The 72089-nt window shown below is 43.1% G+C and overlaps 1 protein-coding gene across 1 annotated transcript; it reads right to left on the bottom strand.

Moving 5' to 3' along the window:
* Nucleotides 1-19424: 19424 nt before the first annotated feature.
* On the bottom strand, nt 19425-21004 carry LOC309964497 (transmembrane protein 65). Its single transcript, XM_082843564.1, has one exon. The coding sequence runs from the start codon at nt 20796-20798 to the stop codon at nt 20094-20096; it is 705 nt and encodes a 234-aa protein (XP_082699690.1). The 5' UTR covers nt 20799-21004; the 3' UTR covers nt 19425-20093.
* Nucleotides 21005-72089: the final 51085 nt, after the last annotated feature.

The following is a 72089-nucleotide window of genomic DNA, read 5'->3' as shown; positions in this document are numbered from 1 at the left end:
AATAAAGAGGGCTTTAGTAAAATGATGAGTCTTTTATCGCTTGTGCCTGCACGTGATATGGTGTCGATCTGTTAGCCCAGAGGCTGCTGTGTGTCCCCGAATGGCTTCTGCCGGGGAGGTCTTACTTTCAATCCCCCCAACAGGCTGCATTTTGATGTTGAAGAACCCATGGTATTTACCCAGGGTCCCCTAAGGACAGAGCAAGAGGAGGAGGAGGCCAGCCTCACAGTAGGAGGGTTTCAAATTGGGCATCAGGAATCATTTCCATGATATAGAGGATGCTGAGAGATAGTCCACAGAATCTCCTCCACTGACTGATGGAGTGGAAAGGATGCTTAAAACACAGCCATGGGCTTCCCTGGTGGCACAGTGGTTGAGAATCCGCCTGCCGATGCAGGGGACATGGGTTCGTGCCCCGGTCCAGGAAGATCCCACATGCCACGGAGCGGCTGGGCCGGTGAGCCACGGCTGCTGAGCCTGCGCGTCTGGAGCCTGTGCTCGGCAACTGGAGAGGCCACAGCAGTGAGAGGCCCGAGTACCACAAAAAAACCCAATAAAACAAACAAAACACCACAGTCCTGATGACCTCAGATTGTGGCTTCTCTATCTAGTGTCAGGGTGGCCTAGTACCAGGTCCAGGGTGTTAGAATCAAGAACTGTGTTCAAGTTACAGCTTTGATCCTGACCTGCTGTGTGGTTGGACCAGATGGCAGAGATCAGTCAGCCCATCTCCTGCTCCTACTGAGTGTCACTGACCCAGGGACTAAAGCTCGTGCTTCTACCAAGAGGACAGTGTCTACATATTTTCACTCTAGGCATAGGGCTTTTTTTTTTTTTAAGTTAAAAGCCTTTATTTTTTAGAGCAGTTTTAGGTTTAAAAAAATTGAGCAGAAAGTACAGTGAGTTGCCATATATTCCTCTTTCTCTTCTCTGTTTCCTCTATCAATATTTTGCATTAGGGTGGTACATTTGTTACAGTTAATGAGAAAATAGTAAACCATTATTATTATTTTTTTGGCTGTGTTGGGTCTTGGTTGCTGTGCGAGGGCTTTCTCTAGTTGCAGCGAGTGGGGGCTACTCTTTGTTGTGGTGCATGGGCTTGTCATTGTGGTGGCTGCTCTTGTGGCAGAACATGGGCTCTAGGCGCACGGGCTTCAGTAGTTGCAGCACGCGGGCTCAGTAGTTGTGGTGCATGGGCTCTAGGGCATGCGGGCTTCAGTAGTTGTGGCACGTGGGCTCAGTAGTTGTGGCTCCAGGGTTCTAGAGTGCAGGCTTATTAGTTGTGGCGCACAGGCTTAGCTGCTCTGCGGCATGTGGGATCTTCCTGGTCCAGGGATCTAACCTGTGTCCCCTGCATTGGCAGGCAGATTCTTAACCATTGCACCACCAGGGAAGTCCCTGAATAATTATTTTTAACTAAAGTCTATGTTTTACATCAGTTTCACTCTTGGTGTTGTGCATTCTATTGGTTTGTAAAAATATGTAATGACGTGTATCTACCATTATAGTATCAAACAGAATAACAGTTTCATTGCCCTAAACATCCCCTGTGCTCCATCAATTCATTCATCTTTTCTCTCCCTGCAACCTCTTGGCAGCCACCAATCTTTTTCTTTGGCCAGGCCAAGTGGCTTGTGTGATCTCACTTCCCCAACCAGGAATTGAACCCAGGTCACGGCACTGAAAGCCCAGAATCCTAACCACTAGGCCACCAGGGGACCCAGGCCACCAATCCCTTTATATCTCTACAGTTGTACCGTTTTCAGAGTGTCGTATAGCTGGAATCATACAGCATGTCACTTTTTCAGGTTAGATTTTTTCACTTAGTAACATGCATTTAAGGTTCCTCCATGTCTTTTCAGGACTTGACAGCACATTTCTTTTTATTGCTGAATAATATTCCATTGTCTGGATGTGTCACATTTTGTTTATCCATTCTGCTGTTGAAGAATATCATGTTTGCTTTCAAGGTTTGGCAATTATGGATAAAACTGCTATAAACTTGTGTGCAGGTTCTTGTGTGGACATAATTTTTCAACTCATTTGGGTAAATGCTATGCAGTGCACTTGCTGGATGGTATGGTAAGAATATGTTTAGTTTTGTGAGAAACTGCCAAACTGTCCTCCCAAGTGGCTGTACCATTTTGCATTCCCATCAGCAATGAATGAGAGTTCCTGTTGCTCCACATCCTTGCCAACATTTGGTGTTATCAGTATCTTGGATTTTAGCTATTCTAATAGGTGTGTAGTGGCATCTCATTATTTTAATTTGCATTTCCCTGATAACATATGATGTTGAGCAAATAGGAACAATGTCTGTACATTTTTCACTCTAGGAATATTTCTAACAAACTCATTTATCTTCCTCTACCCCATCCCCCAAGCCAGTAGGAATTAGGGTGAGTCTGTGACCAAGACAAGAGAAGCAGGCTTACAGCTAATAGGAGCCTCGAGCCCTGGGCTGGGAGTCAGAAGACCTGAGCACTGGTCTTATCTCTGCTCCCCTGAGCTGCTTGACCTGAGGAATCACTTTACTTTTGGAGCTCAGCCACCTCACCTGCAAAATGTGATTCTTGTATTGGATCAAGGATACTAAGGGCTTCTCAGCCAGCACCACCAGCTGGAATGAATGGGGAGAGGTGTGCAAGGCTCTGTGTTGTGATGGAGAGGTGCGATCTAGCCATATACCTGCTCTTCTTGAGAATGATCTCAACTTCCCATCCTGTTTACAATTCTGTGCAATTTTAAGTGACAACTGACAGCCTAGCAGAGAGAAAGGGAAGATGGATTTTAAAATGTTGATGCCATGGCTCAAAAAGTTCCCTAGTGTGGGGCAGTCTGTGTTGTGAAGTCGTTCCAATCCAGTATAAACATCATGGGCCAGACCATGAGCTCTGCCCGGAGGAGAGAAATCCATCTGTCCCTTGGTCCCCAGAGCCCTGCATGGGGAGATAGTTTGCTTATGTTTTCTGAGCATCTTGCAGATACCAGGCATGGTTCTGGGCACTGGGAACTCAGCAGGGAGCAGAGAGACAAAAGTCCCCACCCTTACGGGGCTTCCGTCATAATGATGTGCGTGAATAACCAAAAAGATTAATTTGTGCTCTGTGTATTCTGTTTCCGAAAGCAGGGAGTGTTATCCTATTTAGAAAAATGGCCACCCTAGACATTGAAAATTAAAATGAATTTGGGACCCTAGAGCATCTCATAACATAAAGGTGCTGACACAGCGTCCGTGAAGGCTTTAATATTGTTTCCTGGACAAGTAGATGGGTGGCTGCAGCTTGTTTCATCAGGCCGGCTCCAGCGCAGTCCAGGTCCCCAGCAGGGCTCCAAACCCCCAATCCTCTGAAGGTATAGAGGAGTCTGGACAGGACTCCTTCCCACTCTGAACCTGGTTTCCAAGAGAGGATGCTTGGGTTCCTCTGACGAGGGATGTCCCACAGCAATCGAGCTACAAATACAGCCCATTACAGCCATGTATGGGGAGGCTTCCGTGAGCTCTGGCCCAATGCCTTATCTCCCCACAATGTCCCAGGGAGATTATTAAACCCACTTGATGGCCAAGCACTTTCCTAGATTCAGAATTGTGTGTAAGCAGTGGAAAAAGTCTAAGAAAGCGAGGAGATGCTTATCGAGGTTTGTGCACTGGTGAACTCTTCCTTCTTAGCTGAGTGGTTTGGTAATGGTTTTCTTCACGGTAGAATGAGATAATTTCCTTTTTCTTCATCTTGAAAACTTCCTGTGAGTAATGACCTTGGCTGTGTTGGGAGAGACAGGAGGAAGGCTTCAGATAACAGGTAGACTGTCGCTCAAGGTCTGGAAGATGCAGGCAGCTCCTGAGTTGCTGGAGGGTCTCTGGCCACGCATGTGGCCATCCCTGAGGACAGGACAAGAAGCTGGAAAGCGGCATATAGGTTAGGATTTTGTGGTCAACAGCAAGTGGTGGTGATGGGGGTGAGGAGAGATGTAAGAGCAGCAGAGTCAGAGGCGTTGGGGGCTCTCCAATTGGAAAAGCTAACAGCAGTGGAAGAGCTGGAAGAAATACAGCTCAGCACGGTGGGGTGGGGCTATTTAGTGTAGGGCAAATTGCTCTACAGCCTCCAGAATTCTCCAGGACCCCTCTGTGTATACTCCACACTTAGCACTTCCACAGACGAAATGCCCTTTCTTTCTTTCTTTTTTTTTTTAAAGCATATACAAGCACAGAACAGCACGACATGTTTTGTAAGGATTTATACATATATATACAGTTTTAAATTAATTAATCTATTTAAAAATTTTTTTTGCTGTGTTGGGTCTTTGTTGCTGCACATGGGTTTCTCTTATTGTGGTACTTCTCTTGTTGCGGAGCACGGTCTCTAGGGCTCACAGGCCTCAGCAGTTGTGGCTCGCGGGCTTGGTTGTTCCATGGCACGTGGGATCCTCCCGGACCAGGGATCGAACCTGAGTCCCCTGCACTGGCAGGCGGTTTACTAACAACTGCACCACCAGGGAAGTCCCCACCCTTTATTTCTGACAGCAGCTGGGTGAGGGGAGCCAGAGGGGACCGAACTGCCAGCCTTTCGGCTTGGGGTCCAGTGCCATTTCTACTACGCCCAAGCTGCTGCCAGTAACCGAGCAATGATGGAGTCATGATGGAGTCAGAATATGGAGAATGGCTTTCACTTAAATGATGAAGAAAGAAAGAAAGAAAGAAAGAAAGAAAGAAAGAAAGAACGAAAGAAAGAAAGGAAAAAGAAATACAAGTTTATGCTTAAAAGCATATGCTTCAGTTATCTGGAAACTTCGCTCACCCAGAATACTTCTTTGATTTCAGACAAAGAGGCATCAGTGAAGCATTATTGTGGTTCAGTGTTTGCAATCAGTTCCCAGCTAAGCCATTAAGGGAAGAGGTACAAAGCACGCACCCAGCCATCTCCCCCATAAATCACACATTCATGTGCACACAATAGGAGACGACTGAACACATGGTAAAGGTGTGTGCCTGCCCCTTCTTATATTCACCTGGAGCAGGAATCTGCTCAGCAAGGTGAGGCTGCATCTTGCAACCAGGTGTGGGCCTGTGTGGCCTGCACAGCCTATTCCAGTGATGATGAGAATGATAAAGACAGTGGCTAATGAGTGATTGTTTACTATGTGACAGGCACTGCTCCCAGAGCTGTACTCGCAGTAAGTTATTTAAGCTTTACCACCGCCTTCTGAGGCAGGTACTGTTATTATAACCATAGTTCAGGGTGAGGACCCTGAGGAACAGAGAGATGTGCTGAAAGGGTTTGATGCCATTGTTCGGATAACATTGTCCTGGGCCATGTAGAGCGATGGACTTCTACTTGGAGTTTGGCCAAAATTTGAGTCCTTGGGCCACTGCTTCTCTCCCTCCTTCCTTTCTTTTCTTCCTTCCTTCTTTCCTCTCTCCCTCCCTTCCTCCATCCCTGCCTCCAATTCTTCTTTTCTTCCTTCCTCTTTTTCTTCCTCCTTCCCTTCCTCCCCCCACTTCCTTCCATCCTTCTTTTCTCTCTTCCTTTCACATTTCTTGACTGTCTACTAATTCCAATAACCATGAATGGTTCTAGGGATACAGGAATGAAAAAGCAATGGCTCCTACCTTTAAGGGATTCAATATCTGGGCAGAGTTTGGGGCTTGGCAGGAAGGTGGAGGCATGGGCATGAGTGGAAATCAATTGGTCAGCCCATTTCCTTCCAAGATAGAATGATGGTTACAGTGGAATTGGAGTATGGGCTGCCTGTAGCAGGTAGGGAAAAGCAGAAAATGGATAGCGATGGGAAAATATCAAAGGATACTTAGTGCACGCTGGGCCTGTCACAGGCTCCTCTGTGACTCTGTTTGTTGGAGCCATTTTTTCCCAAAGACACCAGAGACCTGACAGCTGTGAGGCATGTGGTCCATGGACTTGGATTGGTAAGTATGCTACTACAGTGCATGAGGCAGGCAGTGGGTGGAAGGACTGTGTTCAGAAAGGAACTGGATTGAAACTGTAAACTTTCCATGCGAGAGAAGATGATGAGGGAAGAGAAATTCCCTAGTGAGTCCCAAGGGCTTCAGATAAAAGGCACCGTTCCTGTGAAATATAAGCTCCTTTTATCAGCCAATTAATTCATACATGTTTCTTAAACTTGGAGCAGAAGCAAGGCACTGCCTAAGGGCTGGGCAGGGGGACGGGCACAGAGAAGCAAAGCTTGGGACCCTACCTACTATCTGAGGCAGGGAGGAAGCAGGGAGTTACCAGGTGTGAGCTCTATAATGCACCCAGTGCCCACCATGCGGTGCCTTGGGTGGGAGAGGTGGGCTGGGCTGGGCTGGACCGGCAGGCAAGCAGGGGAGGAATCTTGAAGGAGGCCCTTAAGGAAGAATAGGATTGGGTTGGTGGTGGAGAGGATATTTTGGGCCGAGTTACTGAGATAACAGTTTCTACACCATCCCACAGGCTGGAGGTGCAGAGAGACCGAGGGAAACAGCAGATGGGCAGGGCTGGGAGGACGGATGTTGTGGGTTGTCTCTCCCTCCTGGAACAGTTAGGAGGGCCAGGACTAACTGACCTCCAGCACTGGAGAAGGGGGACCTGATGTGGGGAATGGGGGTTGGGACATATATTCGGGAGGAAAGTCTAGTTTCATGGTAAAAAATAGTTACTATTCTGCAGAGGCTCAAAGGAGAGATTCCCTTCCCTTTGGCCATTCTTGGAGAACAGGTCAGAGCACTGGACTGGTAGGACCGCTTGTCTGAATGGAAGTCTGTGGAAGCTCATTGGCTCTAGTGGAAAAGCAGCATTTGCTCTGTCAGTCACCGTTTCTCTCTCTCTCTCTCTCTCTCTCATTAGTCTGTGTATGGATCACTCTCTGTCGGTTAGTCTGTCTGTCTTTCCATGCCTATTTTTCTTTCCATCACCGGTTGCTTTCTATTTTGGACCATCTGTTTATCCTTTCTCTCTCCTGCAGGCTCTTTCCCATGTTTGCTGTGTTACACGTGCATGTGTATGTGTGTGTGAGCACGCACACAGCAGTGTTGGGGAGGATTCTTGGTGATGTCAGTTTGCCCTGTATTTTGAGGACACGAGACTATTAGAGGTTGAATACTGGGGCAATTGTGAGTGCAAGGGTCCTATTTTAGAAAGGCATGAAAAATGCTCCCTCTTCAGTGTTTATGTGTAGGAATATTGCATTTGTGTGTGTGTGTGTGTGTGTGTGTGTGCGCATTGCATGTTCAGGTATGTGCATGTGTATGTGTTTGTTTGTGTGCATGTGTGTGTGTCTGTTTGTGTGCAAGTGTGTGCTCAGTGTCTTCTGGAATGAAGCCATCCCAGCCTACCACAAGAGAAGAAAGAAGAGATGGTAGGAACCCTGTTCAAAAGGAAACTGGGCAATTTTTCCTTCTCTACTCTCCCAGAGCCATGGAACAGGGGCAAAGGAGCAGCTGTGTTGGCCTTAAAGGAAGCAGTTTTCCCTTGGAAGATCAATCAGTCAGCAAGTGTGGGAGTCCCTTGGAAGATCAATCAGTCAGCAAGTGTGGGAGTAGATGCCATTCCCAGCTCCCCACTGGCACAATGTAGGGTCTAAAACTGTGTGAGACGTGGTCTCTTAGAGAACTTCTACAGTCTCTCTCTTTGTAGGGAAAAATACAGTCCAGCTTCCTAACACGTAAGTGAAGGCCTGACTTGGCCAAGGGTGAGAAGTTGGACCAGACAACTTTTCTGGAATTTTCTGGCTTTGAGGATTAGCGATGTGGTGGTTCAGACTCCTCAGTGGGCATTTATAGTCCCACAGGCCCTGACTCCGTTGTGCCTTGCTGGCCGCCCCCTCCGTGTTGCCCCCGATCCTACCCTTCATGCAAACCCAACCTCTTGCCATTCCCCCTCTGTTAATACTTCCACCCCAACTTCCTGACTTCCACACTCCCATCCCACCAGGGCCAGCTGTGGGTGCCCCTGGCTCTGCGCCTCCTGTAAACATACATCATTCTCGAGAGTCACCCAAATAAGGCTTCCCTTACCCCCCGACACACGCCCCAATGGACTGCAAGCTGGGCAAGACCCGTGCCACAGGTGTCTCTCTATCTCTGTAGTGCCTGCCTAGCACAGTCCTTCTCACCCAGAAGGGCCTCCACAAACATTTGAAGGACAAGTGTGTAAATGCAAAGTAAAATCAAGGGATTCAGAGTGAGCATGGTGTGTACGGGTGGGAGAGTGAGAAATCTATCTTGTGGTTCCAAGACACACGTGATGCAGCTGCTGAGTTTGCGCAAGGTCCCCTACGATTTTCTCTCGTGGAGAATTTCAGCCCCTCCTTTTAGCCCCTGGGACCCTCCAGCCTCATTCTTGTTCCCTTTTATGCCAATGGCTTGGTAGACTTCTGAATCCCAGTGTTCGAGCTCTGCGCTTTCCTGTCCTCACTCTTATCTGCTATGTCGGGAGAGGAGCTGGCAGTGGGGCTGAGAAATCCTTTGAGACTTCTGCCACTCCCAGGCCCCCCGAGAGTGCTGTCCTTTTGTTCAGAGCACAGGGCATGGGTGCTTGGCCCACATAACCTTGGGGCAAGTGCCTGCACATTTCTGGTGTTCTGTCCTGCTCATTTTTATAACAATGTTCAGTGTGAACCGAAAATGCTGCTGAGGTCACCTCTTCCAGCCTGAAAACAAACCTAGGCATCTGTGTGTCCTGCCACGAGTTGCTCTGGCCCCAGGGTTTTGGGCATCAGTAAGGGAGCTGGATAGGGATGGGAACAGCTTATATCAGCAGGTGGGTTCTGCTTCCATGGCGACATCAGGCAGATGCTGATTCCTTGTGTGGGGTGTGGGGTGTGGGGACTGGGGGGTGCACACATGGCCGGAAGGGAGGAAGGGAATGGGGGCTTGTTTCTCTCCTCTGTATAATAGCCTACTTCTGACAAGGAGCTTCTGTTCTTTTCCACTGGAAAGCTTTTAAGAACGCTGAAAAGGACAGGCAATTACAGTAATGTTAGGTGTGCCTGATTGGATGTTGCTACAAATCACTCATTGTCATATGCACCGTTTGGAAAGGAGGCCATCAGGGACTGATTGCCATTTAGGGTAAGTGATTTCTGTTTAGAGTCAGTGAGCAGATGAAGGCTTGACTGGTTCTCATCGCCCTCTCTCCTTGTTTGTTGTGTTGCTGGTTTTTCTTGGCAAGGAGGGAACGTCAGAGATGCTCACAGGATGTACAAATGAGAAGGAGCTAGAGATCAGCACTGTAATCCCACCCCTGCCTCATCCTAGCCTCTATCCTACTGATGGGGAAACTGAGTCTACGGAGTAAGGAAGAGATGGTTCAGCTTCATACAGCAGGTTAGTGGAGGTGCTGGACCAGAGCCCACATCCAGACCTCAGGCCATGTTCTCGCTTACAACAAGGCCCCAAGCTGACGGCCCACTGGGACTGGGTGTTTCCATCCACCCACCGTGTGTGAGGCTGTGCTGTTTGAACACATCTCACATGGCGGCCCTTGAAACTCCAGGCACCACACCTGGCTGTACTGCACAATCTGTTCCTGTGCATTCTCTCACACACTGTCGCTTGGGATTTCACTTGACCTCATGGTGTCCCCAGGAGGCAGGAAACACAGTTGGACTGTCCTGGCATTCCCAATTTCACCTATCTCTGTCTGTCTCTCTGTCTCTCTGTCTCACCCACACACCCCCCTCCACATACCTCCTGGAGACAGAGAATGGTCAAAGAACTATGGTTGTATGCCTTTGGTCTTCCAGTTTTGAGTATCTGAGAATTGTGTCCCCCCAAAATATATGTTGAAGTCCTAACCTTCAGTATCTTAGGATGTGACCTTATTTGGAAATGGGGTCTTTACCAAAGTAATCAAGGTCATAAGGATTGCCCTAATCTCATATGACTGGTGTCCTTATAAAAAGGGGAAATTAGAGGAGGGATAAATTAGGAGTTTGGGATTAACAGATACACACTACTATATATAAAATAGATAAACAACAAGGTCCTACTGCATAGCATAGAGAACTCTATTCAATACCCTGTAGTAACCTATAACAGAAAAAATCTGAAAAAGTATATATATGTATACATATGTATGTATATATACATATTTAACTGAATTACTTTGCTGTACACCTAAACTAACAACATTGTAAATCAATTATACTTCAATTAAAGAAAAAGGGGGAAATTAAGAGACAGAGGCAGACATACAGAGAGACAGACTGTGTGAAGCGACACAGGAAGAGTGACATGTGAAGGCAGAGATCTGGGTGATGTTACAAGGCGAGGAATGCAATCGACCAGAAGTTACAAGAGAGGCCTGGAACTGATTTCCCCTGACAGCCCTCAGAAGGAGCCAACCCTGTGGACACCTTGATCATGAATATCTGGCTTCCAAAACTATGAGGAAATGAATTTCTATTGTTTAAGCTCTCCAGTTTGTACTTGTTAAGGCAGCCCAAGGAAATGAATACAGTGTCCTTCCTTCTCCATTATCTTTCCGTTTTACCTCCCATTATTTAACTGGACTCTACAGCTATATTTAATTGGGGTGAAAATCCCCTAGTTGTGTGATAGGTGTTAATGTTATCAGGATTTGTGATAAAACATGTCACGTTATGTGGTAGAGACTGTGGGACGATCCCAGCATCTCCACTCCTGCCCTAAGCAGGGGGATCTACCCACTTAACCATTTGACAACTATTTGCTGGGGGCCTACTAAGCATCTGGCCCCATACTCTATGATGGAGACTAGGACATGCATGACACTGCCCTGGCTCTCAAGGAGCTCACAGTCTGGGGGGGAAGACTGCTGTGTAGACTGGTAATTGTGGCATGATGCTGGGGCCAACGCTGTCATGAGGGTGAGCACAGAGTATCATGGGAGCTCAGAGCAGGTGAGGGGATTCTGGGAAGAGGTGGAAGGAGCCAGAGAAGGTGCCTGGAGAAGAGCCCACAGAAGCTGAGCCTTCAAGAGGTTATCCAGGCCGCCAAGTGGGAAAGGCTGTTCCAAGCAGAAGGAGCGTCACGAGCAAGGGAACAGGGACATGTGAGTGTGAGTGTGTGTGTGTGCATGCGTGTGGGTGAGATACCCCATATAACCATGGACCATCTATATACACCATGCCAGCCTCTGTAGGGCATGGCAAGCAGGTTTGCCCACGAGCTGAGTGATGCCAGTTCCTAGAAGTTTCAAGCCCCCTCTGTGGAGTGTGGGATAAGTCTGGGCCTTTATTTCCAGCCACTTGAGGCAGTCCTTACCTTGGTAGTGTCCTTTGCTTATACTTTCGGAGGATAGTCTCTGAAATTCTTTTTCTGATAATCTTCCTCTTTTAGGGAACTTTACTTTTAGCTTCCAATTCTTTAACCTAGGACACCCAAGTCTGTACAAAAATTTATTTTACACCTCTAGACTAGGGTCTTCCCAGTATGTGTGCATATGTATGTATGTATGCACATATCATCTTTTTAACTTTTTTATTGAAGAAAAGAACATTGACCAGTTGGGAAGTTGGGCACAGCTCTTGATAATGCTTGGGAGCAATGCCTTGCTACTCACTGGGTGAATGTGAGAGGCTGAGTTGGGAGAATGAGAAGAAGGAGTAGGTCTGAAGCAATAGCTTAACACAAACAAACACTGGGTAACTTGCAAAAACACCTAAAGCTCAACTTTCACGTGTGAAACATTCTTACAAAATCAGAGCAGGCTTTCCTGTATTGTATACACTGCTCTGGGCTCAAGCTTTGAAAAGCCAGATGAAGAAAGCCATCAGCATTGATAATCAGTGATTAGAGGATGCCTAAGGCATAATTTATTGTAGTGTTCACTGTGATTAATTTTATGGAAATGAGCACTGGGCCAAGAATCAGGAGACCTCAGTTCTAGTACTGGTTCTATAAGTGACCTTGGTCAAATCCTTCCCATTCATTGGAGCCTCAGTTTCCCTATATGCAAAACGTCCCTTCTAATTCTAACATTCTGTCATATTTCCTTTGTATGTTCCCATCTTCTAGGCCTGGAAATGCTAATTGTTCTCACATGTTCCTCTGTAAATCAGGCACGTGTGAGTATGGCATGTATGGTAGAGTGAAATTTACCACTGGGTCCTTGCTGGCTAATAAGCTGGGGGAGTGGGGTTAAGTAAAAAACCTGTGTGTGTGTGTGTGTGTGTGTGTATGTGTGTGTATCAAACTCTTTCCTTTACCTGAGACTGGGAGCTATAGTGGAGTTCACAGGATAATTCTTAGTACAGGGGATGACTATCTGAAAGAATGTAATGTAAAAATGGCATAGAATGAGATTTGAATCCTGGCTCTGCCACTTACTAGCTACTGGCAACTTGCAAGTCACCTAACCTCTAGGAGCCTCAGTTTCCTCATCTTCAAAATGAGTATAACTATAGAGTTGTTGTGAAAATCGAGTTGATTTATTCAACGCATATTTGTTGAGTGCTAAGTATATGCTGGGCACTGTGTTCATTGCTGGTAATCCAAGATGAATAAAACAGTCTGGATTCCTTCCTTCTAAGGAGTTTATAATTCAGTGAGAGAAACAGGTAATCAAGAGGTAAATAAATAACACAAAAATATTTAATTAATGCTATAAAAACAGAGTGTTCAGATGGAGAATGATGGTGGAAGAGGTTCCTAATTTAGATGGGATTGTCAGAGATTTCTCTGGGAAGCAGAAGAAACCCATGCTGGGGTAAGGGGTGGGCAGGTACACAGACGTTGACAGTCCAAGGAGAAGCAACAGTGTATGACCTTGAGGTATGAGAGACTAAAAGATATGGTGTATCCCTAAATGCCTTGTCAATGATGTGGCATTGTAAGAATACAGGAGATTCATATTAAATCTCCTGATGCCATGTCTCTGGCTGCCCTTAAGTCTTTCCCATATTTCCTCTCTCTGCCCCTTACAAAAAGTGTCCCCACTCTGGAGTTTCCCTTGACTATTGCACAGATGGCATTTTCTCATATGTGGTTAGGTGAGTGTGTGGGGAGGACAGCGTGAGTGACTGTAGCTCACTCCCTTGTGTGCCTGGGAGAGCAAGGAGGACAGCTTGCATGAGAACATCCCCTGGATCACTTGCCCCAACGATTAAATTAAGCCCATTTCACAAATAAAATCAGTTTGCCACTCTGAGCCGGGGACCAAGTGATCTGGTTTGCTTTCCTTGTTCTGCTTTTTCCAAAGATAAAAAGGCTTGCAAATTGTGGCATCCATATCAAATGCTAATGGCACGCTGGGGACTCTCCAAGAGAACTGATAAACTTCTCAGACTGAGGGCAGACTATTAAGTGAGAACAGCTCCAGATGTAGTATTTGGTGCTCACACCCAAGGAACGCTAACATTTTGGAGTGCTCAGAAGTGAAACTCCAGGAGATAAAAGCCGGGGACGCATTTGATCCAACAGAAGAAAACAAAAGCCAGTCACCTTCAGTTTTCTCCGAGGACCTGAGCTCCAATGTGCCAATTCTAGTAACACAACAAAGAACATCTGAAACACAGGTCTAATCTATGAGAGCTTTAAGTTCAGCCATCCTAATGCTTCGGGGAGGAAATCAAGTCCTAGGGAAGGGAAGTGGTGTGAAATATCACACGACCATTTAGTCACAGCAGGACCCAGAATGGCAGCATCCAGGTCTTGGTTCTCCTTGTCCTTCTCTGCCCTGTACTATATTCCCAATGGCACATTCGGGGTGGGGGTGGGGTGCTTGTGTGTCTCCTCCATTTCCTGATGTCTGGCCAATGCTATCCTGCGTTACAAAGTCTGAGAATCAAGACGTGAAACCTCAGGTGTGGATGACAACCAATTCTTCTGCTGGCTTGTGCCTGAGCTCTTAAATGTGGGCAGGTATTGGTATGTGCACCCTGAGAAAGGCCCCGGGCACTGGTGTGATGCAGTAGACAGCTCCATCCCAAAGCAGGAGGTCTCTTGATTTTCCTGACAGCCACAAATAACTGCATTAGAGTAACCACCTTAATGGGGAATAAATTGGAGGGTTAGGTTAAAGGAGTCTGTGGGAACAATTTGCCGTGTGTTCCTTTGAGGGAGACTTGGCAGAAGGAGTGGAGGCCCTCATTTCCAATTAAGGTCATTTCCAACTGTGGTTCTTAGAGAAGTGTAGGTGATCAGGCAAAGGGGCTCTGGATGGGATGGAGTTGCAGATAGAAGAGGCATGTACTTGGAGGGCCTGGAAAGAAAGAATGAAGCTGGACACCAGCAGCCTTCTCCTCTCACACAGTACCAGCACTGCCCAGCTCAGGGGCTGCTTTGTCTCACGTGCTATTGGATTGCGTTCTGCTACAAGCGTTGCTTGGTTGTGCTCTGACCGCATCAGGTGGACTCCATTCGGCCAGGAGGAAGAAAGTTGAAGCCCAGTCAGTTGATGATTCTGCTCCCCCGCACCCCGTCTCCCTGTCTAACTTCTGGGGAATTTACACAGAGCCAAGGCTTATGGCCCTGAGGCATCTATCCCCTAGGTGTCCACCCAGGCATGGCTACTATCCTAACCAGCTGCTGGGCCATTGGAAGGCAGGCATCCCTGCTTCCTGTCCCTGGTCCCTTCAGGCCTGGGGCACCTCTGCTATTTCTGTGCCATTTTTTTGAGAAATGGGAATCACTGAGTTGCTTCCTTGTCATGCTAGAGTATGAAAATTGCTGTGGCTGTGATATACTGTCATTTTCCCTCTGGGTTTATCCACTTCTGCAGAACCCATCCATTAGAAACTTAATTATGTCCCCTCCAAATTCATATATTGACACCCTAACTCCCAGTGAGACTGTATATGGAGATAGGGCCTTTAAGGAAGTAATCGGGGTTAAATGCAGTCCTAAGGGAGGGGCCCTGATGCAGTAATACTTCTATCCTTAGAAGAAGAGAGGCTTCACTAGAAACCAACCCTCTGGCACTTTGATCTTGGATTTCCAGGCTCTAGAACTGTGAGAAAAAAATTTCTACTGTTTAAGTCTCCAGTCTGTGCCACTTTGTTGTGTCACCCTGAGCCTATCAATCCACAATCCCCAGAGGGGATCCGGAGTGTGGAATTTCTCTGTTTTCTGTACCCTTAAAATCTCTGATTCTTATCCTATCCCCCTGGGTCAAACAGCGTGCTGCAATTCGGTTGTAAAAATAAGAATGAAGTCAAGTGATAGATTTAGAAAAAAAACCTCCCATTGATAAAGCATTCATAGCTGTAATATACAAAAAGCTCTTAAAAATCAACAAAAAGGCAACCAAACAGAAAAACAGGTAAAGGATATGAATAGGCAGCTCACAGAAGAGCAAATCTAAATGGCCAATAAACACATAAAGAAATGCTCAAACTTACTAGAAGTCAGGAAAATGCAAATTAAAGTAGAATTTTGAATTATCACTTTACACTCAGACTGGCAAACAAGAAGACCAATAGTATCTACTGTTGGAGGAGATGCAGGGCAGAGGGAATTTACACACACTGCTGGAGGAAATGTAAACTGTTTCAGTCTTTTTGGAAAACAATACGGCAATAGCTAGTAAAATTAAAAAGTGCATATCCTATTCTACCCAGCACTCCCACTTCTGGGAATTTATCTCACAGAAATAAAAGCACTGGTGAGTAACAGTGTATACGCAAAGTGTGTATGTTTCAAAGGGAGTGCCCATTAGTGGATAATTGAATATATTACAGTACACCCATACTACAAATATTATGTAGACATTAAAAATGAATGAATTCTCAATCCAATAATTTGGGGAAATTTATACAAAGCGTGAAACAAGCAAAATGCAGAGGAGTGTGCAAAATGATCCTTTCTGTAAAATAATGACAACCTTCCTTATATAAGTATATAGGCTGGAGAAGAAAGGAAAGGAGTAAGTCTTCCCAAATCCCCCTCCCTGCTCCAAATACTGATCTAAAATAAAAACACACACACACACAAACACACGATGTTTATGAGAAAATAAGCTTGTATGATTTGATTCTATTAAATATTGCAGGATGCATCAGGCATGCATAAAAGAATGGTCACCAAATCATTATTTCAGGGTTGAGAAATTTTAGGTAATTTCTTTCTTTATTATACTTCTATGTACTGTTTGAACAAATTATAATGGGCATTAATTTTCATAATAATAATGTATTTTACGTTTTGAAATATGTTTGATTAGCTCACCTCTGATTCTTCCCTCTTTCTCCAGCCCAGCCCACTGCCGTCATGCACAGATGTCGTTTCATTGCTCTTCCAGGAGGGGGGACATGGGAATAATTTAGATGCACCTTCTAAGGAAATTCGGACTTAAAGCATCAAATCCCTTCTCTCCCTTTCAGCCCCATCTCCTCTTTTGGACCCTGATGATTAAGGAAGGTCTCAGGCCTCAGTGACGACTAACCCAGTGTTCCACCTCCCACTCAGGACTGTTGCACCAGCTGCCTTTGAGGCCCTGGAAGAGCCAGAGCTCGGTCTTCCTGGGGCCCCAGACTGCTCCTCTGGATTTTGCTTCAATTCCCAACTCTCTCCCTCAACTCATGCCCGGTGGTCCTCCTTGGTTAGGAATCCCAGGAATCCTGCTGTATCTCTTACCCAAAAATGTCTTCTCAAAACCTTTCCTTAATGCCCCAATTCCTTAATTATGTCAATTCCCTTAATTCTGAATTTTCTGAATCACCTTTCAGAGTAAGTATTTTTTTTCTCACCCCCCTGGTCCCACTTAGCTTTTGTCCTCACGTGTCTGCACTACTCCTGATGTACCTCTTCTACTGAGAGGTGCTGGTTGTTTGGGCAGGGCTGGGAGGAGGCTTCCAGAAGGACTCATAAGGTATCCCCAGAGCAGGGGAGGTGGAGAATATCCAAGCCAAGACTTCCTGGAGGAGCACAGGGCAGGTGCCAGAAAGAATGGAGACACACAGCAAAGTGAGAGGCAGGAGCAGAAATCATTAAATGAGAAATGAAGCCTGGAGTGAGCAAGGTGCAGCAGCAGCTTGGGAACAGCCCAGTTAGTCCTGTGGGTTCAGCCCTCTGAAAGGTTCAGGGTGGGGGGGGGATGTCTTGATGGGTAAAAGTGATGCTGTATACTCGGAATGCCATGACCTGATGGCGGTATGAATTGGAGGAATCAGAAAAGATTTTTTTTTTTTTTTTTTTTTTGTCATTGCTACAACCCTGTAACAAATCTGCATTTATTAATCCTGTTTCTTTTAAGCTACAGAATAACCAGGGTTTTCTGAGATTAAGAAGAAAATCAAATTTCAAAATCAAAACCACATTCCAAAATTTCTTAAAATGTATTTTTCTTTGTTCGATTCCTTTGTAAAAACATTGGTCACCATTTAACATACAGTGCCAACAAAATGCACCTAATTTACATGCATAAACAAGTCAATAAATCATAATACACAGACAATATGAATTTCAAATGAAGAGTACTGACACAGCTCATGTTGCATTTAACCATAGTTATAGTTGCTCCCAAAAAAGAAATCGCTAATATGAGAAATAAGAATTCCAGTTTCAATCTGAAATAAAATTCCTCGTGACAAGTAATATGAAACAATGATTATATGAAGTCATTATCTTAAAGGGAACCATTTTTCAGAAGTCACTTTGTGCAAAGCACCATACTAGTATATAAAATAAGATCTTGAAAAAAATGTGTACCTTAGGTTAAGGACAAAAGGGCTCCATTTTTTTTTTTAACTCATTACCTGAATGATGTAAATTTTTATTGTGTCCATAGATTAAAATACTTTTCAATATGAAGGTTATATATTCCATATTTTGACATTTTAAATAATTCTACAGACGCTCAGCTAAAAAGATTCTGTAGGACTGGGTTATTTTCACGAGCAAAAAAAAATGAAAGCACTAATCAAAAGCCCTTTCTAAACTCACAGGCAAAGTTTCTGGATATGGGATTTAATTAATAAAAAGAAAATTTAAGCACCACAGTAAAATATGTTTTTAGAGAACAGAAAGGACTGGCATTACAGTTAGGGACAAAAACACTTAAACATTTACCAAAAAAAAAAAACATTTTTTTTTTAAAATGATCACTCTAATCCTATCATCTGAAATAATAAAAAAAAATTTTGGTGTGTCTGTGGTATTACATGGAAGATACAAACCACAGTTCTATTTAAAACGTTAAGTTTTATAATTCTAATTTGATCAAATGAGACTGTCATAGTATTTGTACATAATAAGAATGTTATATATTTATTTTTATTTTCTATGATTTATTTTTTCCCTCAAAATCTATGATTAAAGGATACCACTAAAATCATTTTGAAGTACACAGAAGAGACTTTATGACAAATTGCCTTGTGAGAAAAAACAGCTCCTCTGAAAATAAAACCTCAAAGTAAATATGTGCAAATAAAACTTTAAAAATAAGGTAGCTGTAAATAGAGCCATCTTTAAGTTTCCCTTCTTTTGCATCTATTTAGCAAAATAAATAATTTCAGTGGCCCAAATAGTAACTTTAATTTCTGTTTTTCTCCTCCATGATGTGTTCATCAACTCTTACAATTAAGAGTAATTTTTTAGCCTGTGTAACAGACGACATGCTAACAAACTTTAAGGTTCATAAAATTAAAATTTATGATTCACAAGTATAGATATGAATCCTATCTATGCCTAAATCAGATACACAAGACTGGACATAAGTAACTTCAATCTAAAATATGATTTAAACACCACAAAAAAAGAAAAGGGACCAAAAAAGGGAGCAAGAATTTCTCCTCATATGTCTTTTGACCACTAGGCTATATATAGCAAAAAGCAAAATATAAAATATTTATTTTTCACCTCAAAAGAAGTTATCCAGAAATAAAATCTGCTAAAGAAGATATAACAATGTCAAAATTATGAGTACTCAAACTCACTCAATTCAGATGAGAAGACATTTGTGGGGGGAAAAGCCTTCCCAAACAGTATTATTTGTATTTTATTAACCTTACAAATATCACCTCAACTTCACCACTCAAACCATAAACCTTCTTGACAGTTTCCATTTTATACTAATGTAAAAAAAATTTTTTTAGCCTCTTAATTTTCCAAGTGTCATGTCAAACCCCTTAGTTCACACATTAATTCCACAATCCCCATTAAAAATACTTTAAAATGGGCTTCCCTGGTGTCGCAGTGGCCGGGAGTCCGCCTGCCGATGAGGGGGACACGGGTTCTTGCCCGGGTCCAGGAAGATCCCACATGCTGCGGAGCGGCTGGGCCCGTGAGCCATGGCCGCTGAGCCTGCGCGTCCGGAGCCCGTGCTCCGCAACGGGAGAGGCCACAACAGTGAGAGGCCCATGCACCGCAAAAACAACAACAACAACAAAAAAACCCAAAATACTCTAAAATAATGACTTTCCCTTAGGAGTCAGAAATCACTATGTAATTATTCAAAACTGAGAAATTAAATTGGTAAAAAAAAAATTCAAAATAATACACTTGTTAACATATATGGTTTTATGTAGTAGGGAGACCACATAATTGTTCATCCTGATTAATCTCCAGCTCTTGAGACAATAAGGTCTGAAAATTAAAATGAGTGATAGGTACTTAAAATACTTAAAGTCTCTGTCCATTTTGAATAGATGTGAGAGTTTTTTTTAAATGACTGAAATTATGATTGTAAATGTTTACTGTGAAACAGTACAAAATTGATGTTGCCAAAAAGAGTAAAAAAAATCTTTAACTGATGTTAAACATCTTAAGTAATTTGGAAAAAATCTTAAGGTTGAATTGTAACTATAAGGGAACAACAACAGAAAATGCGTTCATGCATGTACACGTGGTAAGCAACAAATAGGCAAACCCCAAGTCAGCACAGCACATCAATGACTGATACTTAAATGATATTTTGGTATATAAAGAAAGAAAAAGAAAAGGTAAAATGTTGACTGCCATTGATGAAAAAGCATTTCAACAATTTACACAAATTTTTTTTTAAAAAGATGTCCCAAGAAAACCAAGCCACAATAAGTTAGTGTTTTCCATAATACATGCTGAATTAGTTGATCCCATATCTATGCACTGTTACTGTCTTAATTCCTAAATGTTGTGACAGCATATTTAATAACTGAGGTACATTAGTTTACATCTTTTTATAGGTATCCTAAGAGAGTTAATTTTTCTTTTCCAGTTTTTCATCATCTTCACCTCCTCCAAAGAAAATCAAAGGAAACATTCCTAGAATGCAGCCAATAGTCACCCCAACAGCTTTGCCCAAATGTGTACTAACACGTGTTTGCCACATGTCAACTTGCTTTGGTGTGAGATCAGGAATTGATAGGCCTAACCTGGAAGCCAAAGCTTCAACGTAGCCTGCAAGTCCAAGACCAGCTAAATCTGACACAAGGTTTCCCAAAGCAGCAGCTGCCATAGTTGAAATTCCCAAAATAATTCCAATAGATAACTCAATATGGGTTCCTGCAACAATCATAATTGCATTATCCAAAAAGCCAAACCCTATGAAAGGTATCGCATTGTGGATGAATACATATCTCAGCTGTCCTGGGGTGGGTGGTAGAGCTTCCAATTTTTCTTGGGCGATGGCAATGGACTCGAAGCGGTGCAGCTCCTTGAGCAGGCAGCTCCTCTCGCTGGAGTGCAGGCTGTAGATGAAGTCGCGCGCGCCCTGCGCCGTGTTCAGCGCCTCCATGGGCTCCTTCTTGGGGTGGGTGCCCAGCTCCCGGGGGCCGCCCGGGGCCGCGAGCGCCAGCAGCCCCCGCCCGCAGCAGCACCAGGACGGCGGGCGGGGCGCGGCGGCCGGGCCCGGCCTCAGGCTGTGCGCGGTCCGGCTCCTCAGCAGCGGCAGCAGCCGGGACATGGCGGGCTGAGGAGCGGGGACGCCCCGCGGCAGTCCGGGAGGGCGATTTTTGGCGAACCCGCGGGAAGAAGGAGCTGGGCTCAGCCCGACCCCGCCCCGATGTCCTCCTGACAGGCAGCCGAGGCGCCGGGAACCATGCACTCGCCGGGCCCGCGCGGCTGGAGCCTCCTCTTCAGTCCTCCTTCCCTTCCCAAAGGCTCGCGGCGCCTCCGGTCCCTCCAGACGACAAAAACTTTCTCTGAGGCGTCCGGGCCGGGAGAGCGCTCCCGGAGAAGGCGGGCGGGCGCTGCGGGCGGGCGCCTCGCAACCAGAGGAGCGGCCCAGAAAAGATTTTAAGGAGTGGAACTCTAGTAATTGGAACCTGGAGAATGGAGAGGGATTTGTTGTTGTTGTTTGTTCGTTTTTTTTGTTTTTGTTTTTTAAACCTACACATATTTTAGACTGTTTTATCATGTTAAACCTGCAAAGAACCTTAGAGGTAATCTGATTCCATGCTGTCTGGCTTAGTAACCATTGACCACATGTGGCTGTTGAGTACTTGGGATGTAGCTAGCTTAATTGAGATGCGTCAGAAGTGCAAAATATGCATCCGATTTTGGAGATTTAGTATGAAAACAATCATGTAAAATACCTCACCCAAAATTCTTTATATTGATTACACATTGCATTTTTGGGATATATTGGGTTAAATACAATATATCATTACAATTTATTTCACCTCTTTCTTTTTATTTCTTTAATGTGGCTACTAGAAACTTTAATATTTCCTATCTGACTGTATTGTATTTCTTTTGGACAATGCTACTGTAGACGAGGGATTAACAAATCTTTTTTGTAAAGGGCCAGACCGTAAATATAGAGACTGAAGTCTCTATTCCACCCACTCAACTCTGCCACTAAAGTGTAGAAGCAGCCATGGACAATTTGTAAATGAATACAAACTTATGGTTACTAAGGGGGAAAGGGCAGGGAGGGATCAATTGGTAGATTGGGATTGACATATTCACACTACCATATATAAAATAGATGACTAATAAGAACCTATTGTATAGCACAGGGCACTCTACTCAATATTCTGTAATGACCTATATGAGAAAAGAACCTAAAAAGGAGTGGATATATGTGTATGTATAACTGATTCACTTTGTTTACAGCAGAAACTAACATAACATTATAAATCAACTATACTCCAATAAAAATTAATTAAAAATTTTCATATATCAGAAAACAAAAAGAAACCCTGTATTACAGACACTAACATTTGAATATATTTTCCATGTGTCACAAAATATTATTCTTCTTTTGATTTTTTTCAATTATTTAAAAATGTAAAAAGAGCATTCTTTACTTGCAAGCCATACAAAAATAGGTGACAGGTCAAATTTGGCTGCCCTCTGGTCTAGACAAATCCCCTAATCATAGAATTGGGGATATTCATGCTTGGAGAGAGAGAGGGCTACCCAAGGTCAAAGTCAGCTAATACCAGAGTTTACTAGGTTGTATGCCTGATTTCTTTACTTCCTTTTTCAATAAATAAATAAGATAGTATATGTTCCTTTACAGATAAAAATACTACCTTCTGAATGTTTAAAGCCCAGCTAAAGATGTGTTCATGGCTGGCTATCCTTTACAAGAAAATGTATAGATCTATTGTGATTCCTCCCAGGGATTTCTCCAAGTTAAACCCACCTAAAAGAGGTTCAAATATTTCTGCTGGCAGTTTTTGTGTCTGCAGCACCTCTTCTGGCCAATGGTAAGAATCTCCAAGACTAATGTTTACTAGGAACCTTCAAGCTCTAACAAGAAAGTGAGGTCTCTGTGGGCCCTCAGAAAACACCAACGTACGGTGGCAGCTGAATCTGGATGCATCTGTCAGATACAGAATAGAGAGAAGGGTTAGAATTTAGCATCCATTCAGTTGGGAAGAAAAATCTAATGGATCCTTCTGGGGCTGTGGGTTACTTTTCTCACCCTCAAGTCCTCTTGCTCAGCACGGCTGAGTGGGCCACCATGCTGGCTCTCCTTGCCGGCTTTGTGACTGCTCCAGGATCAGAGGGAGCTCAGTACCATGGTGGCTTTCGGTCTACTTGAAGTTCAGATACCCTCTGGGTAAAGATTTTGGCAAGAACAACATTTCATGGTCCTCAAATCCCTCACCTGGATCGTGTCCCAAATGTATCTTGCATTTTAGTCCCTAGTCATACCTGGTCTTCTACTCTTGGGTGATTTTTCAAGTCTCTCCTTCAAGAAGCATAGGATCTTATTAGGACATGCTTAAAAATATTATCATTACCAATTAAAAAGTATATAAAATGAAATACTGAAGGCATAAGAAAGACATACATTAATACAGTGCATGCTTGTGTATCCAACACTCACAATGGTCCCTGTGGGCCATTCCCCCATGCATCTCCCTACCCTCTGCCCCAGGTAATCTCTACCTTGACTTTGGTGTTTATCACTCTCATGCATTTCATCTCTAATATGTTATATGTGTCTCTAAATATTATGCTCTATAGATTTTTAAATTTTACATGAATTATACCATAATGTATATATTCTTCTGTTACTTTTAAAAATTTTGCTTTGGCTTTGATTTTTACTTAAAAGTATGTTTAAGAGATTTATCCATATCATATCTTAATTAACTTTTATTGCTGAATAGTTTTCATTGTATGAAGAGTCCTCTATTTATATGCCCATTCTCTTGTTGATGGGCATGGTTTTGTTTCCAATTTTTGCTGTATAAATAATACTGCATTGTATATCTTGGTACACCTTTCTAAGAATCTAGGGTATACACTTTGTAGTCGATTTCCTGGGTTCTAGGTATGTGCATCTTGATCTTTGCTGTGTGGTGCCAAATTGCTCTCCAATGTGACTGTACCAGTGTGTATTGGATAAACATTCTTATCCCTCTGTATCCTCACCCATACGTAGTGTCATCAGACATTAATTCTTTGTTGTTGCCACTAATCTGATGGGTATGACAGGGTAGCATTTCAGAATGTGCCTATTTCTGACGTCTAGTGAGCTTCATTTTCTTTCATATTTTAATTGGATCTCTTTCTTCTGTGAATGTCTGTTCATATCTTTTGTCCATGTTTCTGTTGGGCCAATTTGTTTCTTTAGGTAAGTAGACTTTTATATATTTTGAAGCGTAATCCTTAGTTGGTGATATGGCTTGCAAATACCCTCTCTCAAGTTTTGGCTTGTCTGTCTCACTTTTGATGCAATTTTTGACAAATAGAAGTTTTCAACTGTAACATGGTGATAAGCTCCAGGGCCACATGGTGCCAGGGAAGCTGTGTATAGGGGCAAAAGCAGGGGGCTTGGGGACATGTATTTCTCTGAATTCCTTTAGCCCTCAGCCCATGGAACTTCTGTGCAGATAAAACAGAGCCATAGAATAGAGGGAAAGAAGGCAGCCTGTGTTCTTTGTTGAGTGATTTTTCCGGGCACTTAATGTACTACTTTTAATCCCATGGTAATATTTGCAAAAAGCCTCAATCATAGAATAAATTAATTAAATATTACTTACAAGAGTTTAATATTCATTATTTGGCTTCAGTTACTGTCTTTGCCCCCTCCCCTCCTTCTCTCCCACTGGAACGCTCTCTTTCATCTCTTATTCTGAAGGTCTAATTAGGCTAATGGCTGCTGCTTACAGTGACGTTATGTCTGTTGAAAAACAAAACAAAACAACAAAAAAATAAAAGCTGTCTTTGGTTTGCCTTCCCTGATGGTCTTTGCATGTGGCAGTCCCAGCTCCTGAATTCCATATTTCTTTTCATTTCCAAATGTCTGATCCCACTTGGGCCGGAATTAATGAGGTGTCTTTGAAAAAGTCTTGGCAGCCAAATTGCAACAAATACAAGAGGGCTGGGGCTTTGGAGAGAGGGAGGAGTTGGAGAAAAACTCTGAACCTTCCAGCACCGACTAGGCAGCAAAGATTGCGGCTCGCTCGGCTGGCTGCTGGCAGGAAAAAGCTGTCAAAGGAGGGAGCGCGTGCACAGAGCAAGGAGGGTCTTTCTTATTCTTCCTTTCCCTGTCTTGGGGTTGAATAGCATCTGGGGCTCCCCTCTAAGCAGGTTTCTTCAATGGCTTTGGTGAGTCTTCCCAGGGCCCTGCTGCCAGCTGCCTCTGGTTCCAACCCCATAGAAGGACCATGTTGCTGGCAGCACTCAGGGCTCATCAGGAGGCCAGGTGCGAAGATGTTCTTTGCTCTGGTTTAAAGGTAAAATCTATGCATGTGTAGAGAGCCCCTTTCAGGTGCTATACGTGGGGCTGGGCCTTGTGGGCGAGGCAATGTGGAAAAGCCCCGTCTCTGGGGAGACAGACAAGCGCTGTCGGAATTGCGCCATCAGCCAGCTTGGGAGAGCAGTGAAATAAGCTTTATCAGAGAGCACTGGGATCCTCTGGCAGTGAGGGACTTGTTCTGATGGAGGCTGGCTGTGAGGAGGACTGACTACGGGATGTAATACCTATTTATCTGAGGGACATGTGGCGTGCCCAAGGGGCGAGAAGGATTCGGAGTTAATCACAGGGCGGGTTGGTATTCTCAGCAATGAAAAAGGAGAGGTGTTGAAGGCATGCTGTGTTTGGAGTGCAGGGCTTAATCCTCTGTACCTGGAACACGGGGGGGGGGGGTGCGTATCTGGAGGAAGCAGGAGGGTGGTATGCCTTGTAAGGTGTGAGAAGATGAGATTCAAAAGCAGGTCGGGTCTAGGTGGTACACGCCTTGAATGCCATGCTGGGGAGTTTGATCTTTATGCTGGGAATACACTGAAGGTTCATACATAGGGGATGATGTAGCCATAGGTTTAGAGTCATACTCTTGAAATGGTGAGAAGGGGGGATTCATGAAGGAAAAGAGAGAGACAAAGCACAGAGACATTGGAGTCAGAAGACTAGCTGAGAAGTATAGCTCATGTGAGTGGAAGGTGGGAAGTATGGACTCAAAGTTACTTGGGAAGTAAATTCAGCAGGACTTGGTAACTCAGGAGATGGGGGTGGTCATAGCTGGTCAGCCCTGACCATGAACCACACTGCAAACTCCCATGGGGAGGAGGGACTGACTGAGGACCTTTAAGTCAAGGTCAAGCAGGGCTACCCAGACAGAGGAATAAGGTTAGGGTAAGGGTGTGGTTAAAGCCACAGAGGCCCAAGGGCCAGATATAAGGAGACTGAGCCAACTCAAGCTTAGTCCAGCTTATCCAAAGCATCAGATCTGAGGGAGCAGGACAGGGTACAAGGACAGGGCTTATAAATAGTCCCGGGGAGGGGATGAGGGCACCAGGACCTCCGTCTAATTCAGAGCTCTGTCTTCAGAGCTGAAGAGCCCAGAATGTAGCCATAGTTCAGATGTTCTCCACTCTTTGCTGTTCAAGAAAGGGAATTGCCCTCCTATGGCTTCTGCACATACCTATAGGCCAGGTTCACGCCAGGGCACCCAAGCCACCTAGGTTAGGAGCCATAGAAGAACTCTAGAGCCCATCCATGAGCAGCAGAGGATCCCTCTCCCATCAATTTTTTGCAACTTCCTGTGAATGTTTGAGATCCTGAGCAGGTGAGCCTTTGGATAGCTGGTTAATGTTGGGGTCATGTGGGTGGTGCTGCAGGTGGGATGGCCTGACAGCAGGCTGGAAGAGGCCAAGGAGAAAGTGAGGGGAAATGACTTGTTCCCAGGACACGATAACTGAATGGCAGAATTGGAACTATAATCTAGATCTTTCAGCTTCTATTCCTATAGCTCTGTGTAACAGGACCAGAGAGCATCTTCTTGATTCCTCTTAGGTCCTGGACACCTGGGCCTGCCTATACTAATGGCAGATCTGTGCCTGAAGCATACATTCAGGTGGCTCTATGGTCTTGCGACTTGATCCCAGAAGGTTGGGCAAATTCAAAATGATGTGGAGTGGTGGTTTCAGACAAGTACAGTGGATTCACGTCTTGTCTGTCACCTAATAGCTGTGTCCTTGGGAAGTTTGCTTAACTTTTTTGTACTTCAGTTTCCTCATCTGTAATATAGATAGTGCGACCGTACATCCCCAATAGTCTCGGCTAATACTTGTTGTCCTAGTGTAATTATGAATGGTTCCCCCTTTCACTGTCAAAGTGTCTTTGTTCAGATGATAAATCATATGGTTACACCAAAAATGGGACATAAGATTATAAAAAATAAGTGTATGAAAGCTCTTAGATTAGTGTCTGATAATATATAAGCATCTGTTATTAGTTATATATTAAGTATTGTATTAGTTTCCTAAGGCTGCTGCAGCAAATTACTACAAACCACGTGGCTTAAACCAACAAGAATTTATTCTCTCACAGTTCGGGAAGCTATAAGACTGAAATTAGTGTGTCAACAGGGCTACATTCCCTTCAAAGACTCTGGGGAAGAATTCTTCTCTACCTCTTCTAGCTTCTGATGGTGGTCAGCAACCCTCAGCATCCCTTGGCTTGTGGCAGCATCTCTTCAATATCTGCCTCAGTCTTCATATGGCCATTTTCCCCCTGTGTGTGTCTGTGTCTAAATTTCCCTCTTCTTAGAAAGATACTAGTCATTGGGTTAGGGCCACATCCTAGCTTGATTACATCTACAAAAACCCTATGGCCTCATCCTAGCTTGATTACATCTACAAAAACCCTATGGCCTCATCCTAGCTTGATTACATCTACAAAAACCCTATGGCCTCATCCTAGCTTGATTACATCTACAAAAACCCTATTTCCAGATAAGGTCACATTCATGGGTTCCAGGTGAACATAAATTTTATGGAGACATTTTTCAACCCAGTAATATATATATATATATATATATATATATATATATATATGTTATTTCTCAGTTACAATTTAAGCTACTTGACTAGCACAACACTTGATGTACTAACAATCACATAGTAGGTAGTTGATTGATTATTGATAGATACAATGTTCCTAAAAGATAGTCTTTGTTGATTTATTGTGGAGGCAATGCTGGGGCAATGGAATTAGCAAAACCAGGAAAAATAAAAAAAATATTCCTCCTTGTCACCTGTCCCTGGACTCAATGGAGAATCCTAATATTTAGGAACTGTCAGTCTCATTGCTTGCTCATCCTTTGGCTAGGCTTTAAAAAAAATAAAAGGCATGAAAGTCTTCAAATCATTCTTAAAAAAATTCAACAACTCAAATCAACAACCACACACACAAAACCCAACAAAAAGACCCCTCGGCATATCAAGAAGATTCTGATACCAAAAGCTGAAATAACTTCTCCATAATGCAATGAAATATATTAAATTCAGTAGACATCAAAGGAACTTCAGGAGCAATTGCTGAATTTCTGAAGTAAACAGGACTTTCAAAAGAAACAAAAACAGCCTTGGGATCTTGGGGGGTGGGAGCACGTTTTGAGGGGGCAAAGCACGGAATCCCCAGGCTCTTGATCAAAGGATGAATTCTTTAAAGAGTGGTAATAAATGAAGCCTTGAAAACTGTTTTTGATCGAAACTGCCCCAGGTACAGGTACTGACTACAAATGACAAATCCATTTCCAAATAAGGGAGGCCTACAATTCTGTCCTCAGCCTTACATTTGGCAGGTTATTCAAAATGAGGAAATAATTCCAGACAAAAGAGATCCAGATAAGTAAAATACAGCCTCACGTGGGCGGCAAAGCAACAGAGGGCCTTTGTGTCTGGAAGAGCTTAGTGACAATTCTGGCACCCTCAATCTCGGAGACATTAACTTTTTAAATTTAAAAATGTGTGTATGTGTGTGTGTGTGTGTGTGTGTGTGTGTGTGTGTGTGTTGTGCGTGCATACCAGTCACTCGTGTGACTGGGTGCCTGCCAGAGGAGGGATGAATGCTCCTTACAGGGGAAAACTACAGCCCATAAACTGGTCTATGGAATTAATTCCACCCTGTCAAGGAGGGTGAGTGTGTTCCTTGTGGAGTTCTTTGAGATCATAGGTGTATAGATCCGTGGAGGCTGGGAATCATCAAAACTACCTCTTGTGGTTCATAGGAATAAAATAGAGAGACAAATAGGTTAACTGACTTGCCCAGCATCACACAGGTTCATTAAATGGCATTCCTTCACCTACTAGTTAACTTTTTTTTTTTTAAACATCTTTATTGGAGTATAATTGCTTTACAATGGTATGTTAGTTTCAGCTTCACAACAAAATGAATCAGTTATATATATACATATGTTCCCATATCTCTTCCCGCTTGCGTCTCCCTCCCTCCCACTCTCCCTATCCCACCCCTCCAGGTGGTCACAAAGCACCGAGCTGATCTCCCTGTGCTATGCGACTGCTTCCCACTAGCTGTCTACCTTACATTTGGTAGTGTATATATGTCCATGCCTCTTTATCGCTTTGTCACCATTTACCCTTCCCCCTCCCCATAGCCTCAAGTCCATTCTCTAGTAAGTCTGTGTCTTTATTCCTGTTTCACCCCTAGGTTTTTCATGACATTTTTTTTTCTTAAATTCCATATATATGTGTTAGCATACGGTATTTGTCTCTCTCTTTCTGACTTACTTCACTCTGTATGACAGACTCTAGGTCTATCCACCTCATTACAAATAGCTCAATTTCGTCTCTTTTTATGGCTGAGTAATATTCCATTGTATATATGTGCCACATCTTCTTTATCCATTCATCCGATGATGGACACTTAGGTTGTTTCCATCTCTGGGCTATTGTGAATAGAGCTGCAATGAACATTTTAACTTTTTAATATAACCACTTCCTCCATTTATATAGTTATTTGAAGAGTAAGAGGATTTTCTAGAGCGATTATATACCACCCAAAACTTGCAGCACAGTGGTTCCTAAATCTGTCTGACTCATTATCAGAATCACCTAGAGTGCTTTTACAAACACAGATTCTTATTATTGTAAGTAAAGTGTCAATGAACGTTCATGAACAAGTATGTTTATGGACGTATGGTTTTGTTCCTCTTGGGTAAATACCTAAGAGTGAAATGGCTGGGTCATATAGTAGGTGTAGGTTTAACTTTTAAAGAAACTGCCAACCTGTTTTCCAAAGTGGTTGTACCAGTTTATATTCCCATCAGCAGTGTAGGAGTGTCCCAGTTGCTTCACAGCCTCATCAACACTCAGAATGATTGACCTCTTTTTTTAAATTGAAGTACAGTTGATTTACAATGTCGTGTTAGTTTCAGGTGTACAGCACAGTGATTCAATCATACATATATATATATATTTTAGATTCTTTTCCTTTATAGGTTACTACAAAGTATTGAGTATAGTTCTCTGTAGGAACAGTAGGTCCTTACTGGTTATCTATTTTATATATAGTAGTGTGTATTTGTTAATCTCATCCTCCTAATTTGTCCCTCCCCCCTTCTCCTTTGGTAACCATACGTTTGTTTTTTATATCTGTGGGTCTATTTCTGTTTTGTAAATAAGTTCATTTGTATCTTCTTTTTCAGATTCCACATATAAGTGATATCATATGATATTTGTCTTTCTTTGCCTGGCTTACTTCACTTAGTATGATAATAACAGATGAATGGATAAAGAAGATGTGGTGTATACACACACACACACACACACACACACACACACACACACACACACACATACACACTGGTATACTACTCAGCTATAAAAAAAGAATGACATAAGCCATTTGCAGCAATATGGATGGACCTAGAGATTACCATACTAAGTGATTGGTCTTTTTAATTCTAGCCATTCCAATAGTAGTGTAGTGATATCTCCTTGTGGTTTTAATTTGAATTTCCCTAATGACAAATGGAGTTGAGCATCTTTGTCTGATTATTTGCCACCTGCATGTCTTTTTGGAGAAGTATTTATTCAAGTTTTTCCCCAATCTTTATATTGGATTGTTCATTGTCTTATAATTAAGGTTTGAGAGTTTGAAAGCTAATGCTCATCGAAGCTTTATTTGTAAGAGCCTCAAACTAGAAACAACCTAAATATTCACTAAGAGGTGAACGGGTGAACAAATATGTGTGACATATTCTTAGGACAGAATTTACTCAACAATAAAAAGGATGCATTGATACACACAACAACATGGATGAATCTCAAAATAATCATGCTGAGTGACAGAAGCCAGATAAAACTTGAAATGGATGGTTTCAAGGGTGTATACGCATGTTAAAACTTAGGAAACTGTTCACTGTAAACATATGCAGTTTATCATAGTTCAATTACACCTCAATGAAGCTGTTAAAGTAAAAGAAAGAAAAAAAAATCCGTAATAGAATGCAGATTCCTGGGCCCCACCCAGAGCTCCTCTATCATATGGGGTCCAGGAATCTGTGACAGAAAGTGGATGCCAGCTGTGCTGTAAAAGGAAAACATACTACTTTGGGCATCCAAAAAAAAATCTAGATTTGAATTCTCTATTCACCACTTACCAGCTGTGTGTGCCTGGAAACCAAAACCACATAACTTCTCTGCACCTTAATTCTCAACATCTGTACAAATGGAGTAATAACCAGAAAAATATTTTCCCGGTACTCTGTGAGGCTTACACTAAATAACCCGATGGAAGTACCTGGGACAAAGTGGATCTCCATAAATGTGGATTTATTTAATTCCCATTTTCCCAAGAGCTCTGCAAAAGGACCAGTTAGCTCTGGGAGTGAAGCCGAGGTGGCGGCTGGAGAGTGTGTGTCTGTGTGTGTGCACACACTTGTGCATAGTGGGGCTGAGTCTGACCAGCCAGTGTTAGCTCGAAGGTCCCGGAGGATTCTGGGAAGGGGGATTTGCATCCCAGCCGCCTCTACCGACTTCATGAATGCCCCACTGAAACGCATTAGGGCACAACCCCAGCTCCCACAGGGATTGCTATGATTAATGTTTGGTTCCTTCTGCATCCGGGTCACAGGCTGGACGCTTCTCTCCTTTTCTGCCATCCTTTATCATGTTGTTAACTGGTTAACCGGCTTGGATTGAGCAGCCAAAACCAAAGGGAGGCAGCCAAAGTGGGCGCCTTTCTTCACTTCCCTGCCTTTTCCTCCCCCTTTGTAAGCTCTGTGCCTTCACTCCATTGTCGTGTCGGAAGGACTACAAAGGCTCTCAGGTGCCCGTGCGTGCGGGAGTGCGACACACGTGCATGCACACGTGCTCGCACACACACTCTCCTTACATTTGGGGCCAAGGTGATGAATTGCGCGTTTGAAAGCCTCCTTATCGCAGTGGTGCACATGTGCTGGGATGCGTGTGCCTGTGTGAGTGTAGGGGGGATGAAGTGGGAAGCCCAGAATGGGAAAAATAGAGCTCCTGGCTTCCCTTGTCCCTGTCCTCTTTGTCTAGATGAAATTTCAGATGCTGCTGGGTGTCTTGTCAGCAAGTCTTTTGCAAAATAAATGGAGGTAGTATTTATTTTAAAAAGCTGATTTGCTCAGTATTTAGCCCACAGAGAGGATGTGTACAAACATTGATGAAACGTCTACTCCCTAGTGCAGCTGGGACTCTCAGTCCAATGGAAGAAAAACACCCAAGAAGGAACTAAACAAATCTTTATTGAGTGCCTACTGTGTACTGCATCCTTTCATGCACGTAAGCTTTCATTAATTTTAGAACCTCCCACTTATTTTGTGTGGTAGGTATACAAAATCAATGCTGCTGGGCCTGAACTGAGTTAAAAGTTGGAGAGTCACCTCTGTCCTCCTATAAATCACTGATGGCCTGATGTACAGAAATGACCCTTTACAAAGGAAGTGTGGGTCACAGTGGGCAGGGGACTGTAAACCAACAGCTTGAATTTATAGAGCATTGTACTTTCCTAGTAAATCAGACACTTCTTTTTTTTTTAAAAAATATTTACTGGCTTCATTAAAGACACACTCTTCTTACTTTTAGGCTGCAGGCTACAATAACAGAATTAAAAGAAAAAAAAGAAAACTTCAGGCAGTTAAATAAGTTCTTTTGTCCTGGAAACAGCTCTGTAAAACAAGATGCATAATTTCTCCAAAGACAAGAGCAGAGATGTGACAGAGAATTTCTTTGCCAGTATCTTCTCTTTGGGGGCAGGGAATGTGAGACGTTAGCTCTTCTGGAGCTTTCCATCCTTGTTTAACATATTGCCATGCTGTCTTCCCAACTCACTCCAGTGATGATTGTACTGGGAGGATTCAATGCATGTACTTGTCAAAAATGTTATTATTAAAGGGAGTGATTTAATGGGAAGCTTGAAGGTGTTAGGTATGAACAATCACTGGGTGACTTAATAATATACATACAGTGCTTTATTGCATGTATCTCTACCCCCATTTAATTCTGATAGCCCTCTTGTAACACAGGTAGGTGGTGGCAGCAGCATTTTACAGATGAGGGAACTGAGGTTCAGTTTAGAAAATTTTAAAAATGTGCTGAAGGTCAGACAGTAGTGAAACCAGAACACTGCTATCTCAGGTCTTCTGACTCCCAATATCCTTTCCTTAGTGCCTGGGGCAGCATATTTTCTGAGTCAGAACTCCAGGCACATGGTTTGAGAAGACTGAGCATTACAATATTTTGCATCAGATTACTCTGGCAAATTAAAGTTTTCCATCTTTACAAGGATGCCACACTGCTGGGCTCGAACCTACCAAATGTAAGCCGTGGAAACCTCACAGTTGGGAGGTACAGCCGGCTCTGCGCTGACATGTAGAGAGATCAAAGTGAGCCAGAGTCTTGGCAGTTCTGCCTCTTTAGTCCCTGGCACCAAGCAAACGCCACTTCTTCTTTTTGGTCACCAGATGGTCCCCCAGTGTAGACGAAGCTTTAAAATACAACAGCTTTGAATCTGGTTGCTGATTTATGCATACAATTGGCTTTTATTTACCTATTTGAAAATTGTTGGTTACCCATTTTGTCTTGGGCAGCCCTGCCCTGAATGGCTGGCCATGCTCCGTATGACTGGCAGCCAAAGCAAAACAAGGAGAAGAGGATTAAAAGTTGAATCCTCACTTGCTTGTCTATTGACAAAGGCAACATTCTGTTCCCACTTCATTGCAGTGATTCTGTCTTTGGTTCTTTGAGGAAGGCAATTTCATTAATATTTAATAATAGCATCAATTGTATTAATAGAATCTTTCCAAATGCATAGGACTTGGGAGTTTGCAGAATGCCCACTGAATAGCTGCAGGCATCTCACATTCAACTTGCCCAAACTGAGCTGTTTGGTTTGCTGTTCCCTTCTCTTGGTGTTCTCTGACTCCGGAATGATGATCTATACTGCTCTCCACATCCAAGCAATCTCCCAGTTCTTCCTCTGATTTTTTTCAATTTATCCATTTTTTCCTCACTGACAACACCACCCCTCTACTCCAAGTCAACATGGTGGCAGGAGAGATCCAGCCTTCTTCCATGGATGTTGAAGAACGTTTTTGACAAGAGGTACACGCATTGAACCCCCCCAGTACAAAGTCTAGATTTGGGCATCTGGGCAGCTGGGCTATGGGCGGCTGGGCTGTGGACACTGGCCTCTGGGCAATTGGATGCTCCCATTTGGGACCTGGGATTTGGAGTAAGGGCTGCAAAGAAGAACAGGAAGTTTGGAATTGATTGCAGTCATCACAGGCGCTGCAGCAGCAGCATTCTTATAAATGCAGCAGAGGCATGGGGTACCTGGGCTTTGCAGTGCTCTTGCCCACAGTGGTGTGGACAGCCTCCTAGCTTCTTGGTCCTTTGAGCAGTTGCATTTGGTGTCTGGCCTCCATACTTACTTGGTTCTCACTTGTTTTTTTTCTGTCAATTCTGTGAGCTACCCAGTAGCATTACTATAATCATTTAAATTAACTGGGTTAGTTTCTGTTGCTTACAGCCAAGTCCCTTGACTACGACATGCTCCTGCATAGTAAGCCCCTACCATGTGTAAGACATTGCTCAGGGTGCGATGAGGACAAAAATGAAGAACACGCCAGCCTCTCTGGCCCTGTGAGCACATAGGTGCCTGCTGACTGCTGTCTGGGACCTAGTCGGGCAACACTGGTATGAAATTTGCACTAATTCAGCCTCACCCCTCCAAGCTAGTCAGAATAGAAGGAAGACTCGACACATCATTGAAAGCATTTAGGAGAGAGGAAGTGTGCCTGCAGAGAAAGTTTTGTAAAGGACAAGCTTGTCAAATATAAATTATGACACCTATGTAGAGGGAAAAAAAGCACAAGATTTCCAAAGTTACCAAGTTTATAGTTAGTCTGTTCTTGGCGAACAAACAACAATTTTCTTATGTGATTATCGTATTTCCCAAGATCATGACAAATCTTTGGTTATCATCTTTGAAGCGTAAAATATGAAATTGTTCTTTTAGGGAATCAGCTACTTATAGGAGGGTTCAAGGCTTCCTTTAGCTTTGAAACTAGAACTGGACAGGGTAACCTGGGTCTTGTTTCGTTTTGTTATGTTTGCATGTACAGTCCGTTCCTGCTAAGAAGGTAGTTAACACCTATCAGGTTGCTGTGAACACTGAATTAGTGAATACGGAACCACTGCTCCCAGGGGAGATACAGGGCTAGGTCCCTGCCAACCTCTGGTCGCATTTTCATCAACTGATCAATACATAAGCTTATTTTAGGTGTGTTTCTGTTCAAAGAAACTTTAAAAAGTATATATTGTTGAATCATTAGCATTGGACTCACAGCCAGCTGACAGCACTAAAATTCATGCCTGAACGAAGCTTATCAGACACATAATTTCTCCATGGGGTGCATCACAGCCTTCTTGCACTTAGGATCGCTAGACAACACTCCAGCACTTTGCTTGGGGGTCATTTTAGACAGCAAAATCACCACCAAACAGCACAGAAATGCAAAAAATGTGGCACTAGAGAGACTTTAAAAAGGACCCTTGTTTACAGTCTTGGAGCTGAAACAAGAAGGCAAAGCATCACCTTGTTCTACCTTCTCTAGGGACAGGTCACTGGATGACCTCTGAACCTCCGCATCATGGCCCCCTCATGCCCCTTTGACCCCAGTTTGGACATGCCCCCAGTTGACTCGCTGCCTTTGGCTCTCTTTCCCACCAGGCCCACTGAGCTGTGGGGCAGGGGTGGCCATCCTTCCTGACCTTCCTCTCTAGAGGGGTCTCTGAAACATGGTTGTAGAGGTTTCTCAGGGGGCATCCTTGCAAGGCAGGGGAGGTATCCAGGAGTTCTAAGGAACTAGGTGAGTGGTGGAGCCTGTGTGTGGGAGGGATGGGGCTGAGGTCCAGGGCTGCCTCCTGGATGTGCTGCTCAAGGGACCCATAACCGCCAGTGATACATTCCGTTCTTTCTTCCTTCTCACCATCCCTCCTCCTCCTCTCTCCCTCTCTATTTTTCCTCCCCCATCTCTCCTTGTTCTCACTTGGCTTTATCCAAATAGGCAGCCCAGTGGATTTGTATCAATAAGAAGCAATCAGGATGAGCCATAATACTTGCAATCAATATATAATTGCATCAGGGTTATTCCATTACCTTGGGCCGAGTGCGCTGATTACCAGTGGGGCCTCGTGATTCCAGCAGGCATTTCTCTCGGCTTCGGGGTTTGGAGGAGGGGCAGGTGGGAGGGCTGCTGGACGGAGTGCGGGGAAGCCCACCTCAGGCCCTGGCAGTCACAGGGCCAGTCAGGGTCCAGGGTCAGGTCAGAACCAGGAAATCAGACCCAGGCTGAGAGTCTGCTGGGCTATCAGGAGGGTGGCCCAAGGGTGGCGTGTGGTCAGGCAGCAAGGTCAGCAGGGCTAGAGAAGAGGGTGGCACTTTGGAGTGACTTCATTGGACAGAGGGCCCTGTTCCCGTCCCGCAACACCGCGGGCCCCTGTACAGCATTAACTGACGTTTAATTTATCTCACACATTTCAGTACTGACGGTGCTTTCTCATAAATGACCTCACAGCAACTCTGTGGGCTATTATCATCATTCCCATTTTACAGATGAGGAAGCTGCATCCCAGAGAAGAGACAGGGCTCAGTGTCACTCAGCTTGGAAGCAGAGAAGCTGTGATCCAAGTTCAAGATGGACTTTACGGTTTGAATTCAAAATTGAGTTCAAGACTTGGTGGGATTTCTAGTACCCAGAAACAAGCAAGCAATCAAACAAACAGAAAACACCGTTGCTTTTGTAGAGCACTTCCAAAGACGTTGCATTTGGCTTTTTTAGCAATTGTATGAAAAAGGCAGGACAGTATATAATGCCCATTTAACAGATAAGAAGAGTGAGTCTCAGGTTAGGGTGACCAACTGTCCTGGCTTGCCTGAGACTAAGGAGATGTTCCTGGGATTTTCGGTGCTAACCAGGCAAGTCACAGGACAAGTTGGTCACCTCGTTTAGGTAGCACTCTATTGATTTATTATAGTGGCTGAGAGACTAGTGTCATTTCGCACAGCACTAAACTACCCCAGGTAAGTGCTAGTGTACCCACTTTCCTGCTTCTCTATGACGATATAATAACAATGAAAACCACTGCTATGGTTTAGTGAGTGATCCTTGTGCACTGTGGCCTGTTAAATATTTGGCAATAATAGCAAACTTTTACATAATGGCACACGTATTTTGTGCCAGGCACTGTTCTCAGAACTTTATGAACATTATCTCTGTGTTCGGGAATCATCAGTTAATCCTTTTACAGAGGAAGAAACTGAAGCACAGAGAGGTTAAGTACTTTGTCCAAGATCATACAACGAGTGACAGCTGAAACCAGGATTGGAATGTAAGTTGTTTGGCTCCTGAGTCATATATACTACTGCTTCTCTAATTTTGGTTAAATGCTCAGACAACAGCGGGTATTATCAGTAGGATCCTAAAGAAAGTAAGATTGAGGCAGAGGCTAAATTCTTGTTAAATGAACAGTTGAATGAATGAATGGGAAGATTCCTATAACTTTCCCAAGATTACAAAGTGAATGATGCCAGATCTCCCCATATATAATGGAATACTCGTCAGCAAAAAAAAAAAAAAAAAAAACAACCAAGATGAAAATAAATTTAAAAAACCCAATATGTTGAGGGAAAGAAGCCTGACACAGAAAAGTGCATTCTCTTTTATAGGAGTCAAGTTCCTATAAAATTTAAAAGTTCATGAAGTTAAAAGAATAGCTACAACAAATCTACAGAGATAAATTTCAGAATTGTTACCTATGGGGGGTGGGGACTGACTGGAAGAGGACACAAGGGAAATTTTGGGGGTGATGGAGATGCTCTATATCTTGATTGGGACGTTCGTCACATGGCTGTATATATTTGGCAATACTTGTTGAATTGTAGACTCAAGACTTATGTATCTCATATGTAAATTTTACCCCCAAAAAAGAAAAAACACAAAAGAACAGATGAAATGGAAGAGACAGGATTCACAGCTAGAGGTGTTTGACCCCAAAGCCGTGGTCTGTCTGCTGTTTGCATGTAAAGGACTTCCGTGTACAGTCACAGGTTGGGGTCCAGGTGGGCCGCCAGCATTAGGGTGAGGCTCATAGGTGGAGGAACCATGAATATCAGGGGAAGCCAGTTGAGCTGCCCTAACTAAGCACCTTCTCTGGGCCATGCTGAACTAGCCCCTGCAACTGGAGATGGATTAGACCCAACCCCTGCCTGGAGCAGCTTCCAGCTGGGGAGACATCAGTATGAGAAAAGTTGATCACAGGTAACAGCCCTTGTAATAGTCCTGGGCAAAACTCCAGTCCTGTTTTGTAGGAACAGGGATTCTGGACATGGTACAGAGTGCCAGCTGTAGGGAATAAAGATGGAATTCACCTACTACATGTGTAATATAAGGTAGGAGTGTGGTCTGTGGAAGAAGCAGAAGCTCAGGAACTGCAATTGGGGCACAACTTGGGGGTTGAGTTATCAGAAAATCTGACATCAGTTGAGTCTCGGGCACTTAGTCAACATGGTCTAGCTTAGCTCTACTCCTTACCAGAGTGTGACATTGGGGTGGTTATTATATCCTCTGTTCCCTGGTTTCCTCACCAAAAAAAAAAGGATGATGGAAATAATAACAGTGCTTATCTCTGAGGACTGAAGTGTTCACTACATGTATGTGGTTTGACATCAGAGTTGTTGTAATGATACGTCTTATTAACTTAGAGCTCTTACAATAGTGCTCACTGAAGACACAGTTGGCTGCTGGTCCTGGGCAGGGTTCTACCTGGGGATGGTGGTTAAGTAGCTCCAGGGATGGGTTGAGGGGCATGCAGGACAGGCAATGGGTGGGTCTTAATGAAAGAAAGAGAACAAATATTATTATCCCATTTCACAGGACAACATGTGGAGGCCCAAAGAGGTGAACACTTGCTTGAGATTGCATAGCTAGTTAGTGGCAGACCTGGGTCTATGTGTCAGTTTTCCTGCTCCCTTGTCAGTATTGCCCATACCTGCTCAGAAACCCTCCACCCTCTCAGTTCTCTGGACTCATTATCTGGCCTTGTGCAGCAGTGGCCTTCATCAGGAACCAGGGCTGCCTGTCTGATCTTCGGTTTGTATCCTGTAGGGCATTCTGCCTGGGACTTTGCTGGTGGTTAGGCAACATCCTCATTACATTCTGGTTTGTATTTATGTCAGAGACACCTGTCATCATGTCACCTTGTCACCTTGATCACATATTTAGCAGTCGGATGCGGAAGCGCAGTGGCTGAGAGTCTGCCATTTTTACAGAACACGCTGTTCTTCACTGTAAGTCTCTGATCCTGACCCCAATCTTTCCTCTGGTTTTCATGTCTCGAAACCTGGGGTGTCTATATCTGTAGCAAGACTCACCCTTTCCATTCCCCAAAGAAGAGAGAGAGGGAAGACCAAGAGAAAGGTCTTTAGCTAAAAACCAGGGTGGGGAGGGGCAAGGAGCCTCCCCCGCAGGAAGCTGGACAGGACAGAGCTATGAGGAGTGGGTGTGGCAGCAGAGGCTGGATGGCAGCAGAGAACAAGGAGGGCAGCAGCTGTGGCTGGCAATGGCTAGGAGAAGGGCTGAGGCAGCAGGCTGGCAGTGGTTGGCCCCAGCTTCCTGCATGCTCAAGGGTGATGGGACTCAGGATGTGTCTCCCATGAGTAGCCATCCTAACATTTGCAACAGGACAAATTTCAGAGTACTTGAGTCCTCCCAAGAAAGAGAGGAAAATAAAGGGAGTCAGTTCTCATCATTATACTCAGGCAGAGTTGGTTTAGTTGTTGGTTTGTTTCTTAAACTCATTCATTCATTCACCCATCCATCCATCCATCCATCCATTCAACAATGCCTAACAAATGATTAATAAAGTAGCTGTTGTGCATCCAGAAATCGGAAAAAAAAAGATTTTGGCTAAAACAGAGATTAGAAAATCTTAATTGGAGCTAACTCAGATTTTTATAACATTAACTTCTCTGTGTGAGATTAGAAAATACCTTAATAAGTCGTAATCAATAAGATGCATGAAAACCATCTGTGGTGCTACAGGAGTGACCCAGGAGTGACATTGAAGACCCAGCTAAGGCTGGCCTTGGTAATAGATGTGTATTGTTTGCCAGAGGCACTGCCCCACCCCTCTCTGCTGAACTTCCAGGAGGTGGCTGGTGGGGGAAATCCTCTTGGACCCCGAGAAAGTGCCTTGTTTTTCTGCTGAGACTCAGTGAAGCCCCTGCCTCGCTGGTCTTGGGGCCCTGGAAATGGGACTAGTTGGTGTCACATGTCTCGTAGCTCTGTATCTAAGAAGAGGCTTCTACAGATGCCCAGGTGTTGATTGGCTGGGGTATATAGCCTTTCGTCTGAGTGGAGTTTGTGTTTCTGTCCACATGCATGCCATAATGTGATTAGCATCAGAGGTTTTTGATCTCTCTCTAGGCTCAGGCTACATGATGTTCTGCCAAGCACTTCTAGGATGTGAGAAGGTGAGCCCTACAATCTGGTGTTTGTATTGAAACTCTCTTCAACCCTACTCAACTGAGGAGTGTGCAAGGCCAAGGGCAAACCACATGTCCTGCCTATGGCAATCACTGGTCTGGGTGGTTTATGTCACTTTGGGAAATGAACAAACAGAAGGGAAAATGCTATGAAGAATCCAAGAAAAAAGACCATAGAAATAAAAACAATGAGAAGAAAAACATGTTGAGATGAATGTAGATTGCAAAGAAGATGACTAAAATATAAATAAAATCAAAGGATTCCTAAATCCAGTAGAATAACTAAAATAAAGGCAGTAAAGGCAGGAGTTAACACAGCTAAGACTCAAATCACTCATGAGAAGACCCAATTCTCCTTGTATTCAGAGGGGAAAAAATAAGGAGATGAAAGTGATGAGGAGATAATAGGTATGGAGAAGAGAGAAGGAGATCAAATCTAGGAATTATAGGTATTGCTGAGGAATAAACCAGAACAATTTATTCAGAAACAACAATCAAAGTCATAATTGAAGAAAATGTATCTTACAAAATGGCCTAAATATACAGGCAAAATAAATTTAAAAGGAACTGCCTCTATACACAGCCTGGCTAAATGTCTGAATTAAAAATAGAGTGTTACAAGCACTCTAGAAGGAAAAATAACCAAAAATACAAAAAGAACTCGGCTGAATATACAGTTAGAAAAATTAAAATTAAAATATCCTTCAAGGTCTCTGCAAATGCCCAAGGACTGTGGGGAAGCTATGTGGCACAGTCTCTGTGCATCAGATCATTTCAACCTTCTTCCTGGAAACACAGGAAGACAAAGTTTCCCAGTTTGCTCCAATATGGTGGGCTATGGACCAGTTCTGGCTGATGGACTCTGGGCAGAAGTGACATATGCTTCTTCTGGTCTGGCTCCTAAAAACTGCTATGAGATTTGTTATTCCCTTCTCTTTCTTCCTTTCTCTGCCAAATGCGGAAGGTATAGCCTAGGACCCCAGGTGACAATGGAAAGAGACTGCATTTGTGAATCATCTCATGGAAGACTGACCCTGACCCCTGAAATGGGTTAAGTGTTAACCTCAGAATTTCAGTGGTTTGTTATGGCATTTAGCTTGCTCTAATATAAAGGGCAACAGAGTTTTGAGGAACACAGTCGTGACTCAGTCAAGCTGTCATTTAGGTGTGAACGTAAGAGAAACACAATTTCAGAAATATAAAAGTTCAGAAGATGTAAAGGTCTGTTTCCTTCCTGAAAAAAGTACTTAAGAATATATTCCAATTGATAGAGAGATGTATCAAAATAAAGATCTAAACATAAGGAGGTTATCAGGTAAAATCTGGGTGGTAAGCACCGAATCAGGCAACCATGGAGTAAAATCTAAATAATTCTTGTTAACATGGCTATAAAGAAGAATGAAGAGTAAAAAGTCATTCTCAAAAGTGAAAAAAAAAAACCTCAACAGAATTGAGCTCTAATACCCCATTTTGTTCCAGGAAAAACAAAGAAATTGGTTGATGGAAGAGTAGAAAGTAATAAAAAGCATCCTGGTTTCCTCATCTTAAAGGGAGAAGTGATAGATGTTATTCTTTACATTGATTATAAGAAAAATGAAGTTCGAAAATGATTTTCTAAAATCTGAAATAGCCACTAAAAGAATTTAAAATATGATTTATCAAGCTACTTGAGAAAAAAACTCATAGAAAATAATTCATAGTCTCTTTAATAAATAAAAATTAAAATAAGAAAGAAAATTACAAGCCAATAAAACAAGTAAAATAAGAAAAAGTAAGGAAGTCCCATAGGAAGAAATAATAAAATGAATGACAGTAGAAGATCCAGATATATAATTTGTGGCAATAAATAAAAGGGTCAACCCTTTTATGAAAATGCAGACTCTCAGATTAGGTCAAATAATAAATGTATACTGTATGCTGTTTACAAGATGTAAATCTAATACAAAATGATTGACAGGGGAAGATAAAAATATAAGGCTTGGTAAAAGAGATTGGGAAGACACATACAAAATGCAAGAATGACAGTATTAACAACAGTTGAACTGGAAGCACAGAGAGAACTGTGTAACATAGATGGAACATAAAATCTAGAATAAAAATGTAGCAGTCATAGGGGCTTCCCTGGTGGCGCAGTGGTTGAGAGTCTGCCTGCCGATGCAGGGGACACGGATTCGTGCCCGGTCCGGGAAGATCCCACATACCGCGGAGCGGCTGGGCCCGTGAGCCATGGCCGCTGAGCCTGCACGTCTGGAGCCTGTGCTCCACAACGGGAGAGGCCACAACACTGAGAGGCCCGCGTACCGCAAAAATAAAATAAAATAAAATAAAAAAATACAAAAGGGATTCCTATTAAAACTGTAACAGAGTAAGGATACTTCAATACTACTGTTAGCTAACAATATTCTGAACATTTTAGCTATACGACAATAACAAACAGCATAGCTATATGATGAAATACCATGACATTGTGATTCTCAGCTGGGGGTGGTTTGTCCCCCTGGGAACATTTGGCAATGTCTGGAGACAATTTTGATTGTAAAGGCTGATAGGGTGATGGATGCTACTGGCATCTACTATGTAGGGGCCAGAGATGCTGCTAAACATCCTATAATGTGCAGGACAGATTCCCACAAAGAATGCTCTCTGTTAGCTCTCTGGAATAGCTACAGCATCTAAAACCCAACTTGTCCAAAATTGAGCTCTTACTACATGACTATATGCCAGATACCACATGAAATTCTTTATTTTAATTTTTATGAAATCCTTATATGTCAAGTGCTATCAATACACCCTTTTCATGTACGAGGTCACTGAGACATGACAGGATTTGTACCAATTGTTCAAGGTCACATACATATTAATGATAGAGATAGGGTTTGAAACCAGGTAATTTGGCTACTGATTCCCCCTCTCCCCCAACTGAAATAACCTGCTGTCATTAAGTGACTGAAGTAGGAATTTTGAATCCACACACACAGCAGGATGATCCATCCCAATTTTATAAAACATACATTTTAAAATAAAAGTAAGTACATTTTGGTTGTTAGTAGTGGTGGGATTTCTCTAGTGTCTCTAATGGATTATTTTGTATTCAGAAAAAACAAAAATCCAATAAGTCATAAAAAGGATCAATGGAGCTAAAAAATTTGGTTTTAATATCTTTTTTTTAAGAACAGAAAAGTCTGAATAGAGAGTAGTGTTGCCTCTAGGTTGATAGGCACTATTATAGAACCAACTTCGCTATTCAAGTATTTACACTAGAGTCCTTTGGGGGCTATAAATCCTGACTGAAACTGCTTTAAACAAACAGAAAGGAGTTGACTCCTGTCACTGAAAATTCTGGAGAAAGGGCTTTTTTTTTTTTTAGGCCGAATGATTATTTTATTTATTTATTTTTAACATCTTTATTGGAGTATAATTGCTTTACAATGTTGTGTTAGTTTCTGCTGTATAACAAAGTGAATCAGCTATATGTATATATATATCCCCATATCCCCTCCCTCTTGAGCCTCCCTTCCACCATCCCTATCCCACCCCTCTAGGTGGTCACAAAGCACCGAGTTGATCTCCCTGTGCTATGCAGCTGCTTCCCACTAGCTATCTATTTTACATTTGGTAGTGTATACATGTCAGTGCTACTCCCTCACTTCATCCCAGCTTATGGAGAAAGGGTTTTGTTAACTTCAGGCGAGGCTTGTTCTCAAAATGTTTGACCTAGACTCCTCTCTCTCTCTCCCTCTCTCTCTCCAGTTCTTGACTGCTTCCTCTGTATAGCATCTACTGTTGGCACACTCTCTCTTCTCTTTCACATCCATCAGGAAGAGCCAATCTCTCTCCAGTCTAGATGTTCCTTCTCATCGGACCACTCAGGTCACATGGATGTACTGATCGGCCTGGCCTTGGTCTTGGGTGCTGCTTTTAGAACCAGGGCTGAACTCAACTTCCCTAGTGTCCTGTGTCTCCTTAAACAGAGGATGGGGGCCACTGGGAAATTGGAACATTGATATCTATTGGGAACTGTAGGGTGGGGATTCAGCCAACCCAGACACACTACATTCAGGGACTTCCAAGATTAGAACAACTTTATTAAATGTCTACTTATGTAGAGTTATTATCTAATAGACAACATGGCCATTACATTCAGAGTAGAGAGTGTCACAGAAAGATGGATTTATAAGGGAAGGTTTCCTGGTAGAAGTAGGAGTAGAGGAGTGCTCCTTCATACCTTCAAGGACGGGTGAGAGCTGGATAGGCAGAAAGGGGAGGGCCATACTTGGGTGTGTAAGAAGAGCGTGGTGGCCAAGACCAGGCTGTGTGAAGGGGAACTGTGTGTATGGACCCAAGAAAGAGCAGCAGTGTAGAGAAAAGGGCTTGGCATGAGAATTGTTTAAGTCTTGGCTCTGCAACTCTGCATCTCCAAATGAAGAACATGTGCCCATGGGAAACCTCTGTATGAAGGGTGTTTATATGATTGCTGTTAATATTTTGTATTACCAAGCTGCTTTACCTTTCCAGCCTCATTTTCCACATCTGTAAAATGGACGTAATAGCACAACCATAGGATTTGTATGCAGGTTAGACACGATTATGTCTCTTGAAAGACTCTGCATACTGTAAATTAGTAGATACACGTAGGGAAGGAAAATTTCAGTGGGTCCAGGAATGTATTCAGAGTAGCAGACCCAGCCTTTAAAAATTAGAAGAATAATTGGTTTCCTTCTCCCTCCCCACTGCCTCAGATGCACTGCCCTGACTTCTTGGGGCCTCGAAGACCTTGCTGTTTCCCCAAGATGCGGCAGGTCAACTCATGAGACCATCAGAGTGGGGCTGCAAGGAAAAGACAGGGGCTCTGGATTGCAGGCAGCCCAGCTGGACTTCAGGGAGGGACCAAGAGAAGCAGTGTTCTGAGAAGGGGCGGGAGAGCCCAAGGAGGAGACAAAATGACTTCTTGGGTTGAGTCAGCCAGAGCCCATAAAAACCTCAATGTATGAAATTAGCTTGATTCTGTAAAATAGTTACATCAAGGTGACTGTCAGGAAATCAGTAACATGCTGTAATTATGTCCATAAACATGCTGAAGAAGCAGGAGAGGTCGGAGGCAAGGGGAGGGGGGTTGCTGCTACAAAGCCTTTAAAGACTTGACTCATGAAGCTTGTGGGCACTAGAGCCACCCCGGGGTCCAGCTCCTTGCTTCTGCCAGGGATTGATCCAGGGAGAAGGAAATTCAATTTGGCAAATATCTATTGAGCATTTACTTCAGGTCAGGCTGAGGGCAGCGCCAGTGGGTAAGGCACTGTGTTGGTGGGCTCACCCTCTCCGTTCAGATCCTACTTTGGAAACACGCAGAGAAGTTACTGGAATTGACACAGGCTTAGTGGATAGTATAGACCTTTTAGGGAGCCATAAGAGAGGTGTTTGCTGACACTTCCTCACATTTGTATTTGCAAATACAGTGGATTCTGCTTCTGGGAGTTAGGCCTGCAATCCCAGTAGCTGCTACAAGATCCATTTGCTCTCAAAACCTCTTCGTTTAAAATCCAAATAAAATTCTTTTTTGGAGAGAGAGGAGGAAAACTCACAGTTTCCTAGCATTTAACAGCTCTATGCTTTACCTATATTGTTTCATTTCTCAAAAATAGTATGAGCCAGTTTTGATTTGCATTTCTCTAATAACTGGTGATGTTGAGCATCTTTTCATGTGCTTTTTGGCTGTCTACGTCTTCTTTGGAGAAATGTCTATTTAGGTCTCCTGCCCATTTTTTGATTGAGTCGTTTGTTTATTTGATATTGAGCTGCATGGACTGTTTGTATATTATGACCTATATGGGGAAAGAAGCTATAAAAAGAGTTGATATATGTATATGTATAACTGATTCACTTTGCTGTATAGCAGAAATGAACACAACATTGTAACTCAACTATACTCCAATAAAAAATTTTAAAAAATAAATTAAAAAATTATGAGCTGGAATGTTTTAGCTCCATTTTATAGATGAAAAAAATTGAGGTTCTGTACAATGAAGTGACCTAGTCAGCATCACGCTAAAAGTAAGTGGACATTGATGTATGATTCACACCTTAGGCTACATTCCGTTAAATTGTCATTGTGGCAATTAGACCAAGCTCGTGGTTGATACTTTTGTTGACTGAAAAAAATGCACAACCTAAAAGTTGAGAGTTATATTTTATTTGGTGGACAAAACTGAGGACTTAAGTCCGGGACACAGCATCTCAGATAGCTCTGAGAGATTGCTTGGAAGAGATAAGGGAGGAACCAGGATATATAGGAGTTTTTGCAACAAAAACCAGATAGTTGGAACATCAAAAGATTACTGAAAATTAAAGAAAACCAGACATCTCAAGTTAAGGAATTTAACGCTTTTCTCTGTATGGGAAGGTGCAAGAGTCTGGGCTCACTGAAATCATTCCTTTGATAAGCACCTCAGCTACCTGAGGCCAGTATCCTGTGCTTTCTCATCCTAAGTCTCCTCAGGGTGCACTGTCCGGAGTTGCTGCCATGGTTGACTGCTAGATGGCAGGCATCCTGTTTCTATTCTGAGTTCCCTCAGGGCTCTCCCTTTGGGGCGGCTGTAATGTGATGGCTTGATGGCTGCAATATCCTTTGTTTACTGATACAGCAGGCAACAATTTTTTTTTATTGATATTTTGCTCAGAACATTAGAACGTGAGAAAGGAGGTGCTTGTGTGTGGGCTGGGATTGCAGAGAGAAGCAAGAGGGTACATTTGAGCAGAAGAGATAGGGGAAAAGGCAGGTAGGTCTGGGTGAGCTTTGGGGGTGAACAGGCTAAGCAGACAGGGGGTGGGAGGAGAAGGGGGTGTGAGTGAGAAGGGGGCGCACTGGGTCTTCTGGCCCTCGTGCCCGGGCTGTGGGAGAGGGTCATCCTCTGTTCAGGGTCTGACTTGGACCCATCAGCCTGTGCCTGATGAGCATATTCTAGGCAGAAATTATTTTTTCAGCATATCACAGGAAATGTGCATGTTTTTCCAAATGTTGAGAAAAATCAGTTGAGAATCTAGGAAAATAATCAAAAGTATTATGTCTTTTATGAGAATTAAAGCTTAACAATCAACATAGAGATGTTATTGCTTTGAAAGAATCTGCTGACATAAAGTAGAAAACAAGAGCAGGAGAAGCTGACCCAAGAAGTTGAAGGTGAAGGTCAGAGTTTCAGAGTCAGGACAGGAACAGGTAGGGGAGAAGCATGAAAGTCCCATCAGTCAGCCTTGCTTCCAGTTTTTGCCAGAAGAGAAGAGTTATTTGTCTGCTGCTGTCTGCTGCTAATGGTAAGTCATTACTGCAAATTAAATAAATATTAGTCAGCTTATACCCATGGACTACTTTATGGATGGTGTTCCAAGAAATAATAAGTTTTGGAAGTGAAATACGTCCCTAAAGTTGGCAATTTCGGTACATGATTCTGTGTGGTGCTGTTAGGAGTCCTTGCTAGGAGATCCGGATGTTATTTTGTTTCATGACTACCACAAAATGTTTATGGCTTGAATATTCACTGTAGCTTACCATTCTTTGCAAATAATTGAATGGAGAAATGCAAAGAGGTGTTGTTGGGGAAATACTGCAACATTAAATCAGAAACATTTTTAAAAACCTGAATTAGAGGAAGCAATAAAGAATTGGAAGACCCATCCAAAATCAGATCGAGCAGACAAAATGTTTTTGTTGTTAAAAAAGGAAAGGAGATTATATAAAGCAACCCTAACACTCAACTTGAAGTTGCTACTGGACATACTCTTACCAATTTGTCTGAGGTCAATGCAAGATAGGAGAAATTGTCTATGTCTGGAATACTTGTCACAAAAAAAGAGATCGAGACTTTTGGATAGGGCAATTCACACTTTGAGTGTTTTAAAATTTCATTTTAAGGATGATAGCTTTTAAATATGAAAACTGATACATTGTGGTATTATCTTTTAGTTTTAAATGATTTTTATTTGGCATTTATTTCTGTTACTGTCCCTTCTCTTAATGTTTGTGATTATCAAATGTTTATATCTGGGAGAGATCACTTTACGTATGACTGAAATATATAACCTTGTCATAATAAAAACTAACCATGCATTTATTATATATTTTAACAGAAAACCTCTGTGATCATCCTACAACTCCCCAAAAACTCACTATTTATTATTATAATCACTTACTAATATTTTAAGACACACAAATAAAGTGTTATGAAAAATGCAGAATAATATGATTTGGGGGGTTTCCAAGAATTACCAGGAATTCTGATATCTTGTTCTCAAATCCTGGAGATTACTATCTGTTAGGAATTTGGAAACACTACCCCATGAGGATGGGAGCATGTACACCTGTGTGTTCCTCCCTTTTGCTGCTGGTCCTGACTCAAACCAGTGATCACAAATGCAACAGCAGAAAAGCGGACAGGGGAAGGAGTGGATAAAAGCAAGACTTGGAATTTGGTGCCACTAGTGGAAATGTTTACCATTAAAAAGAACTACTCTGCTGAAGAATTTAGGGCTGGGTAAGCCCCTGATGTCTGACCTCAGCTGGTCTGAGAGTTGCTTACTGTTTGTAGTCATTGTGACCCATTTCACTTTCTTTCTCAACCTCTCAACCCCACCTGGGGTACCAGGATCAATGCTGGGTGATGGGTGAAGGGACATTGTCTGCAGCCCCTGCTTCCCTCCATTTCTGTATCACTCTCACCACTGGGACCTCTTCAGGCCCCTTTTAGATCTGAGTTCCTGTTCTGTGGAAGCCCAGTCTCACTTTATGCTTTATTTGTGTTGTGATCATTTAGAAGCACAACTCAGAATTTGTTGGGATTAATTGTGACAATCCTTTGCACAACCAGACATCTGATAGGATTAATAATGGGTGGTACAGGAGAGAAGGTGTTAATAGCTGATAGTATTATAAAGCTTAACTATTATACTTTTATAAGTGGATAATAGCTTACTGTGGTGCTACTGGGAGAGATGTCTGTTCTTCCAGGGAGGCCTCTGGAAGGTTCTAAATCTTTGTTTTCCCTTCTGAAAATTGGGGATATATGGCAGACATTGTTAGTTTTCCATTTAAGCATCATTTCATCTTCTTCCTGTTAATAGAACCCAGATTTTATTCAAGTGCTGGGGTAGGGGATGCTTCATGGACCCTTTTTCTCTAAGGGTAGAATGCTGAGCAGGTAAAGCCAGTCAAGGAAATTCCATTTTTTCAGCCAGGTCTGATTAGGTGTGGGCTTGTGACTCTACTGAGGTTAATGAGATATAAGGGGATGTTTACTGGGAGGTGTCTGAAACCACTTTCTTCAATTTCATAAAATGGAGAGACACTTTTTTCCCCCTTCCGATTGCAGCTATGTGAGGAGACACTTGGAGCTGCCAGCTGCAGCCATTTTGTGACCAAGAGGAGAGCTACAAGCTTGGCTGAGGATGCAGAGCAGAAAGGTGGCAAAAACACGGGGGCTTGGTGGTATCTTTGTGTGACTTTATCATGGTCAGGCCTGGAGCTGCTCTGTCTCTGTCTCAAGACTTCTTTGTATGGGAGTGTTGATTATTTCTACCTGTGTCAGCTGCACTTGGCAGTGAAAAGTATCTCAAACGCAGATAGTCCTTTCCCTCTCGCAAGATGAGTTTTGTGGTAAGACATGTAGGACTTTTAAGAAGTTACAAACTCTGTAAATTGAAGCCATTTATCGTTACCGTACACACACATGAAGTATCACATGGCGTAATTTCATGCCTTGTGAATGGTTAGCCAGGGAAAAATTGGGAGGTGGGAGGTCTTCCTAAGGTCTCTCAATTCACACCCTATACCTGCCCACTGCTTTGCTCATGTATGAAGGCTGAGTCCACCTTCCCAGCTGGCAGTGTGCTGTAGGCCGGTGTGCCTTGCATTGGTTGCCAGGAGACTAGGTTTATCTATGCAAATAATTAGCTATGTGATCCTGGACAAGTTAAATAACGCCTGTTAGCCACTGATGCCTCTTCTGGAACTTGGGGATAATAGCCTGAGTTCCTCTTAGGGTGCTGGTCGGCATCAAATGAGAGAGGGCATAGTTTTCAAACTATATGCAAAGAAAGTGATGGTGATTGCTATAGACTGAATATTTGTGTCCTGACCAAATTCATATCTGGAAGCCCTAACCCTCAATGTGGTGGTATTAGAAGGTGGAGACTTTGGGAGATGGTTAGGTCATAAGGGTAAAACCCTCATGAATGGGATTAGTGCTTTTATAAAAAAGACCCTAAAGAGTTCTTTATCCCTTCCACAATGTGGAGACATAGAGAAAAGATGGCGATCTATGAGCCAAGAAACATTGATCTTGGACTTCCCTGCCTCCAGAACCGTGAGAAATAAATTTTTGTTGTTGATAAGTCCTCCAATCCATAGTATTTATTTTATAACTGCCCAAACAGACTAAGACAGATGATGATGATGATGATGATGAAGAAGATGATGATGATGATGAAGAAGAAGATGATGATGATGATGATAAAGATGAGTTTGCTCCTTCTGGCCATCAGTTGAATTCTAAACATAACAAAGCTTGGAGAGTGTGGCAGGTGGACAGAAGAGGGTCACAGAAAAGGTGAGAAATATGAACTGTGAGATCTGAAACCTACAAGGGGACAGTCAACACAGCTGAGAGGAGCATTCAGAGCAATGTAGTAGCCCTCTCCTCAATGTAACACGGTGAGCCTCCCCAGGATGGATCAAGGTCCTCCTTCACATATTTCACTCTGACACATTCAGACGAGTTTCAGTTCAAGTGGACTTTTTTTCTCCTAATCCACATCCAGTCCAAGTGGCTGGAGGCACTCAATGCCGATCCTCCCTTTCCTGGAGGTGCCTGTATGGCCTGGTGCCCCAGAACACTGGACTCCAGCAAGCACCTTCCTTTTCTTTATTCTCTGTGTACACCTGGATGTGACAATTCCTTCCTTACAAATGTACCTCTCTCCACAAAATCAATGAGTTTCTCTAAGTACATAAATCAAATCTTTGCAAATTGAGTCATTTGTCAACCTGGTAGGAGAGCTTGCTAGCTACAGGAATCCCGCGGCAACCTCTTAGGTACAATAGCGGAGTGGGAGAGGAATAAAAATCTGGGTCTGGCTGAATCAGATCCTTCAGTGTAGAGCACGCTGTCTGTCCAGAATACTTCTCTTCATTTCTCCTTCATGATCCTTCTCTTACCACCCTGTGTGCTCAAGATGTAGGCACATTGATTCCTCATCATGTTGGGCACGGCCACATTTCAGCCTGGTGAACTGCTACTCAAACTTCAAAGCCCACACCATTTGTCCCCTCCTTTCTGCAACTTTTCTTGGTTATTCCACTATTAGTGAAATGTTTGATTTGCCTTGTGTCCCAGAGAATTTTCAGTATATCTTCGTTGTAGCACTTACCACAGTAGTAGGAGTATTTGTTTATGTGTCTATCTCCCTCTATTAGAATATGAGTTTCATAAGGGCGGGGATCACATCTTAACTATCTTTGTTATCACCTGCACTGGCACGATGCCCTGTAATAGAAAAACATTTGTTGAATTAAATTGAATTTGTAAAGTATATTTGCTTAAGGGAGAACACACCTGTATTCATTTCACAAAAGAATTCTTGGCTATATAAATTATTTTGCCAAAAGAGCTCTTCAAAGGGTAAGGCCCCTGGGATATTTGCAGCAAGATGCAATTTCAAATAAGCCATACCCCCACGTCACTTTTTGCAGGAGCACATTTCCGGCTTAAAATGGGAGGAAACAACATACCCATCTCGAGCTGCAATCAACACCTCGCTCACATGCAGGAACAGACTTCAGGAGACATAGTTCATAGATTGAAGAGATTTTTCCTTCTGCCCTTTAGCCTCTGATGAGAACCCCAGGGCCTGCAACCCTGGTGGGTGGGGGGCATCCAGGGCACAGCCTGCAAGGTGTGGGGGGTGGCAGTGGAAGGCCCATGTTGTTCAGGAGAAGCGCCCATGCTGCTTCCCATTCCTCAGCCCGCATAACAGCCCATTTCAATTCCACCCTGAAATCTCCCGTCTGTCATCACCCATTAAAGGTGTTTGTAAGGAACTGCAAAATATTGAGGCTGATGCTTTTTGGCACAAATATTGCTATTAATATTGATATCCCTTGTAAGGCCAGCATCATATTAATAGTGCTTCTTGCAGGGACCTTAGACATCATCCTCTTCTTCCCTCTTCTGATCCTTAGGCAAGCCCTGCAGCTTATTTTTAAGGATTTTCAGAAGTTACTGATTACACAATAAAAGGGAGCAAGAAATCAAACCTAGTCTTTACTCATGTGTTATATGGTATGTGTTGGAATAATCCTTCTCTAAAATCAGATAGAGGATAGCTTTCCTCTTTGACCAAGACAGAGCATGGCACATCTTCAATCACTCATTTATCCCCTGGACATTTATTAAGCACCGCTGTCTCCCAGGTACTGTGCAAGGTGCTGGGGACCCAGAGATGAAGAGTTAGGGTGCTGTCTTTCTGATGGTCAAGGCTGGGTGGAACTCAGGGATGAGGAGTGTGCTATGATGAGATATAAAGCAGCACAGAGGAGTCACCCCCTCCCCCCCTTCTTCTGGCTTGATGCAGAGGCTGTGCTCAGAAAAGACTTCCTGGAGTTGCTAACAGCAAAGAACAGCTTTGCTATGGGCTGAATTGTGCACCCCCCTCTTCAAACCCCCAGTACCTCAGAATGTGACTGTATTTGGAGAGAGTCTTCAGGGAGGTGATTAAGGTACAATGAGTCACTAGGTTGGGCTCTAATCCAAATGACTGGTGTAGAAGAGGAGATTTGGACATAGACATGCACAGAGGGAAGACCATGTGAAGACACAGAGAGAAGGCAGCCGTCTACAAGCCAAGAAGAGAGGCCTCAGAAAGCAACCCTCCAAACCTTGCTCTTGGACTTCCAGACTCTAGGACCATACGAAAATAAATCTCTGTTCAATACTCCATCATGACCTATATGGGAAAAGAATCTAAAAAAGAGTAGATACATGTATATTATCACAGATTCACTTTGCTGTACACCTGAAACTAACACAACATTGTAAATCAACTGGGCCCCAATAAAAATTATTAAAAACTAAAGAAAAGAAAAGGTATCTGTTTTGTTGAAGCCGCCCACCTGTGGCGCTCTGTTATGGAAGCCCGAGCTGACTAATACGGGCCTTGAGGTGGAGATGTCTGCTAGACAGTGCCAATCTTGGCATGCTTCGGGAGTCAGAACACGTGGAGGGCGTCCGGAGCCAGAGTGGTAGGTGAGATGCCTCAGGGAGAAGGTGTTAACAGAGAATGATTGAGGGACACCAATACCACACGAGGAGGAGTCTTCTCAGACTTCTTTCTCTGTAAAACCTCACAAAGGGTGCAGGGGTGACATCTAAGGCTGCCTGGAGAAGAGGTTCCTGATCATCTGTGCTAAGTGGCGGCTAAGGTCACAGTGAGGAGAGCCAGAGAACAGGGGATGGAGGTGTGCTGTGGTCTTTCCAGTTACTGGTTAGCGGCTTTCTGTTCCTAAATTTCTTCCTCTCACCTTATCACATGTGCCTCATACTCAGTGTGTGTGGAGATGTGGTATTGATCACCCACAGTTGATGAACAAGGAAGCTTAAGTTCAGAGAAGGCTCTATGAGGACCTGCGGCCTCTGATCTGGGGGGACTGTCTGTAGGAACACCTTCTGCTGGTGATCAGCAATGGGGCGGGCCTGTGTCTGTCGGATGACCATGGAACAGGCTCCTCCTGTCCCAATTCTGCCCCGCCTGACCTCCCCGGGGCAGCATGCACCTTGGCATCCCACGGAAACTGGAGTAGTTACTTGACTTTAGCAGAGTTTAAAAGTGAACTTGATCCCCTATTTCACACATGGGTGGGATCTTCTTACACACACATCCTTGTTCCAGGAGGCTCCAGTTTTCCCCAGCCACCCCTATTTTAAGTTCTTATGTTCCTCAAATGCCCTTTCTTTTAAAAAATTTATGTAGAGTTGCTTTACAATATTGTGTTACTTTCAGGTGTACAGCAAAGTGAGTTGGTTTTATATATATATATATATATATATATATATATATATATATAAATATACACACACATGCACAGATATATGTATATATAATTTTTTTCAGATTATTTTCCATTATAGGTATTATGAGATATTGAATATTGTTCCCTGTGCTATACAGTAAATTCTTGTTGCTTTTCTGTTTTATACATAGTAGTGTGTATCTCTTAATCCCATACTCCTAATTTATCCCCCTCCTTTCCCTTTTGGTAACCACAAGTTTGTTCCTATGTCTGTGAGTCTTTTTAAGCCCTCCCATTTAGGCCTTGGCCTTCTGTCCCTGGACCACCCCACCTTCACCAACTACCACCAAAGCAGGTCTCAGCCCCAAACCAGGAGTTTTATATGTGCTGCTATGCCAGGCTCCAGGCAAAAGCCAGTGGGGCCTTCTGAGGCTTGGCCTTTGCTGTTTTAGAAGGCGGCGGGTGGCAGAAGCCAGAGAAAAGCTCGGGCAGCTGCAGCTTGGAGCTGCGTCCCCGCCATCCCCACCGCAGAGACTGGCTGGTATCCCTCCCGAGATTCTTGAAGGCAAATGTAACTGGCCTCCTTGAAAATAAATTTTCTTGATAGAATCCCCAGTCTAGGCTACATATGGAATTCTCCCACCAGTCTGGGGAAAACCAGCTAATGCCTTCCTACTCCTTGAGAAATAATAACCTTGACCTTGTTTTGCTAAAGGCTCATTCTCTTTTTATCCTGGCCTGGTTTTCATTACAAGAAATTTTGCATTAACCCTGGACCATCTAGGGTGACTGGTACCATGTATAGAGTTTTTCTCTGACTCCCAGATTTCTCTCATGATAGCAGGGGATTTCAGTGCACCACCACATATATGCCTTTTCTAAAATAAAACTGTTACTACAGTGGGGCTTGAAACCTGGTTTGGGGGTTCAAATCCCACACTTTCTTGCCCATTTATTTTGAAGGGATGTCTAGCCATGCACTGTGAATCTGGGTGAGTTTGGATTTGCTGGCTAGCGTTCTAAAGCCTGGTATCCATGGGGTACTTGTTCATAAAATCAGACTGTGGCACTTTTGTGTTATATATGCTAGACGATGATCTAAGTGTTGGCAGTATAGAGACAAGTGAAACAAGATTTCTGCCTTCAGAGAAGTTATATTGGGGCTGGGAAACATGTCAATTAATAATTGTAATAAAAAGTCGCAACAATTCCCTGAAAGTCCTGCTCTAAGTTCTGCCCTTCAAGAAACCATCTTCCTGAAAGAATGCTCACCATCACTAATCATGAGAAGAATGCAAATCAAAACTACAATGAGGCATCACCTCACACCGGTCAGAACGGCCATCATCAAAAAAACTACAAACAATAAATGCTGGAGAGGGTGTGGAGAAAAGCGAACCACCTTGCACTGTTGGTGGGAATGTAAGTTGATACAGCCACTATGGAGAACAGTATGGAGGTTCCTTAAAAAACTAAAAATAGAACTATCATACGACCCATAAATCCCACTACTGGGCATATACCCTAAGAAAACCATAATTCAAAAGGAGACATGTACCACAATGTTCATTGCAGCACTATTTACAAGAGCCAGGACATGGAAGCAACCTAAGTGTCCATCGACAGATGAATGGATAAAGAAGATGTGGCACATATATGCAATGGAATATTACTCAGCCATAAAAAGAAATGAAATTTAGTTATTTGTAGTGAGGTGGATGGACCTAGAGTCTGTCATACAGAGTGAAGTAAGTCAGAAAGAGAAAAACAAATACCATATGCTAACACATATATGTGGAATCTAAATAAAAAAGTGGTTCTGATGAACCTAGGGGCAGGATGGGGACAAAGAAGCAGATGTAGAGAATGAACTTGAGGACACGGTGGGGGGAAGGGGATGCTGGGATGAAGTGAGAGAGTAGGATTGACATATATACACTACCAAATGTAAAATAGATAGCTAATGGGAAACAGCCGCATAGCACAGGGAGATCAGCTCTGTGCTTTGTGACCACCTAGAGTGGTGGGATAGGGAAGGTGGAAGGGATGCTCGAGAAGGAGGGGATATGGGGATATATGTATACATATAGCTGATTCACTATATTATACAGCAGAAACTAACACAACATTGTAAAGTAATTGTACTCTAATAAAGAGGTTAAAAAAATAAAATAAAATGCAGTGATGATAGTGGAAAATAAACAAAAACACCTTCCCCAGTGAACCTCAGGGTGGAAAATCTGAGGGGCTCAGACATTGGCAGGTACTATCCCTTCATTTTACAGATGTAGGATCAGAGACCCAGAGAGGCGAGGAAAGAAGGAAATGCACATCTGATAGCTAGTGTGGCTGGCACTGTCTGGGCACAATGACTTGTGGGGGGTGGCTCGTGTCAAGGGCAAAGCAGAGAGCTATCATGCAGCCACCAAGCTCTCTGAAGGGCTCAGAGCACCACTGCGTCCTTCAGTGGGGCTCCCCCCCTGCCGGGTCTCCATCTGTCTCTTGCACCTCCAAGGTCGAGTGCAGTGCTTCAGGGACTGAACGAGCTGTTCTCATTTACCCAGAAGCTCTACCCTCCTGGCCCCTCCTCTCACCCTTCTGGGCGCAGCCCTGCCTGGCCAGCCTAGTTGGAGTGCTTCTTAGGATGAATACTTCAGCTTTGTCTCTGCCTTCCTACTCCTCACGTGTCTGGAAGTCAGGGCTGGAATTTCTCCCTCTATCAGGCTGATGGGGAAACAGATCCAACATGGGGTCTTGGCCAGCAGGGTCGGAGCTGGCACTACCTTTTATTCTGGCTCCCTTCCTGAGTTGTCTCCCTCACATCCCAGGTCTCTTTTCTAAGAACCTCTTGATGTGGCCAGACCAAGCTCTGCTTGTCAGCACCTGGTAGCCTTATGTGTCCCCCAGCTGCACGGCTGGGCAGCCACTCCTGGGTGGCCAGGGACAGTTGTGAACAGCTGGCAATCAACAACGCCCATCTCCACTTTGCCCTTCTCGGGAGATGTGTCAAGTCTCCCTCCAGCCAGTGTGCTCAGCTCTCTGCGTTCCCGGTGTGAGGGCCTGAGGGCCAGCACGAAGACATTTCCCTGTTGGTAGAATTGGTGCTGATGTTGATGGGATAGCTGCGGGCTTGATTTGTGGCTTCTCTACAGGCCGGGTGAGAGGACCTCTCCCCTCTCCTGCCCCTCAGCAAGGCTTGAGCCCACGTGTCATGGCATCTTTGGGACTGTGTATGTGGCTGGACTCTTCACTTTGATCCCACATCAGATCCCGGCGTTATTATTTTTCCAAGCACAGTGATTATCCCCCTAATCATGCCAGGAAATGAAAAGCCGCAGACACTTTCCACTCAGCGGCCCTGTAGATCTCTGTTGTATTATGAATGTGAAAGTTGATTGAACCAGGGAAACAATTTAAAGGCAGAGTTTCCAAAACGACCCTGATAAGAAGAAGCCTCTCCCAAGGTCTAGGGCAGCTCAGGCTGGCTTTGAGTGCTGAACAATGGCGGGGGCTGGAATGTCTTGCCCTTGCCCCTTCCCCGCAGCTCTGAGTGGCACAGAAAGCCACAGCCTGGAACCTCAGGACTCACCCCAGGTAAACCCAGCCCCGGGTGGCACAGAGAGGAAACAGGCTGATCCCCAGAAGACCAACTCACATGTTCTGGCCTCATAGTTAGGGACTCCCCGGTGGCTCCTACATCCCTCCTCACCTACCTGGGAATTACCCTGTCTCTGTAGCCATCCTCCTCCCTCATCAGGGTGGGGACTTTCTCTATTCACCTGTGTATCCCCTATACCTGATCTCCAGGGTGAATGCATGTCAGCACTATAAGTGCAATAATAATGATGACCATGAGGTTGCATAGCTGACACTGACTATGCCCTCTGGGTGTTGTAAATATCGCAACTAATGTAGTTCCTAACCAGTCTTAGTTCGTTATCACTCTTAACTTACCAGTTTGTCATCTTTCCACCATCTCCTTTCCCACACTCGGGTGAGAGTGTGGCTGTCTTATCAAGATCCAATTACAGGGGAAGTAAAGGAGGAAGAAGGTTCTTCCTTTTGTGCCCTTTAATCTGAAACAAAGATCTCTGCTGAGAATGATTGCTTATTCCCTTCTTTTTCTGTCTCTCCTTCAGTTCCCTCTTCCCTAGCTTCATATTTCCCAGGCATCCGCCAGTCTCCCTGGTTTGCCTCAGCTCCTGATTCCCTACATCGTGCACCTGCCCCCGTGCCCCGCCAGACACACCAGCCCCACCAGCCCTGCCGCGGCCGGCCTGTGCTGCTCCACCCTTTCTCTGCTCTTCAGCTCCCGCCATGAATATCTTTGATTTCATCACTTACCTCCTGCCTTCCTTTCTGAATGTTATGGATATTGTTTCTGTTGATAGCCTGCTCATTTTTAAAAGTGTATTTGCTATTCTGTGGGCTTGGCATGGGACAACCCAGGTACACATAAAGAAAACAGTTTATAAAATAAACATCATGAGGACCAGCCTTCTTCTCAGAGACGGTGGGACCAGCAGGCAGACAGGAAGGTGCACACACCCTCAAGGGGGAAGGGAGCCAGGCTGGTCCACCTGGAGCTGGGTCTGCAGGGGCCCCCGCAGCATGGCAACCCTCACATCCCCTGCTTCCTAAAGCTGTTTTCCCAGGTATACAGCCAATGCTTGTGCAACACACCCTATTGAGCATGCATTGTGTACAGGCTCTGTGGAGCAGACAGAAGACGGAGTCCTACCTCTTAAAGCGTCCAGGGTCCAGCTGGGAGAGAATGGAGGACATGCTAACAGCTTTTATGTGCTACGTGCTGTTCTGAGTGCCTGACAGGCAGTCACTCTCTGAATCCTTAAACCACCCTGAGCAGCTGGTGATAGTAGTATCATCCTCAGCATTTTACAGAAGAGGAAACTGAGGCACAGTGAGGTTAAGTACATCGCCCAAGGGTGCAAAGCTATGACATGGCAGAGCCAGGATTCCAACTGAGCTGGTGTGACACTACTATATGCTGCCTGCCTAGGCTCTCCTACATCTTACTTGTCATGAAATGGACCTGGAAAAGCCAACACTGTGAGGACCATGCGAGGGGTACACACATGAGTTACAGCCGGAGTTCCAAAGAAAAGAGCTTTCCTGGGCTTGGAAGGGAGAGGAGGTTTCCTGGGGAAGGAGGCACTGGATTTGGGTCTCACGAAGGGGTGTGACTCAGAGAGGTGAAGGAGAGGGAATATTGTAGGCAGGAAGAAAGAAAATATCAAAGACATGGTTTTAGAGAGAGAGAGGATGTTTGTGTGTGTGCATGTGTGTGTTGTCCTGCAGCACGTATGAGGAAAGGACAAGGATGCAGCCTATCCAATATATCCCCTGCTGCTTTGCTGGGAGGAGGTCTGGGATGTCTAGATTCTTATTTAGGGGACCAGCGCTGAAGTGAAGAGGGGCCCTGGGCAGGAGGAGACAAATAAGCTAGGTGATGGTGATCCCTCTCTAACCCCATCATAGACTTGCTGCATGTGATTTCTGCTCCTTTTCCTTGCCTCTCTAAATGTAAACCGCCTGCCTGGTGCAGACTGCCTCCCCAGCTTTCTTCAGCAATCATGGTATTAAGTGTAAGAAAAACAACAGCATACATTTATTTTATGTTATTTACAAACTGTAACATTCAGCCTGAAAACAAATTGAGGTTTCTGGGCAAAGAGGCAGCGTCTGATGTTGGAGTGAGATTTCTCGTTGTTTTGAGTCACTCAGTCTGTGGCTGCAGATGCCTTTGGAGGAGGCGGAGCTGCCTGCCTGGTGGTGGGAGGGAAGGCTCTGAGAGACAGGGGATGGCAGACAGGGGACCCAGAAGGCAAGGGTGGGCAGTGAGCCTGGAGGGTGGTGTTCCCAGGATCTGGCTTGTCTGGGTCAAGAGCATACCATCTGTCTGCAATTAATGAACAGGCATGAGCAATGGCAATGCTCCTGTTGGTGGGCCTGAGATGGAATGCAGCCTGCACCCAACAGTGTGTGTGTGTGTGTGTGTGTGTGTGTGTGTGTTCTTTGGTGAGGCTCTGCATGTCTCCACCCACTTTTTCTTCCTGAGAGATTCTGACCCACTGCCTTTGGCACAAATCAAGCAGCACTCTCATTTCTCATTTGGTGACTATAATACCTTCCCCCAATGGGGAGACCAAGAGGGGAGAGGAAGAAGAGGCAGGACATTTCACGTTACATTGATACAAAATTGTATGACTAAAATCCCAGAGCAATGGAATCCATTGCCCCCTTTAGCCATTGCTTATTCATCCTGGGTTCCAAGTTCTCCTAAGGTACCATGAACCGAAACATCCGCCTCTACCCAAACTCTGCCCCCTCCCCCCAGTCCTCCTCCCTCACAGGGATGGACTCTTGACCTTGGCTCATCTACTCAGTGCAAATCTAGGACTGTTATGTGAGCTACTGGAAGAGAAATGCCTTATGTCTTCCTGGGGTGGAGCCAGTAAGAATTGAGGGACTGGGGCAGCCATAGCCCACCCTGAAAGAAGACCCTGTCTGAGATGCCCTGAACAAATGGAGTTAACAGGTGATGAACAGGGTGCCGATGACATCATTTAAGCCCTTGGATAAATCTGGACATGAAGCTGGTTAATCCTAGGATTTCCCAGTTGGTGAAAGTCATAGATTCTATTTTTCTCCGTTCTATCATAGTTTATGTCACTTGCATCTGTGAAACAGTCCTAAATGATATGGCACTGATGACAGTTTGGTGAATTGACAGCTGATGGGGGTAGGGCAGAGAAAGTGGCATAAAAGGAGGGCTGGAAGGAAGGTCCAAACCTGCCACCTGAGGCTTCTTGTGGCTAATTATTCAGAAAACTGCCCATCTGCTCAGATGGAGAGGGCAGGTGGGGATGGAGCAAGGGCTTGTCCCCTCCGTGTGCATTCTTCAATTTACTATTTATTATCTAGAGGAGGAGAGAGTGCAAAAATTGGCAGGAAGTTTGGAGGCTGTTTGTCCCAACACCTCATTTTATGGCTGTGAAGCTAGAGAACAGGAAAAAAGCATGACTGTCCAAGACCACACAGTGTGGTAGTGACAAATTATTTTAACTTGATTTTTTGCCAGGGTAGAGAGTGGTTGGGGTGTTGAGGGAGAGCAGGAGTGGATAGTTGTGTACTCATGTTCATGCCTGAAGGTGACCCTAGGCTGGGAAACCCACTAATGTGGATGCATTTCCTATGGAGGGAGACCCTGCAAGGAGATGGTGCTAAGAGGGGTGCTGGGGGTGAGGGCGAAGCATTTATAGGACTCAGGGTCTTCAGGGTCCTACCCAAAGAAAACTGCACATCCACCTAAGATTCACTTTTAAAACAAGCTGCTGCTGGCTCTATTTTTATCCCATCACATTCCTGCCAGGCCCCATCTGGAGCTCATCCCCTCCTCCCTCCCTGAGAGTGGAGTGGAGCTTCATTAGCGGTGTGAGGACATCTCAGGTGTGGATCTGGGCGGCGGGGGGTGGTGGTGGTGGATTTGGCTGTGGGCTGGTGGCCTGGGAGGGCATGGCCAGGCAGGGGAGGGTCATTGGAGAGGGCTCCACTCAGAGCAGCTTCCATCTCCCAAATGGTAATACCAGGCATTCACTTTGATCAATGCCATTGTCCCTATCTCAGAATTATTCTCCAGGGGAAGGCAATTTCCTCCACCTGTGATCTAAGTTAGTTGTCTCCAAACTTCTGGAAGAAATGACCAAAGATACAAACAAATAAACACACTTACATGAACACACACGCATACATGTACACGTACACACACACACACAATACACATGCATGCACACTCACACACACACACGCACAACACATCCATGCAAACATATACACACATACATACACATGCGTGTAATATATACACACACGCACACACTCACACACATATACATTTACACACACATGCACACACATGCACACCCAAATATACATCCATACACACATGCACGCACATTCACACACATAGGATATATGCATACACACTCGCATACATATAATTCATACATGCACACATGTAGACAAACACATGTATATATGCACACACAGTTACATACATGCACACACATACATACATACACTCACAAGATGTAAATATGCATACACACTCGTATATACATGTGCATGTATATACACACGTACACACATACATACACACATACATGTATGTGGAAGGTGGGAGATTTCTACTCAAGGGCTGCCTTTCCTTTCCCTTCTCCTTCTGGAGCCCAACTCTAGGTGCAAGGCCTCCCACAGGAAGGGGTTACTGACAGAGCCAAAGGCCCATCTCCAGGGCTCCGCAATGCATTCAAGAGGCCAGCAATTCCACTCCTCTCCATGTTTCCAAGCCTCTCCAGCCTGGGGGTCTGGCAGAGCTCCCTCTGTTTTGCAGACCACCCCCTGGCTTGCAGAGGGGGTGTGTGGGTCCATTTGTCTGAAGATATGAGGAAACTGAGGGGCATTGTGGTGCTGTCACTGCTGCATCTCGGTCAAGTCACTGTCCTTCTTCCTCTGGGGTTTCCTACCAACAAAGGTCAACTCCTGTTTGACCTTTAAGACAGACATGTAGTCATGTCTGTCTTAAAGTTTTTTCTAGTCTCTTCTTTCATCACGAAGATTTGATTCTCACAGCCTGGCTCCTCACAGCTGCCTCAGTTCTGTGAGAGACATCTGTGAGTTCTGTGAGGATGTGAGAGAACATCCTCCCTCTGATGTCTGAGGTGCACAGGGGCTGGTGGCCTAGAGACAGCACACTTGCCACAGGAAGAGCCTTTGATGGACTGAGCAGTGACCTTCCCCCTGGAGTGACTGGAGGGGGGCAGAGAATGTTCAAGCTAATTGCATCTGATTCTGAATCCTGCATAATTAAAACTCAGATGATTTCAAATGGTCACGTATAAGAGCTGTTGGGTTCTGAACTTTCTTCTGCAACAAGAGTAGTTGTGTGTGTGTACACGTTTTTAATCTCACTCAAAAAGTTATTCAGTCCTTCTAAAAGTGGAGGCCAAGTCAGTGATAAATTGCTGACTCCTTCGACGTGAATATTGTTCAATTATTCACAGATGTGTTTGGTCTGACAAAAGCCTTCACTTCAGCACATTTCTCCTGTTAACCGAAGGCATTCATGTTAATGTAGAATCAGCTATCATTAGCACAGACTTTCAGAAGCTTTCAACTATTCAGTGTCTTCTTTCTTCACTCTATCATTTTCTTTTATGATTTAATTAGTGTGAGGCTGGAATCCTGGGCTCTTACTTTACCCAGGAAGTTGAACAAACTGTGTTTTGACACCTGCTGAATTCCCCAAGCTGGGCTGTCTGTTTCATTCTTCACCCACTAAACTAGATTGTGGGAGGTTGGCTTTGCATCTCTCCCACACCAAACTTGGGGAGATCAGTTGACCCAACCAGAATTCAGGATTCCAGACAAAGGTGTGGTTTCACCCCTTCCACATCAGATTAGATTGAGCCAAAGGGCTCTTATTCCAGCTGGGTGACTTTCATCCACCTGGGTGGTCCATGTGATCTCCTAATGTTTAAGGAGGGCCAAGTGTCTTAGAGGCCATCCAGGGCAATGGTTTTCAAGCTTTCATTTTTAGCAGTGTAAGGCTTTTCAAAGGAAATCTTGTGCAGAATGCTAAATGTCCGTGAGAGAAGAGCAAAACTATCCTGGAGGAAACAGAGGTGGAGTCACACACTCTTTCTTCTCCCCAGACCCAGAAACCCATCCCAGCCTAAAGTCTATGATCAATCAAAGCCCAAACAAGAGATACAAGTGGGGAGAGGGAAGGATAAATGTGGGGGTAGAGGTACAAACTATTATGTATAAAATAAGCTACAAGGATATATTATACAACATGGGGAATATCACCAATATTTTATAATAACTGTAAATGGTGCACAACCTTTAAAAATTGTGAATCACTATGTTGTACACCTGTAACATATAATATTGTACATCAACTATAGTTCAATTAAAAAAAGAATGCTTAAGAGAAAACTAACAACTTCATTATTACTAACACTTGCAACTGATCATATTTTTTTTGCAAGTTTCCAATCAAAATTAGCTTAAGTTGTTTCTGTTAAGTCAGAAAAATAGCCCAATTACACTGAAAACGCCTATTTGGATGTCAACTTTTTTCAGGTTTTAAAAAGTGGAGTCATTAAATTCAGAGAAAATTAAAAAAAAAAAAACTCCAAACAAGAGAAGCTATGGCTGGATCAAGGTTGGATCTCAGTTACTGGTAGAGATGGATCTGGTTGCAGTTGCTCTGAGGGCTTCTGTCAATATTCTATTCACTCAGCCCCTTCTTCCAAAGCTCTTCCCAAATGCCACCTTCTTCATTAAGGCTCTCTCAACATTTACAATATGCTTGTTCATTTTCCACTCAACAAATATTTGTTGAGCTTCTCCTATGTGTGAGGCACTGCTTTAAGTTCTGGGGAAGCAGCAGGAGACAACAGATATGAAAACCTTTGTTCCCACAGAGCTTATATTCTAGTGGAGAGAGAGAAATAATAAACAAATGAATAATTAGATAAGTGTTCAGAGAAAAATAAAGCAGGGGAAGGAATGCCAGGGTTGGGGTGGGAATTACATACAACAGGTGCTCTCTGGCTGGAAGATGACATTGAAACACTGATGTGAAGGAGGTGCAAGGAGAGAACATATGAGCATCTGGTGAAGAATGGTCCAGGAAGATGAAATAGGAAATGTGATGGAGTGGAGGTAGGAATGTACCTAGAGAGTTGAAGGAAGACTGTAGAGGTCAGGGTAGGTAGAATAAAGGAAGCCAAAGGGGGTAATGGGGTCAAATCAGGACCTTCCAGGGCATTGTAGGGACTTGTGTTTGCTCTTGGTTTAATGCAGGGGGCACTGTATGGGTTTGAGCCAAGGGACCCCATGGGCTGGCTTGGATTTTGAAGGGATTATACCTACCACAGTGATGAGGAAAGATATAGGGGCACCAAGGTAGGGAGATTTGTACACAGGGAGACTACATTATGGCAGTCATCTAGGGTAGAGATGATGATGCCTTGCACCCATGTGGTAGTGAGGATGGAGACAAGTGTTTGCATTTTGAATGTATTTTGAGGGTAGAGCCAACAAAATTTGCTGAAGGATTAGTTGTGAGATGTGACAGTCAAATAATAGTCAAGGAAGATTATACAATCTTTAGCCTGAGTAAACAGAATGATGTCATTAACTAACATGAGGAAGGCTGGAAGAAACAGGTTTTCATGGTGCAGGGATGGGTGGATACCAGAGACTCAGTTTTGGAAAAGTTAACTTTAGGTGTCTGTCAGCTGTCTGAGTGATGAAGTGAAGTGAAGATTCTGTCCAGCTGTGAAATTTTCAACCTTTCAATGACTAAAACACCGTTGTAATTTGATCATATTCTGTGCAGGGTTACAATGATCTGTGCCACATGATCATATTCTGTGCAGGGTTACAATGATCTGTGCATGTGTCTGAATGTTGTTAGGACAATATAAGCATCACAGTGCTGGGAAACGTATTCATCCTGGTATCCTCCTCTGCTTCAGCAATGTAAAGGGCAGATGGCCTGTGCTCAAGAAATGCTTGTTGTTGTGAATTCAACAAACATTTTAGAAAAGTTATAGAATTAGAAGAGGCTTACAACATAGCTTAGCATCTTCCAAATTGTTTTCTGCTGAACATTAATCCCTTGAGATATTCAATTAAAAAACAGATCCCATAGTCATATAAGTTTGGGAAGCTCTTTATTCTGCACCCTTCCCTTTGAGCAACACAAAGCACAGTTGCATATTAAAAGGGATTTAAAAAATTCTCCAAAATGTATCTAACTGTTCACCTCAAAGTCTCCCAATCATATCTGGCTACTGACCTCTTTCTTCATATGATCCTTACAATGACAGTGTCTTCTGGAACTAGTGTTGTATAAAACACACCGTAAGATATGTTGGGAGACAAAAATAATGCTGGAATTAGGAATCTGAAGACCTAGGTTTGAGCTCTCACAGTGTGATCTTGGACAATTATTATTACCTATCTGGGTCTGTTTCCTCATCTGAGGGAATCAGACTAGTAGATTCTATGACTTGAATCTGCAACATGCACATTTTATTCATTCCTTTTATTTATGTTTCTCCCTGGAGTAAGGCTGTGTTTTTAGCAAGTCAGTAAAGATACCATGGCTTACATTGAGTATCCAATTGAGCTTTTCCTGCTGCTTACCCCAATCCCCTCTCAGTTTCCCTAGGAAAACTCACGTTATGCCCTTGCACCTAGCCTCCCACCCTCAACATTAACATGTATTTCTGTCCTTAATCTTCACTCCCCATTTGTCCTCTCTAGGCAATGCCTTGGGCTTCAGAGCTCTCCTGTCTTCTCCTTGCCTCCCCCAACCTAAATATTCTGTGGAGATCTGGTGACTTGAGAGCTAGCTAACATCTGCTGGGTGAGTAGGCACAAAAGGCTTATATTGTTCCTCACAGGAAACCCCAAATTTAGTAGATCCTTTTGGAGATTAGTGCTTGTTTCCAAAGAAGAATGTCTGTGATTAAGGACTTCATGACTGTGGGGTTGCTCTTGCATACATCGTCTGACAATCCTCCATAGCACACTAGAAAGGATATCACCTTCTTTGTCTATGTGCAGGGGTCTTGTTGGTATGTTAAGAGACCTGACAAATGGAGTCTGTGGAGGGCAAGAATGAAGAAAAGATGTTCAGAAGATTTCCCCTTGGTATAGCTTACCTAAACATGCTGGGTTTAAGAAATAAGTCTTCCGAATGCATTGCTGAGCTGGTGGGAAAGTAAGGGAATTCCTCGGAGACCAGGTACAAGGATGTCTGAATCCATCTAAGTTAGTGAGCTCTAGAGCTGGCATGTGTCCTTGCAGCCTACACATATAAGAAGCAGAAGAAAAGGGTTGGCATCTAAACAAAGTGGGAACACCCACGTGTTAAGCTGGGGTCCCTCAGTGGGCTACCTAAAAAGTTACCTACCCCACAGAGGGAGACGATGAGAAAACATGTCCCTTCTCGGCAGAATAGAATGAAAGAACATATCTCCCCTGAGAACTCTTACCCACAACCTCCTCTCATGCAAGCCTGCTGTCTCGATTTACATTACATGTAACCTGAAAACCTGTATTCTGAAAATTTAGCTTGTTAAGTAGTCTCAGGTTAGTAGTGCCCCTAGGCATTTGGAAGAAATAAATATAAACACTCTCTGGAGACAAACTCTAAATGCAGGTCTGGAGAATTCCTTCAGATAAAGAGGGAATTTAAACATGGGCTCTCAATGAGAAATCAATACACACTTGAGCTCACAAAACACCATTAGCAAGAGTCAGAAGAAACAACCAACTACACAATTAAGACCACAAAGACTGCAGATATTGGAACTGACAGATAGAGAAATTAAAGCAAGGATGTTTAATATATCCTTGGGATTAAATAAAAGGGTGTTTAAAAAACAAACCAAGAGATCATAAAAACTGACCAGAGTGATTTTAAAAAGGAGTCAAATAGATATTCTAGAAATAAAAAACCTTTATAAATGAAATTAAAACTTAGTGGATAGTTGACGAGAGGATTAGTGGACTGAAACATAAATCTGAATGTGACCTGAAAGAGAATTTGAGAGTCATGGATGTATAGGAAGAAGATCTAGCATCTCTATTATTGGAATTTAAAAAGGAGACAAAAGAAAGAAGCAGGAAGAGGACACACTGGGATAAATAATGACTGAGAATTTTGCAAATTTGATGAAAGACATCAAAGCTTGAGTTCACTACATACACACCCAGGTACACCATAGTGAAACCGCAGGACACCCAAGAAAAAGGGATCTTAAAAGCAGCCAGGAACAAGACAAAGTGTTGCAAGGGAATGAAAATTACACTGACAGATAACTTCTTAACACTAACAATCAAACTCAGAATCTAGGGGAATGAGATCTTCAAATTTTGGAGAGAACATAGTTATCAACGTAAGATTCTATATCTCATGAGACTTTAAGGAAAACAAAAAAAATTTTTCAGACAACCAGAAACTGGGAGCACTTACTAACAATGGGTTTCGCTAAGGGAATTTCCAAAGGTTCTTAACTTAAGAAGATGGAAAATGATTTCAGAAGAAGAGTATAAGTACTAGAAGGATTGGTGAGCAAAGGAAATAACAGATGGGTAAATCTAAACCAACATTTACACATAAAACAATATTGACTATGCCTAATTTGTGGGGCTAAAAATTCAGTAGAGAACAAAAATTCTGGACAATTATATATAAGTTGGGGAGGGGGTTGGATTTCAAGCATCCTAAGATCCTTGTTTTTTGAGAGACTAGTAAAGATGATAATTTGTGTGGTAGACACTGCAGCTGCAGTGCACAGTAATCAGTGACCTCACAATCATGCTGACAGCATCCCACCTCTGATGCACTGTGCTCCTTGCCTCTCTATGCTGCAAGTACTTCTCCAAAGCCATGGGACACCCACAGGCCCAAGTACCAGTGCTGTACAGAGTTTTGGGTGAGTTATTGCCCCTGGGGGCAACTCCCAATAGATGAGGAATAGGAAGCCATAGATAACTGCCTGCACTTCCCATCATCCAGATGGATAATTCTAGAAATTGTTGTTCATGCTTCTCAGAAAGCCTGGCAGAATCAGTCCCCCACTGGTCATGGCAGTGACCCTTAGAAGGACCTTTTCTCTTCCTTATCTTCCCTATCTCCATATCCTCTTACTCCTGCTCCCTTGGGTTCCCTGCCAAATATGCCATCTGCCCCCAAACCTTTGTCTTAGACTCTGTTATTTGGGGAGCCCAAACTAAGTTAAATAACTTTTAATTTTACTTTTAATGTAATTTAAATACTGTTAAGCTTAACAGTTAAAACAATAAATATAGAGTGAATAACTTCTAAAACCAGTATAAGAAAAATTGGAATGGAGGGAAAACTCAGTTAATCTAAAAGAAGGAAGAAATAAGTTTTTTAAAATGTTTAAAATAAGATGGTAGAAATAAACCCAAATAAATGAGAAATCACAATCAATGTAAATGGGCTAAATGCTCCAGTTAAAAGATAAAGACTACCAAATTGGATTAAAAAGTATAACAAAACAAAGTTCAGATATATGCCAGTTACAAGATAAACATCAAAATTCAAGGATATAGAAAGGCTGCAAATAAGGGTGGAAAAAAATCATACACCAAGCAAATGCTGAAGGACATTTGGTATAGTATATATATTTCAGATATAATAGTCTTTAAGGCCATAAACGTTTTTAGAGATTAAAAAAAAAGAGCTCATTACACATTGATAAAATGTTCAATTCACTATAACTATGTAACAATTCTAAATCTGAATGTATCTAATAGTGTGGCTTCAAAATATATAAAACAAAAATTGATCCATCTATAAGGAAGTATTGACAAATTTACCTTCTAAGTGGGAGATTTTAACATCCTTCTCTCAGAGGGTGATAGATCCAGCAGATCAAAATCAATAATGACAGAGAAGATCTGAACTACATATTTGAAAAGCATGATTTAAGAGATGTATATAGAACACTGTACCACTAATTGGAGAACACATGTTATTTTCAAGGACACATAGAACCTTTATAAAAATTGATTAAGTACTAGGCATTTCAAAGAATCTAACCTAACATGCCACATTCTTAGGCAACAATGAAATTACACTAGAAATGAATAAAAAAGAAAAGACCATAATAGAAATTAAAGAAACTCTATAATAAATATATGGTGAAGAAAAATGGTGAAACTACTCTAAATCAAACCTTATGGGCTTCAGTTACATTTGTGCCTACAGATAAAGTTAATGGCCTCAAAGGCTTTTATTATAAAGGAAGAGAGGATGGAAAGAAACTAGCAGCTAAACATTGAACTTTAAAAGGTAGAACATAATAATAGAAAAAAACCCAAAGAAAGCAGTAAGGAAATAGTAAAGGAAAGGTCAGATAGTGAGGAAATGGAAAACAAAGACCCAACAGAAAGGAGCAACAGGGTATACTTTGCTTCTTTGAAAAGCCTAACAAAATTAACACACCTTTGTAAGACATAAAATGTGAGAAGAAACAAGCAAACAACGTTGGGAGTGAAAAGGGGCATATCTATGTACTAAAGCAGCAGAGATTGCAAAGTAATAAGAGAATATCATTTAAAAAATTCATGCTAATAATTTCAAAACTCATACAAAATACATAACTTCCTTGGAAAATAAAAATCACTAAAATTGACTCAAAAGTAAATGATTCTATAGCCACAAAGGGCATGGATTCAATATTTAAAAATATCTCTTCAAAAGACATCAGTCACAGACAGTTCTGTAAATTAGGTGAGTTCTACAAAACTTTCACAGAACAAATAATTCTAAACTTACATAAAATTTCAGAGAGTCAAAAAGAGGCCAGCATATCCTGAATATAAAATCTTGACAAAACCAGTACAAGAAAGGAAAGTTATAGACCAATTTACGGCTATTGCCATAAACATTTAATCAATATATTAGAAAATTGAAACTAAAACCAAAAATAATACTTTATGAACAAATTTATATTATTCCAGGAATACAAGGGTAGTTCAACTGTAGAAAAATATATAAATGTAATTTACCACATCAGCAAATTAGAGCATCTGATATTCAATTATCATCAGTTACCATCAATTATTCATGTGAAAAATATTAGCAAATTCAGAATAGAAGAAACTTTCCTTAGCCTGATAAACTATATCTACCTGAAATCTATAGCCAACATTTTATTCTGTGGAAAAATATTAAAAGCATCCTCTTTAAAGTTTGGAACAGGAAAGAATTCTTGCCACTACCACTTCAAACAATATACTGGAAGTCCTAGACAATGCAATAAGTCAAGAAAAAAATGCATAAGGACCAGAAAGGAATAATTAGTATTATTAGCAGATAATAGGGTAAAAAGCACAAAATAATCTACAAAAAATGATTATAATGTATAAGAGAATTTAGCAAGTTGATGGGTTTTGATAATACAAATGTCAATTGTATCTGTATAGATGGGAAAGAATCGAAAATTCAATTAAAATGCTATTTGTGGTAGAAAAACAAAATATAATTAGGGATAATAAAACAAAGATATATATATATAAAAAACTTATCATGGGCCATGCACTATTTTAAGCACTCTTTTATATTAACTCATATAATTCTAAAAAAACTCTATGAGGTATGTGCTATAAATAAATTAGTCTTATTTTACAGCTGTGGAAATTGATAGCCAAAGAGATTATATGAGTTGTCCATATTGCAAAGTTATTCAAATGCAACATCTGTTTCCAGAGTATGCACTTTTAACTACTATTCTGCAATTTCCTTTTTGGAGAAAATTGCAAAACTTTATTAAAAGACATAA

Source organism: Leucopleurus acutus, assembly GCF_964270905.1.
Source record: "Leucopleurus acutus genome assembly, chromosome: 7".
NCBI lineage: Eukaryota > Metazoa > Chordata > Mammalia > Artiodactyla > Delphinidae > Leucopleurus > Leucopleurus acutus.
This window is presented reverse-complemented; position numbering and strand designations above follow the sequence as displayed.

Coding starts and splice junctions, on each gene's coding strand:
- LOC309964497 (XM_082843564.1), bottom strand. CDS start 20,798: ATGTCCCGGCTGCTGCCGCTGCTGAGGAGCCGGACCGCGCACAGCCTG.